At 36.2% G+C, this 72089-nt stretch overlaps 2 protein-coding genes across 4 annotated transcripts in view; one reads left to right on the plus strand and one right to left on the minus strand.

Annotated features, from left to right (window-relative positions):
- The first annotated feature begins 5677 nt into the window (after window positions 1-5677).
- Window positions 5678-57615, plus strand: LOC145665819 (solute carrier family 33 member 2-like). Its single transcript, XM_081732935.1, has 4 exons — window positions 5678-5878; window positions 36449-36858; window positions 51225-51358; window positions 56532-57615. The coding sequence occupies exons 1-4, from the start codon at window positions 5840-5842 to the stop codon at window positions 57533-57535; spliced, it is 1587 nt and encodes a 528-aa protein (XP_081589061.1). The 5' UTR covers window positions 5678-5839; the 3' UTR covers window positions 57536-57615.
- Window positions 57616-64197: 6582 nt separating this feature from the next.
- The window catches only part of LOC145666857 (peptide methionine sulfoxide reductase MsrB-like), a gene marked incomplete at its 5' end in the record, with an annotated part of 22090 nt that continues 14198 nt past the window's right edge, over window positions 64198-72089 (minus strand). Inside the window, 2 exon segments of one of the 3 annotated variants that reach the window (XM_081734437.1) lie at window positions 64198-64214; window positions 71727-72089. The exon segment at window positions 71727-72089 is cut by the window's right edge and continues 11 nt beyond it. 3 annotated transcript variants of the gene reach the window in all.

The raw sequence follows: 72089 nt of genomic DNA on the forward strand, positions 1-72089 counted from the left end.
GGTCTGTGTGTACATTTGTATTGCTACGGAATTAATCTTTTTTTCCCTTAGGTCTTATATTATAACTAATTACTGTACCAACAATTTTTAAATTCCGTACTTTCTTTACCAATCGCTCATTCTCACATAATAACTATCACCATTCTAATTACTTGAATAAATAATACTACGTATATTCTTCACTCCTTAATTCCTCTATCTCTTCCCATCTAGCTTCGCAAATTCCTATACAAGGTGTTTCAAAACAACACCGACAACGTTTGGGAGGTGATTCCTGACACCAAGAGAAGACAAAAACTATAGACTAACCTTGGTGCACAAATGCTTCATTTCGGAGTTATACGCTGCCAAAAACATGAAAAAAAATGAACTTTAAAGATCCATAGTTTCAATACTATGGGATCTCCGTAGTCGGGTCAAGACTTCACTCAGAAACCAATATGTCGCTATCCAAAAATACATGTATCGGAATCCTAAGGTATTTACACAACACTTTTTATAGAGGGAGTTGGGATTCGAGCATATAACCTGAAGTATTCACAAACTCCCATTATAAAAATTGTTGTGGAAGTACCACAGGATTCTAAAATTTTGATATTTGCATAGGACACATACTAGTTCCTAAGTGAAGTCTTGACCCGATTACGGTAGATCCCATAGTTTTTGAGCTATGGATCTTTAAAGTATATTTTTTCATGGTTTCAGCAGCCTGTAACTCCGAAAGGAAGCATTTGTGCACCCAGGTTGGTCTATACTTTTTGTCTTATCTTAGTGTCAGAAATCACCTTCCAAACGTTGTCGGTGTTGTTTTGAAACACCCTGTATATACGGGAAAAGAGATTGCTTAGTCAGATGGGAGATAAATATTAAAAAAAAAAAAAAGAAAATTTGGACAACAGTTCGAAATAATTAAGGAATAGGAAAAATTTAGGGGGAACATCCCCTATGTACCCTCCTGCATGCGAATCCCTTTCCCCCACGGAAGTAATAATAATTTCATATCCGGTGGTGATCCTCGCCTTTATTTACACATAATTTGGTTTTGAAAGGGAAAGAATTATTTGTATCCATGCTTTGCTTTTGGTGAGGAAATTTCTAGTTCGATTCCCGATGGCATTACGCATGGTTTTCATCCTTTGTTTAACTGTAGATTCAAGTATCTATAGCCTCGATGCTAAAAGTAAATTGTAAAGTTCCAAACAAAGAAGCAAGTTGTTCCCTGTACCACGTATGAACTGTAACTGAATGCATGCTGGATAATTCGATTAGGTGTATTTTATTACCTATTCGACGCATTTTTTCCTTACACCGTTACCCAGGCCCGTATCCAGGGGGTTCTAGGGGAACCGTACCCCTAAAATTTTACCGGCCCCCCAAAATTTTCACGGTAGGCTTGCAAATGAACTATAATATGATGAACTATAATATGGTTGGATCGGCCCCCCTAACTTCAGTTCCCCCCCTAAATGTTTGGGCTGGCTACGGGCCTGCCGCTTCCTCTAAATAAGGTCTCACCAACTACGTAATTCTCAAAGTTCCCGTCTACCGAAGTAACACTCATTTTCAACTTATATACTGCGAACTTGCACCGACATAAATGACATAATTTGAGATGTAAGACGACGAGAGTAAATGGTTTAAGGTAATTCTCAAAGTCCATTATGTAAAATATTAATGCTTGTACAAAATATACTAGTTTCATGGTTAAACTATGTACAGTATATGACCAGTGTTGAATTCAGACTTTATAGCCAGGGGACACTAATACGGTTCAAGGGGAAATCGAACACCGTTACTTCATAGACACACACCTTAACTTAGGTAACTATTTATTCAACTCAGGGGGCGACACCGAAACCTAGGGGGATGCACCCCCTGAGATATGGCTGAATTCAACTATGTTTATAAGACCAATTATCACTACAATATAGAACACCATATGAATTGTTTCTTTTAGATTTTAAATAACGTTTCATTAATTCATATTAGCTCGACAACAATGGTGGATATTACAAAGTATCATGACGCCCTATTGATATCTATTTATAACCAGGGACAGCCTTAAGCCGATTCGACCGATTCCTCCCAATCGGGCCCTACGCTAGTGCCATTTTAACAGCCTATTAAGACCCAGAGCAAACAAGTTTGTTGTGATCTCTATGATTAAATTTTGCTCCTAATACATGTAATTAATATATGCTATTCTGGTCGCGGGTCCCCCGGTCAAGTGACTATGGTACCGTTAATGATGGGTCTGCTACTCTCGGTTGTCAAATACACACAATAACATATTGCAATACATATAGTCTACATCCATGGACTCCACAAGGGAGGCCATGCCCTCTCCCTAACAAGTAAATGAATAGTTGTATTAAGTTTCCGGGTATAAGCAAATATTTTCTAAATTTAATTCTGTAGTAGTTTCTTTATCTTTTACATTTAGGGAGACCGGGGCTGGTTGGCGAACTTTTCATTCTTTATTTTTTATAAGCAGATAGTGCAACCGTGTGATATGTGCAGTTCGTCAACCAGCCCCTGCTGCCAACCAACCCCGGTCTCCCCTACAACTTCTGTTATGTCCAGAGAGTATTCTGCACAGCCCCAAAACCTTTAACACTCCCCCAAATTTCCTTACACACACCCTTAGTCGTAAAAATATTTACTTCGTTTGTGCAAAAATGTATATCATTATTCTAGGTGCACACCCTTGTTTATTTGAATACCCCACTAAGCAAAAGTTCTTGGCGTTCTTACTGATTATTTCATGGGATACTACCGTGAGTACCGAGATGGTATCAAATAAATCAGCCTCAGTGGGACCTCTTTGCATATCCTTTCTCTTATTATAGCTAAATTAAAAATACAAAACCAGAGGACAAACCTTGCTTTCTCCTGCGAAAAATCCCATGGATGTATTTAAAAAAATCAACCCAGGAAAACCGAATGTATACTAGTACGTACTGAATAGGTGGCTCCGTATGAAGGTTTGTCTTCTAACTCAAATAATCCAATAGAAAATATGTTATCCATCTTCCATCAGTTTCGTAAGGTTTGTGACCGTCTCATCACCATTTCATTTTGTCTGCAGTCGATAACGATTTTAAGCTGATTATACCTTTCATAAGTAGCTATCTACGATGTTCTCACTAGCGTACATTAGGTTTTCCTGACTTGAATTCTTTTAAAAAGATACAGCTGTTTAAAAATCTTTGAACCAACGAATTCATATCAATATGCATTTCATTATGTCTTACAAATATAAACTTTTCATAAGAAATTATACGCCAGTGTTGTTTTGCTCAGTCGCGTTAACACACAGTGTAAGTAGTGCCTATTATTTTAACTTTAAAGTGCAAAATAACTTTCGAAAATCAGTTCGTGTAAGGCCAAATTGACAAAGAAACTGTGGTATGTGTAGTTATTATGACGCATTTAAGACGTCATTCTCTTGTATTTTCCAGAATATAAGGATTGTTAGTAGCTTTTGCTAAATTTTTAAAACACATCTTAAAGTATAATTATTGTTGTATGCATGGCCGCCCGCAAGGTGGGGCAGGGGGTCAGTTATATCACCTATATTTTCGAAAACTGAACAATTTTTCGAAATACATGTCAAAACTTATTAGTTTGACTTGCTGATACACTGTTGTATTTAATAGATTAGTATGAAATTCTATAGTGCAATAGATATTTACTACGTTTAAAATATGCACAGTAGCGTAGTCAGATTTTCATTTTGGGATGGGTCCCGGCCCCCTCCCCGGAAAGTTTTCGGCAATGGGGAAACTAAAACGCAATTTTAGGGTTTCTTTTAACAACTTTAACATTTTCAGGGGTCCGGGGGCCCTCAGTGTTTGGTAATCTGGGACTGAAAGCCTAATTTTAGGTTTGATTTCAACAACTTTTCAAAATTTCGGGGGTCACTAAAACAATATTATGACTATGTCCTTTTTATATATGATACTAATATTGTTGGTTGTAGATTTACACACACATACACACACACACACATATATATATTATATATATTATATATATATATATATATATATATATATATATATATATATATATATATATATATATATAGTCTAATAAGTTTCACGCACTATTTAAGTTCACATTTTGATTGATATCCATTCTGACTCCAAAATTTCTATTAAACTTTTGAAATGAAATAAAAATATTTTTTTTTTATTTCACGTCCCAGGATTTGTTCTTAGAAGATAGATGATTAATGAAAGGGAATGATTACGAAATCACTAAGCCAGCAGGAAGAGCGCAATATATATATATATATATATATATATATATATATATATATATATATATATATATATATATATATATATATATTGGTTCAACAGATCTTGGTGCAAGTTAGGTGTAAACCTGGGGTCCCGCAAAATGTTCCCAATCGGGCCTCGCACCACCTAAAGCCGGCCCTGTTTATAACAACTGTTAAAGAATTACTCATTTCTAGTTATTCTTTTCCTCATTTGACAATTGTTACGATATATTTAGCTATAATTCTAATTAATTTACTAATCAAGTCATTCTTGCCGGGCTATAGGGCCTATACGTATAACTTTCATATAAAAACAATATTTCAATTCAAAATTAAAATATTGAATTTAATTTGAATCTTCGCTTGTACAAAATTGGATTGTAATTTACCTACTGATTAACCTGGTAACAACATGAGCTCCCTTCAGGAATCGAATCCGGGTCGCCCATGTCAAAGGCAAAGGCATGTACGCTAACCGCTTAGCCACGAAGGAGCTCTTCAAATATACAAGATAGCAGACGTTTACAGTCTTGATACTAATGGAGATTACATTTAGTATATTGTGAAATTGATGGTGAGTCTGCAGAAAGAAAATGGCATACAACAAAATTCTTGAAAGTCATAGCAAATAATCCAAAGTTGACTTCGGAAACTGAAAGTTGTGTTACCATATTAAAGAATATGAAAGCATTTTAAATAGTTTCAGTGCATTAGCTATAGTATCAACAGAGAAAAAATAGTATCAGTACATTAGCTATAGTATCAACAGAGAAAAAAATTGAAAAAGCTTAACTTCAGAAGAGTTATTGACAAGTTGATTGCCCAGAAGAACATGAGAAGTAATTTCATATACGAATGAAATGGAGCATTTGTTTATAAATTGACACTTTTCATTATGTGTAAATATATATATATATATATATGGGTACTTTCATTGATTATTCATGGTTTTTCTTATTTAGAATACTGAAAGAATTCTAGAATAGAATTTTCTAGCGACTGTGAACTACCGAAAAATTATGTCACGAGACGCCACTGCTCTTAAGTATTTGGAACTTTTGAATGCGTGACTTGTGTATTTTGTAAATTGAATACACTGCTGACACTCAACATGTAATCTGGGAATCAGAGGTGCCTCCCTTCGATCTTATCTTTAAAGCACCAACTAAATATTGAAATATCTGCTTCTATGTCGTCTATCACTGTTCATTGAGATTATTTCTGATTATCAAAAAATATGCAATAAAATTCAATTAATCGATCTATTACCGTTTTAATGAAGTTGAATCCTTTCATCGCCTATGATACATTAGAAAACTCATTTAAGAATCTAATGTCTCTTATTGATATTTAATAACTTTGACCCAATATGACCAATATGTAGCGATCAGCTAGTAACCTTTGACAGTAATGATGGCTGAGGACAAGGTATATAAAATGTATGAGGAATCAGCACATTAACATTGCTAGACTCCAAGTTGTATGGATTTGCGTTAGTATAACTAAAATTGAACTTGAAATGTTGTATGATTCCAATTGAAAGGTTTGGATATGGGTTCCTTTCTTTCATACAATATTCAGAATATTCAGGTATGATGAGTAAAGTTTTTTTAATGCCATTAACTTTAAATTAATTAATATTTATCTTCTACCTTTATATGGTGGTAACCCAGTTTACGGAAACACGAACTTGTAAAATTTACAGAAGAAATATCTAATGTTATTTCAAAAGAGGAATATATAAGCAATCATAGCATTTATTCCGAAGTTGGCCGTCCACTTGGTTTTCGACAAAGAGCGTAATAAGAGCTACGAAAATTTTAAAATCAATTATATTAGAACCGCTTTAAAAGGGTATAATAGAGTAGGATAGGTTGAGTAAAGTAAGGTAGGAATAAGTAGGGTACGGAAAGGTTCGGGTTAGCTTAGGGTTAGGGAAGTTTGAACCCATTTTGTTAAAAGAGTATAAATTCTCGTCTCAGCGTAAGGATACCAACTGGAGTATCTCTGTACGTACACCTGCAACCATGTTCAGAATACAAATGCTAATTACTTTCTCACAATCCAACCATGCGATAACCTTGCGCGAAGTATTTCCTCCGCTTGCCTATTCTATGATTATACCCTCTTATTAAAAAAAGTAATAAACACAACTTCCGATCTCCTTACATATTATCAAACACACAAACTAGCAAATTATCCATTTCTTCTAGGTAAAATTTTCAGAATTTTGCTAGAAACGGACGACCAACTTTGGAACTTAACCCGTAATCAAAATATATGGGAATCTTATCTCTGACTAATGATGTTTTTTTTCCTAATGATGTTTATTCCTAATAATGTTTTTTTTTTTTAAAAAAAACGTAATCCGAAGTGTGCGCTTCTAAAAACATAACAGTCCATAAGGAAGCCATGATAAACTTAATTTCTGTCAAGACAGTGTGTTAAATAATGATCCTTAACAATGAAGCTGTTAGTAAGTAATAGTAAATAAGTAATATGAGAAACATAGTGTGTTTCGACTATCCTCGCTTACGCGCATACCCACGGACGCACTACCATGCGGTATCACCTGTTTCACCCTGATGTGACTCAGATAACATTAGTGCTTTTTAGAGCCCACCTTGAACAAGTTGCATTGTCTTTTCTGCACTGTAGTTTGTATGGTATATGTCCGAAAATGTATTTATACCTATTTCGGTAAAGACCTCCTAAAGTACGTAAAACTGCCCCACAAGAAACAATTCATAAGGTACTAAGAGTGCAATTTATAACTGCAAACAACTTCCGTAGTGAGACGGGAAGCACTGTGGCTCAGTGGTAGAACTTACCTCAGGTGCATGGGATCTCTGATTCGATCCCGGCCAAGTGGTTGACAACATTGTGTCCATGGGTGTCCGAAAAAAATTCTAAGAGGGTTCTCAAATCCCTGGTTGCTATTATGTTTGGTAAATCTTAAGAAATTTCATACTTTTTCGTGAGCCAGGGGGGGGCTCGGGCCCCACCCTCCCTGCCCTTCGGGCGCCCATGATCGTATCCGTAGGTTTTCTAGGAGTACTCCTGTTTCCTCCCACATTTGCATTCCACCAATTATTTCATCATTATTCACTTGCCTTAATCATACGTCTCCTTAGCCTAAAGGGCATAATGGTAGGACGTTAAACTCAAAGATTTCATTTCATTTTTCATTCCGTAGTGATATTAGCCTGAGTTAGTAATTGTACTAACGTAATAAAATTTATAATAATTTATTTCTGGTACAGATCAAGCAGATGGTCGTCAAGATCTGGAAAATTTACAACCCGAATCTGATTCTTTTGGCAGAAAGACTAATAACTTAGGATACTTATGCAAACGATATTCTTTAACTAAAGTATGCCAAGTATCTCCCATAAGCAAACCACTGCACGCAATATGCACGTTCCAAACACCGTATATGAATTCTCTCAAGTGATTTATATATGGTGTTTGGAAATGTGCAGGCTAGCTTGAATTCAATTCAATGTTCAATTCAAGCTAGCTAGAATTCGAACTTAAAGATATCAGACTACTGGTGATCGAAGGAGCTAAAATTTTGAAATGGTATTCCTTTGTTAATTTGAATGGTACATTTTTTTCTTGGTGGTACAAAAATGTAAAAAAAAAAAAAAAAAAAAAAAGGACATTCTGTGCTAATTAAAATTCGAATTTGAAGATGTCGCACTACAGGTGATAGTTGGCCAAATTTTGAAATGACCCTCCCTCATTTATATGGATGGTACAAAACTTTTTGTTGGTGGTACAAGAATGTATAAAAATTGGACAAAATTCTGAGTAGTTAAAATTCAAATTTGAAGATGTTGCACTACAGGTGACCGAATGGCCCAAATTTTGAAATGGGTCTCCCTCTTTTATTTGAATTTTTTTCTTGACTCGGCAATAATGGACAAAAATTGGACAAAATTTTGAGCGAGTTAAATTTCGAATTTGATGATGTCACACTACAGGAGATAAATGGTCAAATTTTGAAATGCCTTCCCTTGTTTATTTGAATGGTATATTTTTTTTTTCTTGGTTGGACAAAATGGACAAAATTCTGAGCTAGTTAAAATTCAAATGTCGCATTACAACTAAATGGACCCTCCTCGTTGCGCTTTTTCATGTGAACTATGGTTGGCTCATGGGGTCTAGAGGTAAAAGTGTACAGCTGAGGTCTTGTGAGCCATACGCGGCTCACCCATTTTATTTTGGTCCCACTTACATATCTGGTTTCATTTTAAATAGCAATACAGAATATTTAGGTTTCTATCAACACTGCTATTCGAGTATTTCTTTGTGGCCTGGTGGTGAACATACTGCCACTAAACGTAGGCGCCCGAGTTACTGGTCCAAAATTGTCATGGGCACTTCCCTTTCTACATGCTTTTCTGAAAATTATTTTTTAATTTACCGTCCCACGTTATACCCTTTAGAGCAAATGGAACGAATGATTACGATGTAATTGGTGGAATGAAAATGTGGAAGGAACCTGCAGAATCTCGAGAAAACCCACGGACATCATGTTGTCCACCACAAATTCACGTGGCCGGGGTTCAAGCTAGGGATCGCTCGCATCTCTTTACCACTGAAGCACCGCGCTTCCACGTGTTCTTATGTCAGTAACTTTAGAACAAAGTGAAGTATTTGTGTTAAGTTTTGGTTTCACATAAACAGCTTGACCAGATTTTTAAACTGAAAAACCGGGATATCTTATTTCATGAGATCAGATCTTGATTAGTGGGTTATTTATTTGTTATGCCCCTAAACAATGCTGTAGTAAGAGTTATATTAGTTATATATTACAAAATAGGCTGTTTAAAACATAACATCTAGGAATTTAGGCATTTACTTATTATAACATGCAAATGAATTAAAGTACAACATTTAGCACTATTTGTATTGCCAATTTAATGCACTATATGTGACAAAAGAAAGGTATTTAATCTGCCTTATAACTTATATAAATTACTCAATTGAATGAATTTTCTGTAAGAGCTCCTTCTTTTGCATAAGAAGAGATAATTGTAAAATTCTGACCAGTAGGAACAAAAGCTTGTTTTCATTTGTATGCTTTTAACTATTTTCTTTAGTCCAATCCATGTTTTTTTAGACTGAAGATGGCTCCACATAAGTAAGACTCCGAGAACGCATAGAACAAACGCCATTATTTTGCAGATGTCAACGAAGATGTGTAGGTCCTAACATTTGAAATAATTAAGTTTTTCGTGCAAAGTGGTCATTTTTAAGAGCCGGAAAATTTCATGTTTCAAGAAATATTTTCGGAACACTGGGACAGCTAACAGAAAATAGGAAATCTTGAACGTGTGGTCAGCCTGCATATAAAAAATTGTGTTGACTATACCCAGGGATGTAATCAGGGGTATACGGCGGTATACTCTATACTCTTAAGTCATAGAGTAGTATAACTTCTGCTTAAGGAGTATACTACTTTGGTTTTCCGTGGGTCAATCCCACCGGGATCGTATCCCCCTCAATATTTGTAAAACGCCTTCATTCCTCTCCCCCAATATTTCAAGGATCTTAAGTCAACTATGACTCGAAAGAGACTCAATCATGTGTCAGTTTGCTACGTTCATAAAACAATATTAGACAAACTAGATATGAAGAAAGTAGCACAAAAATTTGTTTCCAATTGTGGAAAACAGTAGTCAGTTTTTGGCCCTACAAAGGTGAAGGTGGAGTAAGTTGTAAAGTAACGAACTTTTTTTTTTTTTTTTTTTTTTTTTTAGATAGCGAGCAGCAAAGCGATTTTAGTTTAGCTAAATTAAATAAATAAATAACATAATTTTCAAATATTTTTTAACTATACATGGTTGACCCTAATTTACATTAGTTATAGACTTATAGATCTAGAACCTGTTTTCAAAACTTTTGTTTCTGAATATTCACTTCATACTATCTTTTATCGTTATTTTGTTTTTGACTTACACTTGGTGTCATTTAACTATAGCACGGCCAACAAGAGATGGTCTCTGACGTTTCTTACTACATGCAGTGGGACATTGCAGTCCCTACTTTGATACCAGTGTTACCAACCACGATCACTCTGTCTTATATCATTAACCCTTGTCCGCATGGTTCAGTAAATATACGCTAATGCATATGCAGGGCCTCCGAGGCCCTGTATGGTTTTTAAAGGGTTCTATTTGGAATTTGATGCAAATTACTACTTGCAGCCCTATGATAGCTTAATTTATCACACAATAGACCAACAATGGGCATTTTCATAAGTATACATACAAGTTTTAAAACAACGTTTACAATTATTTTATATCTATTACAATTAGTAGAAAATACAAAAAACACTGTAAAAAATATTGTCTTCAAATATACTTTTTTGTCAGTTTACTCATACACTTCATAATTTTCTAGTTTATTTTAAAATTCTAAACACACCTGTGTGAAATGGTACTATAATCGTCAAAAGAGCAATATTTATATAATTTCTGACATTCTTGTATGGAAATGACATCATTGTTTAGCAGTTTTGAGGAAAAATGTATCTACATAATGCATGAATTCAAATCATTTTATGTGTTCTTTGCAAGTGCTTTTGCCACACTAGCACCATACCAACGCTCTCTTTCTATGAATACTGTATGGACAAAATTCATATTATCTTATTTTTTCACCTGCTTATTCCTTTTCAGTTCCGTAAATCTTCAAAACACTAATTGTTGCTAGCGGCAAGTTGGGTATTTGTGATCTTAGAATCACCTGGTTTCCCATTAAATTTTCTGCCAGTTCCTACAAGAATAATGGACGATTGTCTTTCTTGCTTTCATAGAAATTTGGATTCTGCATCCTGAAAACAATGTGACTATTTACCTGCCACATCCATCATATTTGACCAGAGAGCAAAGAGTCACCTTCTAGCTTGTCTGTTGCATGTATAGTCTCTAACGTCTTAACCCATAACATCATCTCCACATTTAGTTTTGTTGTAATAGTTTATAATCACTGGCTTTCTTTTGGTGCTATTTTCATCAACTGCCTTATCATGATGCATGTTGGTTATCAAAATCACTGTTTTCTTTTTCTTTGGCACTTAGCTGACCATAGTGACATTTTGCTTGAATGCAAACATTGATGAACCTACTCCTCAAAGAGATGAGGCTCTCATTTCAACTGGAATGACGCATTTGTTTTGCCTTAGTGTTCCCATAACCGTATGTCATTGTTGTAGCATATACTCTGCCAGATCAGCACTATCAAAGACATTATCCATAGTAATATTTCGTGAAGTTTCAGAAACGATTTTGCAGAAGTGTTCTATCACATTGTTCCCAGATTTCTCTTCAACTGGTTTCTTTTGGTTTTCTTTCTGTGTATACAAAACCGTCAACGGCATATGATGATTGAGCGCCGCATAGCCAAAATATTTTTATTACGTGCCTTCAAGATTTTCGAGGCGTGTCAATATACGTGTCAATGAACCCACACCTACCTCGAAGTGGCACTAGCTGTTGATCTACAGTAAGTTCTTCACACGGAGCAATCGCTTTTGTACAGTTTCACAGAAATATTTCCTACACAAAACAAATAGGTGCCAGTATATCATTTTCAAGATAGATTTGCCTGGTACGTTTATTGTCAATCGTAAGACTTTCTTTATGTCTTCAAACCTGTTGACAGACATAATGCCTTTGAACATTGGTTTGACTTCACAGAGATGAACAGTTCAGTGATTGGCACATCTCAGCTTTTTCTCTACTCGTACTAGTAGCAAAATGCCAAGAAAAGCATTCATTTAGTCCTGACTATCATTTTTCCACGCTTTTCGTTTCAATGCTGCAAACCTTCTTCCCTCAAGTTTTCTATAGTATAAAATTCCATTCAAGATTTCCTTTGAAATGAAACAGTCAAACGCTTCTTTTGGGCGTATTCTTTTCACTCCTTTGAAACACCTGGGGAAAACTTCATTATATTATGTGCTGCAGTCCGTGATGGAGGTGTTTTCTTTTTCCAAATTGTGTCGTTTGGAATAAAATGTGTATCGGAATCACTAATAGCTTCATTCCCACTGGTGCTTTCAGAGCGTGATGACGTATCGAAAAGTTCATCACTTACACATACACTTACACTTCCTTGATGAAATGTATTATTGGATTCTTCATCCTCAGATTCCTCACTATTATTGTTCGACACTACACTATCAAGACACTCATTTACAAAACGGACAAAATCATCCTCACACACTCTCTTCGTAGTTCATCTTCCACTAGCCGTATATGTCATTTTGCGTTGAAACTAACACAAATTGCACACCAATGTAACTGGGCATTGCAAATATATATTAGAACTTTATTGTATCAAGTCTGTTGCTGTAATTGTTCGAACAAAGGAAACAAGTTAGCAAAAAGCTCTAATAAATGGCTGATAGATTATATAAACAATCTTATATACAAACGATTGACAAAAGCTTGCATATGTATTGCAGCGCTATCTACTGGGCATAAAATAACTAATTATAAATAGAGCTAAGTGCAAATAAGTACAATAATAATAAAAAGAAGTAATAAAACTAAATAACATATTCGTTGAGGACCAATTTTATTTACAAAATTGTGTCAAATAATTCGCATACCATTATTATTTCATTAGGGCCTCCCAGGCCCTGCATATGCATTTAAGGGGTTACTAAATTAAATCAAATATTACTTTTTTCCAGATAATGCAAAAAATATTCTAAAACTACTCATGAATGCATAAAAGAATGTTAAAAGAATACACAATGAGCAAGCCTTATTGATTGAATAGATTTGCAATAACTTTGAAAATAAAACCCCACAGGGCCTGAGAGGCCCTACATATGCATACAAGGGTTAATTAAATTGCTACTACAGTTGCACCGAAAAAACCCTTGACACGCGAGTAGTGGCAATGTCAGTGCGAACTGTCAGAGACGTTCTCTTACTGGACGCACTATAAAATTGTAAAAGAAGGCTGAATTTTACTTTCTCAATAAATAAACAAACTGTAAAGTGTGTGTGTGTGTTTTATAGCATCTCATTTTCCCAAAAAGCTAGACTATGAAAGATAAAAATAGAACACAACATTTTTTTGTTTGTTTTTTAAGTAGAAAATGCTTTAAAATGCAATGTACGAAGACTATTTTTTTTTAATTTCCCAGGGGAGGTCCCCGGATACCCACTTTCCTGGGGCATTCCATTCATCCTAGTCTCCCGGGTAGTCTGTCCCCCCCCCCCTTCAAAGTTTATGTGTTGCTGACGCGAATGTTGGTTTCGTTTATTTATTTAATCGTGTCATGACTCCAGTGATAATGTGATTATATCACTTTCTTTTGTATCCTATTCTTACCCGTTGTTCAAGTATATCGATCATGCGGGAAAAAATGTTTTTTCTGACTACTCTGCAATTACAAAATAACGAGAAAGAGAAATGGAAAGATTTACTTCAACTCTATCTCTGTCCAAGTTTGTCTTGTTTTCATATATTTTATTTTATATTTTAATGAACGTACTATTGATATGGAATCGACAAACTGGCAGAAAAGTGACTGCAGAGAACCCAACGCGAGTTTGAGTGCTAACGTGCTTTCATTATACTGTAATAAATACAGGCATGTTGTGTACCAGAATATTGCAAGACTTATGGCCTATTCTTGCATAAGTAGCATAAGCGGAAAAATACAAAAAACATAATTTTCCTCGACAATTATAAATTATAAAATCCCTTCTTAGAATTGTTTTAAATTGTCGAAATACACATATTTATTCAATATAACTATTGAACTATTGGACCTTTGTACTCTAGCGCAATTTGCGTTGAACTTTGACGCTAAAAGTGATCCGAGTGGACGCTACTATTTCCAATCCACCAAACAGGTCCTGTTACTGGTGCCAGGAAAGGCAACTCAACCCGCTGAGTGGGCTGAGAATATTTTTGTCTCGTGAGTGCTTGTGTATACAGAACAGACACCACGTGTCCTCAATACAACGGAATCTCGAACAGCGACGCTTTATTTCCGTTGAACTGCGCTTGTAAAATTCCCTCCTTCGCATTTTTTGGCCATGTACAGTGTGATTGCTATACTTTTGTCTATCGCGTGTGCATGCTGGTTCGAATGCAAAAGCGGTTAATTACGATGGGGAGTTCTTGATCTTGTTCCTGGAAATATTCTCCACCTACCAGGTGCAAGCAACTCGTAATGTAAGGCATATCGTGTTTACAGAATCACTCAAATATCTGAGAATAAATCGTACATTTGAGAGTATTTAATTGCTTGGTTGTGCTTTTTCTTATCGAGGGAGTGAGATAAAGGAGAGAGAAACAATATTTTGGACCGTAAACTAGGAATAAAGAAGTTAGATCGAGCTGAAATGTTTACAATCATTACTATCCTAGCAAGGACACCCATTAGATGAATATTAAACAATCTCTATACTATAGATCAGTGGTTCTCAACATTGTTTTCCTGGCGTCTCTCTTCGTAAAACCTGTAAACTTCATGCGCTTTCCTTCCCACTTAATGCTTTTATGCTTGAGTCTGTCTGTGATTTCAGATGCAACACTGAATTCTCAAAATTCCGATAATAATCAGCACTATTATGTAAAAGGGTAGAAGTGGCTGAGTCACAATCGCTCAGTCTATACTACATTAAAGGTAAAAAAGTAAAACTTCGGCAGAATATTTCTCATAGGCCCTATATATTACATGCGCAATTTATATATATTTGCCACATTGAAATTGATGTTGTCTGTTATTTAGGATCGCATCATGGAAAACGATTTATCCGTTTGAGCAAGGGCGCCGATCCTGAGGGGTCCAGGCCCCTCCAAAGCTCATATGGGCCCCCTCATTGTATTTGTGAATATACAATATTTGGCATAATTTGAATGCAATTTGTCTTAAAATCCTCATATATATGCCGTCTGCATCTGAATGCCCCCTCCCCCCAATTTACAGAGAAATCGGCGCCCTTGCGTTTGAGATGTATATTGGAACACAGTACCTACCTGAAGTTGGGTTTTTATCATGTCATTTTGAGTAAAGGATGTCCTCTTATAAGGAGGGTAGGAGAGTTCAAAATTTATGCAAAAATAATTAAATAAATAAAAATAAAGTATCTTATGGATTTTTATTACACTTCCATTGAAATATGTATCCTAACCGGGAAGAGAGTTTAAATATTTTTCCATAAACTTATTCCCCCAGTGTGAAGAACAGGCATTTCAGCTATTAATAATAGTAATAGTAATAGTAAACAATAATCATGCCTGTTGTTCTGCATGGTTGCGAAACAGATCGCTTACTCTGAGGGAAGAACGTGGATTGAAAATATTTGAGAACAAGTTCCTGACAAGGCACATTCGCGAAGTGTCCCCTCGGGATTCGTGTAAAATTGATTCAAATGCAAAATTATCCGGAACCCGATGTGTATTGTACTAATTTTAGCGGCCCATACCGGTAATTTGAATGTTTATGGAGTTTCATCTTTCCGGAATCCAATAATACACTACTATAACGCCCGGACGCCTGGACATGGATTTGGGCATATGCAAAACAAATTGGATCAAGTACTGCTTCTCTGGCACATGTTACCCTTCCCGGCCGCCATTTTGGATAAGCCATATTGAATTCAACTTTCGGTTTCCAAATGGGAATAGGTGCAAATGATACATCAAATTCATGTACAATTTTCTCGGAAATTCCAGGTGTAGTGAATTTTACCGTAGCTTGTAGGGTAGAGTGGGGACAACTGCGACAGTTTTCACTTCTGATTTTTTTTGCAATTTTGCTTCAATTTTGCTTCAATTGAGAAACCAAAGATGTTACATTAAAGATTGATCCTTTGGGAATAGTACACATTTTTTGGAGGTCAATAGAAAAATATTTCATCAAAAATTTGTTGAATTTACTTCGACAGTGCATTTTGTCCCATTTGACCACATTAGCAGGTCAACTGGGACACCTATTGGGGTCAACTGGGACAAAGTAATATATGTGTAAATAATGGAGAGTTTATGTTAAATGATCAACATTACGCGGCAAACCAGTATCAGTTTTAAATATATGACTATAAAAACAAGAAACATCATACTTAGGACCTATATTTAATTGCTACTCTTAGCGATCAAAATTGTACAAGTAACCTTTAGACCTATCAAGAAAAATTACGAGAAAAATGTTGAGAATGCTTCCAACTTTTATTGTTATTAGTTCTAATTTGAAAACTTCGTGAACATGAAGCATGTAATAAGTACGGTAGTAGGTAGGTTGATTAAACTAGTCACAAGGCGATGAACATGAAATATATTAATGTGAAGTACAATATTAATGGAAAACAATGCAATACAGTTCTTACGATTAACTGCCATTAGGTTTACAAAAACAATATATTAAGCTATTTACAGTATTAGATTCACTACATACACTACTACTACACTCTCCCAGTTGTCCTCACGCGAAATGTCCTAGTTGACCACACGATCATTTTTCACATTCCATCCCCTTACTCAAACCCGCTTAACGTAGCCATAGAATCGGCTTTCTGTGTTGGAGCTCTAAAATCACATCTTCAACATAGATATTCGCTTTAAGAGTACATAAGTGTTCTAAGGGGGAAATTGCATTCATAATACGATACAAAGAATTTAATTTTAGCTATCAAAAATGTCCTTCTTGCTTTCCACTTCTTTGTGCTTGTTAGGTTGTACGACTCACACGCCATAAACAACAACCGTCGGACACTGCATCCACAGTACTACAAAAAATTATCGTTAGTCCCACCAGATGGTACCAGCAATCCCAGTTGACCTACCGTCCCAGTTGTCCCCACTCTACACTACCGTCTGGAAGGTATTGTATGCTAAATCCCTCGAGGCATTTCGCGAATAGACATTGCAGAGTAATGTCAGCTACTCTTACGTTTTTGATGTTGACAAATCAAAACAATTTCTAACGGGAAAAAATATTGTAAGTATAAACAAACTCTTTACAACATTGGTGTCGTAATCTTATTACATTTCTCTGAGTGATTGTTATTACTTCCATGCTATAACAAGACTTATGGTACGATAGCCTCCCAACTTTAGAAAATTGAAACAATGACTAGGTCATTCGTTTGTACTACATTTGTACCGTTTGTACGTTTGTACTACATTTGTACCGTTTGTACCGACATAATTTTCGTTTGTACCATTTTCCTTATAGGGTTTCTTGAGAGGTCAACTGGGGTGGGGGGCTATCTTGGCTGATTCTTCGCTGGGTTAAGTTAAAAAAAAAATAGTAATATGTTTCGTTACTCAGTCACTTTTTACTATTACTAAAGCACTCCTTGATATTAGTCATTTTTTATGATTTTTATATATCGCCTCTCCTCCCTATGTTGCGGGCCACGGCATCGGAAGTGTCATTGTTCATCTCAGCGACCCCGAAAAATATGAATTCGAACTGATATTGGTAATTTTGATTATATATATATATATATATATATATATATATATATATATATATATTCCCTCCCACAATGTTTGCGGGGCTCAATTTGGATTTAAATGGCATCAGAAGTGCCACTGTTCATCTCAGCGACCTCAAAAACTATAGACTCGACAATAATAACAGCCAGTTTCGATTATTTGTAAGTGTCTCCCTTCCTTTAAGTTACATGTCAAAGTGATATGACAAAAATCATCTCATGTTCGAACTTAATCTAAGTTGAAAATTTCAAGAGTTATTAAGTTTTATTTATTTTTATATATCTCCCTCTCCTACCCTAAGTTCTATCGTCAAAGTGAATAGATAAATACCATCCCAGTTCCGAACCTCATGTATGTTGAAAACTTTATCGAGATTGGTCAGGTGGTTCAAGACTGAAGTCACATAGACAGTCACTTTCATTTTTATGTTCTTACATATATGTCCGCCTCCCCCTCCCCTACGTTGCACCGTGAAAGATGAACGATAAAAGTTATCCCAAGCCCGAACGCCATATATATGTTGAAAATTTGATCGAGATCGGTTGGGTGGTTCAAGAGTTATTAAGTTTTATTTTTATATTTGTCCCTCCCCTCCCCTCTCCTGAGGTTTACCGTCAAAGTGATATGATAAAAACCACCCCAAGTCCGAACTTCATCCGTATTGAAACTTTGATTAAGATCGGTTCTGTGGTTTGTGTGTGATGAAGTCACAAAGACAGTCACATTTATTTTTATTCTTTTTACGTATATCTCCCCCTCCCCTAGGTTCCACCGTAAAAGTGAAATAACGAACGCATTCCAGGCCCGAACCTTATCTATGTTGAAAGTTTGATCAAGATAGGACTGGTGGCTCAAGAGTTATTAAGTTTCATTTATTTTCATAGATTTCTCCCCTCCCCTTCCCCTCTCCTAAGTTCTACTGTTAAAGTGACATGGTAGAAACCACCTCAGGTCTGAACCTCATGTATGTTGAAAATTTTTTTAAAGATCGGTTGGGTGGTTAAACGTGATGAAGTCACCAAGACAGTCACTTTTATTTTCACTTCCTTTACATATAAATGAAATGAAGAAAACATCCCAGGCCCGAACTTTATCTATGTTGAAAGTTTGATCGAGATCGGTCGGGCGGTTCAAGAGTTATTAAGTTTTATTTATTTTTATAGATTTCTCCCCTCCCCTCCCCCACCCCTAAGTTCTACTGTTAAAGTAATATGATAAAAACCACATCATATCTGAACCTCATTTACATTGAAAATTTGGTTAAGATTGGTAGGATGGTTTAAACGTGATGAAGTCACAAAGACAGTCACTTTTATTTTTACTTTTTTGACATATATATCTCCCCCTCCCCCTCCCTTCGTTCCACGGTAAAAGTGAAATGAAGAAAACATCCCAGGCACGAACTTTATCTATGTTGAAAGTTTGATCGAGATCGCTCGGGCGGTTCAAGAGTTATTAAGTTTTATTTATTTTCATATATTTCCCCTCCTCCTCTCCCCCTCTCCTAAGATCTGCTGTCAAAATGAAATCATAAAAAAACTTCCTCAGGTTTGAACTTCATATATGTAGAAAATTTGGTTAAGAGCGGCCAGGTGGTTCAAAAGTAATTAATTCACGAACATAGTAACTTTTATTTTTATATTTAATGATTTTTGTATATCTCCCCCTCCATCCCCTTCCCTACGTTGCTCCGTCAAAGTGAAATGATAAAAATCATCCCAGTCCCGAATCTCATCTACACTGAAAATTTGATCAAGATCGATCGGGTGGTTCAAGAGTTGTTAAGTTTTATTTATTTTTTCTATGCCCCCTCCTCCCCCTCTCCTAAGTTGTACCGTCAAAGTAAATAGCTAAAAACACTCCCAGGCCAGAACCTCATCTACGTTGAAAATTTAATCGATATCGATCTGGCAGTTCAAGAGGTTACGAGTCACAAACTTAGTCACTTTCAATTTTATAATATAGGTAAACAATTTACTGACTTGATTTAAATGTTTCGTTTTTTTTTTCTCAACCCTCTCCCAAATTCCATGACGAGTTATCGCAAATAACCTACTGGTGAATGTACAGGGTGACCAGGAAGTCCCCTAACGCGTATCACAGAGAGCAATGTTAATGTAATTTTCACTTATTCATTTAGTACATACATAGTTGACCACTTACATATACGAACTATGTATCCAGTGAATCTGTGTGCTCCGTGTCCTTGACATGTTACGGAACATCTAGGAAAGTATTGTTCGAAAGGCTTCCTCCACACTCTTGTCCTGCATCGACGATGAGAGATACGTGATTTGATTATTTCCCACAATGAGTTGTCTGATGTACGATTCGGGCTTCGTGGGGTCATTTCAATGGGAATTGAAATATTTGAGAACAGCGTTCAATCCAGCGCCCTTGTAATTGTTCATCAAGGAAATCATGCACCTGAAGAGCAAAATAAGATGGAGTCTTATTCTGCTGTATCGACATACAATCTATGATACCTTCAGGCCCGCAACCAGAGGGGGGGGGCTGGCCCCCTAAACTTTTCGTGGCTCTCCAGTCCTTAACACAAAATGCTATTATTAATACAAAAAACACAATTTAGTTATTTGTAAGAGAATCTTTAATCACTTGGCCCCCCCAAACCTCTGTGGCTGGTTGCGAACCTGGATACCTTATCTTGCAGCTGATGTATTAACCACGTTTTCAACAGGTACAAATCGTACTGTTCATTCATATATTCAAAAAAAAGAAAGAAAACAAAACAAAACAACAAAAGAAAAGAAAAGAAAGAAAAAAGAAAAGAAAATTGTACGAAATATCGTGATGTCATTCCGGCCCATATCATAACATAAGGCAGTTTTCCTTCCAACTCTTGCACATACGATGATTTTTCTTAGACCAGAAGACTATCGTATGTGAACTACGATATATTGCATATTTATCTGAAAACAATATTCTTGAGCGAGACACAGCATTTCTCAACAAAGCATGGCAAGCTGCAACACACTGTTCCATGTCACTGTCAGATAATTAACTCACAAACATCGGTGCCTAATGTTTACATATAGAAATCTTTCTTAATATGATATACATTATAGAGCGCGGGATATTTAGTTTATCTTTTCTCTTGCGAAGTGATACAATGAAGACATCGCAATTTACCGAGTAACGGCAGGACATGTTTCCTCACGCGTCTTCTTACGTCCATCATCCTAATGTCTTGGACACACTCTGGAACAAATGTCCGTTTCTCTCCTAAGCAAGCAGCATTTCTTTACAGGTTGGGTCCTTGCCAAAGCAATCTCTAAACGAATCATTGTTTGTCCTGTACAGAAGGTTGTTCGCTATATATCCGACCATTTTTGATTCGGTGCTACCACCTGGATGTATCATGTTCGAACTGTGGGTTTCCTGGCGAGAGCAATGTTGTGTCTGACCTTGTAGGTGCGTAAGTGTTATCGAGTGACACCGAAAATCAACCGGTTTTGGGAGGGTTACGTGACACCTGTCCCATGTTAAGTTTTCATACTTACGCATTGCAAAACAATGTCGGGAGAATGGCTTAACACTCAAAGTGACGACAGCGAAAGCTAATGTAGCCCGTTACATACAACAGGCTCCCCTTGCGACACGTTCACCCTCGAAAAGAACCAGGAGAAGGGCTGCAAACAGAGTGGCACCCATAGGGCTAAGGGGGATCCGTTGTGTCAAGAAAATCCCCCGACTCAATGTGATATGAGCCACCTCGCATTGTCAGTGGAACAAAACAATTCGCAAGCGCCTTAGGTTGAAGTGTGTGCAGAAAACCCATGTACAACGGGCCACAGAAATTCTTGATGTACAATATCCGTGAGATAGGCAACCCAACTAACGCTTGCTCCTTGCTAATTACGCCTGGTAGTAGCTAGTACAGCAGCGTAAAGTTGCCCCCAACTGTTAAAAGCACAAATCGTAATGAGTGTTTTCGTACAGAAGTGGAGCGAAACGCTGGCTGACGAAGTGACAAAAGGGAGTCTTCGGACACTTGTACTCACAGTACTTATTGTTTGTATGATACACACGTAAAACTATACACAGCCACTTGAAAAAATATACGGATATCAGAGGCGCTGATGAGAAGATAACAGTCGGAGATAAATCAAATGAGGATTATATAAACAAGTTTACTTAGTTCAAATAACTATACATATCCGCGTATCAAATAATATACGGATAGATTATGCGGTACATATGGTAGGTTATTTTTTTAACTAACTCAAAGCTTTGCACTGAGTTTTGAAACTATTAATAATAGTCTTACCTGCAAATCAATTGAAAGTGGATGGATCATTTGAGGGGAAGAACCCAACCCCCATTGAAAATTTTGGGGGTCTAACAGGGCGTGAGCTACGTTCCGGCACTACTGATTCATACGTAATACTAGTTCGAAAGAAGAAATTGTCTGATTTCATTATTCGTTAAATAATTTTTGAAAATGCCAACTGTTGGTGATTTATTTAAAAATTTTAAAAATGCAAAATTTTATAATACTCAAACAAGTTGGAGAACTTATCCGTATTAAGGTATTTCCCGTTAACTTGCAAATATAACTGAGGGTTCATTATTTGTATAATATTTGCGAAATTTTTTCATATTGAGACAACGAGAAAAGGGGGGAATATAGTGCCAATAAACAACAACTTTAAAATGCACGAAATTAACGGTTAATATCAAATATAGAACCATTGATACAATTAACTCTGCAATTCGTTTCCTCCATTCATTTTATTGTTTTATTTTCATGATCACTGAATTTCTCCACTGGAGATTATCTTTCATTTAGCAGCATCCAACTGGAGCTCAGCCTTGTAAATGAAACATTTTAAAAAGGGTAAGCGGTGAAGGCGGAAATCGAACCCGGGACACCAGATTAGAAAACTACAACCCTAGCCACTCATCTAAAGAGTTACTTCTTTCGACTTGTCTAAATAAAGAGCCTTTTCTGTTTGCTCAAAACAGTAGCTCGTTAATAGTCAGATTGATTGACAAAACACGGGAATATGTAAGTGACTCGGAGGGCATTATACCACTGATTCACTAAATTATCAACATTACAGGTTTTTAAAAAACAAAATAAAAGACTCCTTTATTTTGAATCAAATACGGCGCGTGTATTATACTCGTAAACAAATTAAAGACAAATCAATTGCTGCGTATTAATCGTGGTTAAGTGGTCAAGGTGTTTGACCAGTAATCTGAAGGTAGTCCAATCGAATCGGATCCACGAATGACCAGTACATTTTTTTTTTAATTTAGAATTTTTGGTGGCGATTGATCGGCGATAACACACGTTTTATTTTCTTCTGATATTTGAATACTCGAATGTTTCAATACTTGAATTATCAAATCTTCAGGAATAATAATAATAATAATAATAATAATAATAATAATAATAATTATTATTATTATTATTATTATTATTATTGTTATTATTATTATTATTATTATTATTATTATTATTATTATTATTATTATTATTATCTCATAGAAGATTAAAAATTAGGAGCGTATTATCACTCAGGGCATAACATTACAACCAGAAGTGTAACATTTGGCAAAAATATTTCGGTTTTGTTTAATGTTGCTCACGAGAAGAGGAATTACTCATCTCATTTCTGAAACAAAACAAACAAAATTGAGACGAGAGTTAACAATTCACATTTAAGACGGGACAAGGCTAACTCAAATTATCGTCTTCCTTAATTTGGAGATAGAAATCGAGACGAGACGAAAAGTAGCGTAAAAATTTCTCGTTTTATCTCGATTCTCGAAATAGTGTATGCCCATTCTTTAAGTAACAATTGCTTTGTAAACTGAATCTTATACGCTATTTTGTTACTTTGTATTTCGGAGCTCATTGAATTTATTATGGTTTGTGTAGGTATTTTTGTAGCAAAACTTATAATTACTTCTGCATATCCTAAAAGTTAATTATATGCCTTACTGTTCAGTGATATTCAGTTATTTTTATTACAGTTTTCTTCCTCAAAACATACAGTAGAATACTTTCTACATGAAACTTCAGTGGAACGCTTCGATTTAAAATTTTGATAGTTGCAGAGGCGTGTCCTGGAGGTCCAAACACCCTCCCGAAATGCCCGATTTATCTGTAAGTTTTGTCTAATTTTAGGGTAACTTTAAATATTTTATTATTATTATTATTATTATTATTATTATTATTATTATTATTATTATTATTATTATTATTATTATTATTACTGAAAATTTAAGACATCAATATTACGTCCTATTGCAATGTAAATAAGCGTACTGAAGTTGAAAGGAAAAAAAAGAAAGGATAAGAGATAGTGATAGAGAAAGGATAAGAGCGATTAGCTCCGAAAGGAAATGAGAGGAGAGAAAGAAGGTGTCAGCTCCTGGACAACATTAATATAGAAACTTCGGATGCTTAAACAGAAATTAAGTAGGATTTGTCTTCACCACGATACATAGTAACACGCTTTCTTTAGCTAAAAGACTTTGGATTATGTATGAGTTATATTGATATTTTAACAAAATACACATACCAATATAAGAAAGAATAGTTCCTATTTACAAATTTTGGTTGAACGTGGAACGTGTTGCAAATTGTGAACGAAAATATTCTTGTTTCTAGCAGTAGGAGTAATAGTGGAAGACATTCTGAATAATTGCTCGGAAACAATATCGTTTCAGACACATTTATGACTTATACTAGGCCCTAAGCATGACCCTTAGGGATCGTATTCATGAATTATTTGCTAAACACGTTACGTTTTCCACCACAATACGAATAAAGGTTGCAGATAGACATGTGACGTCAGTTTGCTAGTATTTCCCCTGTGAAGAAAGCAGTCTCCACTCTAACTTGTAAGACTGAAATAAATTGAGTATTTTTCATTTTATACACATCACAAGTATGAATATTGTAGTTCATAACAACACCCTACGGGAGCGAGAATCGAACACGGGATCCCGGAATTACGCAACGAATGCTCACGCTACTACGCTAAGACTGTTCTGTTAAATGAGAGTCAATAAACACTCGTTTATGAAGTAAATTGCATACGTTTACGATAACGACGAAACACACTGATTTCTGTCATGATAAAATACTATAGTCGTGAGACTTCAAATTTAATTTAAAAATCAAAAATATACATATAGTGCCTCAGACCACTTTCTTTTCTGATTCACCGAAAGTATCTCCGTATCTTGCTATTATTGCAATTATAAATATCAATATCCAAAAATGCTCGAAGTTCTTTTTTCACTTACAAGGAGAAAGCAGACTTTGGTAAGTTGACATCGAGGCCATTTTTTGCAAGGTAATTGTGAACATTTAAAGTGTTCATATTACAAACTGGGAGACCGCAATGGCCTAATATGGCATAGAAAAAGCGGCTTAAAGTTTTCGACTCGCCGCATATGTCGTAAGTTGCCCAAATTTATTAAATGACGACGTGGCAGTCAGAAGCATTTGTGACTCACGTTCCAAGGGTTATGGGTTCGATTCCCCCTGATGTCAACTTTTTTTTGCTTCAATCAATAAAGCAGCCACTTGTAGCTACAAGTAAAATGTCAATTGTCCATATGTTTATAATGAATTAAAACAATAGAAATATTCAAATCAGTTGTAAAATATTTTAATATTTCATGGTAACTGGCAACAAAATATAATCTATTTCGTAAATATATTGATATCACGAGTTATATTATGGTTCCCACAGTCGTTGTGTAAAAATGTTCTTATGCTTCGTGTCTACATCTGTTGACAGTGTGTATTACAAGCACTGGCACAAATGGCACGGGGGGATGAGGGTGATATGTCCCCTCCAATCTTGGAACTGAGGGATTGTTCCCCCAATAATCCGATTTGAAATGTGTTTTTGGGGAGAAATGTGATGAATTGTGTCCGATTGCCACAAAGGAAAATGAGATGAAATTGATATCCCCCAGAATAAGCCTCAAATCTGCCCGTTTCACAATGTTGAAGATAACTCTGCCCCCTGATCCTCCACAGTATTGTTTTTCAACATCATAAATATTTTGAACATTGCTTTAAAAAAAATATGGAAACGGTCTTACCCATCCTCCCCCCCCCCCAATATTGGAAACAGATTTTCACCGCTTAATAGAAGTGGAATGAGGGTAATCTCCTTTGGTTATAGTAACATCCAGTATTACCAAAGAGGATTTCCTTCTCATCCCCTTGTAATTTTCACACTGTCATTAGATGTAGGCACGAAGCGTCAGGAATATTTTTCTACACAACGACTGTGGTAACTATAATATAACTCGTGATATCAATATATTTACGAAATAGATTACATGGGGACAATTGGGAAACACGAATTGCCTTATTTTACATATACAATATCTACACACAATTTCGATCCACTCCTTCCCGTACTTCTACGATAATATTTAGTTTTTGCGGAAGAGGCCTTGGCCCCAACACTGTTTCTCCGCACAAGATAAAAACACGTTTGCTTATCATTTTTGCATATTGTCCCTACAAAAGTTTTGTTGCGATCCTCCATTTCTTTAGGCGCTTCTGACGTATACTTATTAGCACTTCAGATAATTCGTAAAGGTTTGGAAGTTTTTTTTAGGAAAATACGAAACACATATTCCCTCACTTTATGTATACAATATCTCTGCACAATTACATTCACTTCAGTGCACTACTTCTTGCCTTTAGAGCGTCAACTTCTACAATTTTGGGTAGAAGTGTTTCCACTCTAAAACAGTTTTTCCGCAGAAAATGAAAAAAAAAAACAAATATTCGTTTTCTTTTTGCGTATTGTCGATACACAAAGTTTCGTTGCAATTCTTCATGACCTTTAGGCAGTTCTGACATACTGTTATTAGCAATTTTGATATTTCATGTTCAAAGGCTTTCCGAAATCCGTGCCCACCCAACCTTTTTTTCCAGGAAAATATGAAACACATATTCCCTCAATTCAGGTCTAAATATCTGTGCATAACTTCGTTCGCTTCGGTCCACGTTTTGATTTTCCGGCGTCAAATTTCAAAATTTTGGATGGGGGCTTTTGTCCACTAAAACATTTTTTCCACAGAAAGTAAAAAAACATTTATTCGTTTATTTTTTGCGTATTGTCCCTACACAGTTTCGTTGCAACTCATCATGTCTTTTAGGCACTTCTGACATACTGTTATTAGCACTTTTGATATTTCATGATCTTTGCGTTTAATGCCCCACGATTATGTCTGTTAGGTTAAGCGAGACCATGATTAAATCAAGTGAATTCTGATGGGCAAATTAGTGGAAGGAGAAAATAGGAGAAAATTGGAGTGTCAGGAGAAAACCCACCTGTACGATGTTGTTCACTTCAAACTTACTTACCTTGGGAACGAGCCAAGTACCCCACCCTCATATCAGAGTTGGAGTGGGTCGGTGGGTCGAGTTTTCTGAGTAGATCAGTGGGCCGAGGGTCAACAGCATGTGACCCACTGCAACACACCATGACGCACTGTGACCCACCATGACCCACTGCGATCCACCGATCCACTCTTATCTACCGACCCACTCTATTTATTGCATTGTAGACAGTATCTTCTGAGCAGTATATTTTTATTTCACCCTTGACCCTAGCCATATGAATTAAATACACGTTTTTGATTGGTTGCAGTTTGCGATTGTCCAAACCTTCTTGTGTATTATAGTAGTAGAAGAAATTTGTTACTTTGTTGGAATTAAAGAAGAAAATTGAAGAAGCAGCTGTTAAATTAATATCATGGCATTCAAGCTGGAACAAAACGAGCCCTGTGGGGCTTCTGACCCGTTGTTACTACTACTACTATTACTACCTATATTATGGATTCGTGTAGCAAAACTGCACGCGTAACGTAAGTAAATCACTTTTTTGAGTATTATTTATCATATTTTAATGGAAATAGTGTTATGAATATCACTGTACAGTAAGGCTTGTAATTAACTTTTAGGATATGCAGAAGTAATTATAAGTTTTGCTACAAATATACCTAAACAGACCATAATAAACTCAATGAGCTCCGAAATACAAAGTAACAAAATAGCGTATAAGATTCAGTTTACAAAGCAATTGTTACTTAAAGAATGGACATACACTATTTCGAGAATCAAGATAAAAAGAGAAATGTTGACACTACTTTTCGTCTCGTCTCGATTTCTGTCTCCAAAGCGAAACGATAATTTGAATTAGCCTTGTCTCGTCTTGAATGTAGAATGTTAATTGGTTTTTATTATTATTAGTACTATTTTTATTCCTGATGATTTGATAGTCGAAGCATTGAAACATCCGAGTACTCAAATATCAGAAGAAAATAAAAAGTGTGTCATCACCGATCAATCATCAAAAATTCTAAAGTAAAAAAAATGTAGTGGTCTTTCGTGGATCCGATTCGATTGGACTACCTTCAGATTTCTGGTCAAACGCCTTGACCACTTAACCACGATTACTACGCTGCAATTGATTTGTCTTTAGCTTGTTTATGAGTATAACACACACGCCGTATTTGATTCAAAATAAAAGTCTTTTATTTTGTTTTTTTTAAAAATCTGTAATGTTGATAATTTAGTGAATACAGTGATATAATGCCCTCCGAGTCAATTACATATTCCTGTGTTTTGCCAATCCATCTGACTATTAACAAGCTACTGTTTTGAACGAACAGAAAAGGTTCTTTATTTAGGCCAGCCGAAAGAAGTAACTCTTTAGATGAGTGGTTAGAGTTGTAGTTTTCTAATCTGGCGGCCCGGTTCGATTCCCACCTTCGCCGTTTACCCTTTTAAAAAAGTTTCATTTACAAGGCTGAGCTCCAGTTGGATGCTGCTAAATGAAAGATAATCTCCAGTGGAGAAAAACAGTGATGATGTAATCCTGAAAATAAAGGAAAGAAAATGAATGGAGAAAACGAGTTTCAGAGTTAATTCTGTTAATGGTTCTGTATTTGATATTAACCGTTAATTTCGTGCATTTTAAAGTTGTTGTTTATTGACACTATATTGTGATGAATCTTTAACATCACCACGTACATTACCAGGACAATGTGAAAAAATAATAAATTCATTTTGATTTAAAAATTGCAAAATGGAAAACATCATTTGGTTAACAGGTTATTCTTGTGTATGTAGTCCAGATAGAAAGAGAAATCAAGATCCAGCATTCTCTTTTAACTCTCACAAGGGAACCTTCCGAAAATGATAGTTGCAGTGAAAGATGTGACAAATGCAATTGAAAGAGCTGTAACAAAGATGAGCATTCCCAAAAAATTAGCTGCCCATAGCAATAGGTTCAAGAAATATAAGGAGTGGAAGTTCGGGAAACAGCAAGGTTGGACAAGGAGGAAAAAGTACAAATTCCACAAAAAAGGGGAGCACGGCAAAATACAATGCTGACAAGTGATGTATAGAAAGAAACTTGCCATAATAGGGAACAAACGAAGGCTACCAGTGGGGTTAACAGTGTTGCCAACTGCAATGAAAAGTACATATTTTGCAAAGAGCACTATATGAAGTGAGTGCAATATTCAGTATCAACTTGTCATGTAGAACATAAGATATGACGTGTATAATCAGTGGTACAATCTAACAAAAGAAATAGAAAAAACAGAAGTACGAAAAATAAAGAAAACACGCAACATTTGATCACGAGCTGTACATATTAGAATGAACAAAACAAGAAAGCACCAACTATGCAGGAAACCGACGTACCTAGAATCGAAAAGAAAAACGAGTTCGAAAGTTGGCAACACTGGTCATGAAAATCCAGACAGTTCTGATATAGTTAGGCCACTCGGTTCACAAAAAGAAAATTCCGGCAACAGGCATTAGCCTTCGCATCATTTGTGCATGCTCGCCAACATTGTACGTGCAATTGTTCGATGAGACAATGGTCCACACAGAAGATACATTTGCAGTGAGCACAGCGGAATACTGCCAATCCGTCACACATGGTACAATGATCGCCTGTGAATGTCTCGAAACAGTACTCTAGAGGTGTCGGAATCTTTGGTGGTCTTTCTATCACATATCCACACCTGTAGAAAGCATACATAATCAAAGGCTTGAATAAACATGCCGTAAACTGGTAATGGGTTAAGGCTTGAAGTTTCAGAAAATTCTCGCGGGACCAAATGTTAAAGTGAGTATCTGATAACACAAGTTCTGTAACGTAGCACACAAAGTTCTTGTATGGTCTAAAAAAATAAACATCAAGTGGTTGTATCAGACCCGTACAACCAGGAGGGATCAGTTCAACTTTGAAATTCACTCCGTATGGTACATGCTCGTAGAGCAAGTTGGTGTCTTTGTTCGCTGTCCAAGAATCAACCAGTAGCACAACATCAGTTAAGTTTCTTTCTGCCAAACTTGGCCAAAACACGTTGGCATAAAACACGTTGGCATAAAACACGCTTAAATCACTCTTCCGCATGTTTGTGGTTGTATTTGGGAAGGCCTTAATATTCGGAAGAGTTGACAAAAAGTCAAAATGGCCGCCAAAAATATCTGCTCGGTGGCAAGAACAACGTGCATTTTTGGCGGCCATTTGGAACCCGTGCTTCATATAGCAAATGTTTCTTATAGGCGGTGTTGCATCTATCCAAAGAAATATCGTCCACTCCCATTTGAAATGTTGCGTTTGATCCCTCGAGCCTTATGATGGGGGCCCTGGGGGCTTGCTTCTTACAAACTTTTCTTGGCCCTTGACATGAGTACATCCCTGTGCAATTGGATTTGCAACATCTCTTTTCGCTTTGCAGCAATTTGAGATCACAATGTTCGATGCCATGTTAAAACACAACATATATTTGTGGCGGCCATTTTGAAAACCATGCTTCATATAGCAAATGTTTCCTATTGGTATTGTTGCATATTCCATGATCTATCGAAAGAGGTACCACTCGGTCCCTGTTGCCATTTGAAAGTTTGAAGTTGGCTCCTGGAGCCCTATGATGGGGATCCTGCGGGCACTTGCTTCTTTCAGACTTTTATCACCCCCTGACATTGGTACATTCCTGCATAACTGGATCCGTCACATTTTTGTTTGTTTCGCAAATCTTTCAGATCACAAAGTTTGGTGGGACACCCTGTATATTCTCACATACGACCCAACCATGACATAATGTTTACTTCTATTATCGGTTGTTGTCTCAACCCAACCATTTCATGTTCCCTGACTTGACATTGCCTCAATCACTCCAGCATTGATGCATTTGATGCCTGTTGCCAGAATTTTCTTTTTGTGAAGCGAGTGGCCTAACTATATTAGAATTGTCTGGATTTTCATGACCAGTGTTGCCAACTTTCGAACTCGTTTTTCTTTTCGACTCTAGGTACGTCGGTTTCCTGCATAGTTGGTGCTTTCTTGTTTTGTTCATTCTAATATGTACAGCTCGTGATCAAATGTTGCGTGTTTTCCGTATTTTTCGTACTTCTGTTTTTTCTATTTCTTTTGTTAGATTGTACCACTGATTATACACGTCATATCTTATGTTCTACATGACAGGTTGATACTGAATATTGCACTCACTTCATATAGTGCTCTTTGCAAAATATGTACTTTTCATTGCAGTTGGCAACACTGTTAACCCCCACTGGTGGCTTTCATTTGTTCCCTATTGTGGCAAGTCTCTTTCTATACATCACTTGTCAGCATTGTATTTTGCCGTGCTCCCCTTTTTTGCGGAATTTGTACTTTTTCCCCCTTGTCCAACCTTGCTGCTTCCCGAACTTCCACTCCTTATATTACTTGAACCTATTGCTATGGGCAGCTAATATTTGGGGAATGCTCATCTCTGATACAGCTCTTTCAATTGGCATAGGCCACATCTTTCACTGCAACTATCATTTTTGGAAGGTTCCCTTGTCAGTAGCTAAATCTGAAATAGAAATCCGTTTGCTAGAAAGTAGAGTTCCGCAAACGGCAACTATATAAACTAAGAGAATGTGGGTCAAGAGGTCTCGCTTCCAATATTCATATTGTGCGTGGAGTTGCTGTGTGACGAAGTCCTAATCTTCAAGATTATTTGAAAGCTGAATTCATCATTTGACCAACCATCCACAGCAAGAGGCTTTTAGGCAACATACGTTAATTTCCACTTGTGATACTTCAAGACGGCTCCATGCACTAAGTCTGGTGTGCTATACAATTACTTTCATTCGCGAGATCCTGGGTTCGTTTATGGGCCTTTGCCACTCTGCCAGTAGCAGTTTGGGCCACCAAGACAATGAGGAGTTGACAGCGTTCCATCACAGAGGACAGAGGAGGAGGAGCTTGTGAAGAAACCTTCTAATCACTCGAAAGACAAATATTATGATTAGTGCGCAAAGTGCATAAAATTCCATTCGTGTGTTTATGAAGCTGGGACAGAACCAAGAGGCCAATGTCAGTAATTCTTGCAATGTAAATTTCTGAATTCTAAAGGATACACTCTGAAAGAAGTTTCTCTCATGAATCACTGCTAAATGACCTATCGAGTGTGTAGCTATTAATGTGTTTTGATTTTAATCAATTTTATTAATTATACTTAAAACTAACGTAACAATGATTTCATAGCTCTGGCATGTAGGTAACTAAATGTTTTTTGTGAGGATCGTTAAATCTCCAATCTTGATGTAGTTCTTTGTATAGAGCATTCACATAGCCTAAGTATACAAGTAATGGGAATAAATACTCATAATCATAAAACAAAATAGTGTGTCGAGTATTTCTTAACATAATCACCCAAAGGTTGAGGAAAGGCACGAATCTAGTTGTAATGAATTACGGCGAAAGAGCTTAGTATTTGTAAAACAGATTTTCCTTTAAGTGTGTATTGTCGGTGACCAAGAGCTCAGTCACTTTGAAAGAAAGATTTGTTTTCATATTAGGGCAGCATTGCTTGTTGCCTATCTTGAAGGAGATTGATCTTACCCTGCCAAAGTTAAGGTTTATAGTCCGGTCTCTCGCAGACTACCACTACTACTACAAAATTGAAATAGAATTATCTCAATATTTTCCTTTTTTTCTCGTTGTGTCTCAATGCACAAATATTAAACAAATCACGAACCCTCAGTTATATTTGCAACCTAAGGAGAAATACGCTTAGTACAGGTAAGTTCTCCAACTAGTTTAAGTGTTATCGAATTTTGCATTTTTAATATTTACAAATAAATTACTGCATAACAATATTTAACATTTTCAAAAATTATTTAACGAATAATTAAATCAGACAAGTTCTTCTTTCGAAGTAACATTACGTATCAATCAGTGGCGCCGGAACCCAGGTGCTCAGGCGCTGTTAGACCCCTAGAATTTTCATTAGGGGCTGGGTTCTTCCCCTGAATGATCAATCCATACTTTAATTGATTTGCAAGTAGGACTAGTGTTAATTGTTTTAAAACTCAGCGCAAAGCTTTGTGTTTATTTTTAAAAAATAAACTAATACATATACCGCATAATCTATCCGTATATTATTTGATGCGCATACATGTATAGTCATTTGAAGTAAGTTAACTTGTTTATAATCCCTCATTTGAGTTAATTATAAGATTATTTAAGTCTCCTGACTTAAATCCTGTTATTTACTCATCGGCACCTCTGGTGTCCGTATATTATTTTTCTGTTATTATGCTGTTTACTGTGAGTACAAGTATTTAAAGACTCCCTTCTGTCATTTCATCAGCCAGCGTTTCGCCTCATTCCTGCACAAAAACACACTTTATGATTTGTTCTTTTCACAGGTGCGGCAACTTCATGCTGCTGTTCTAGCTACTCTACCAGGCGTATTTAATCTTGGCTCAGGCGTTAGTTGGGTCGCCTAACTCACGGACTTTGTACCTCAAGAATTTCTGTGGCCCACTGTACACCACCTGCTACGGCGTCACATTGCCGAACATAAGACGAATTGTAGGAAGCTGTATGAAAAGTATCTGGCGGGTTCCAAATGGAAGAAAGTCGTCTTAGTGGATGAATTATATATCCGTCTACTGCTCGTTGTCACATTCGGACGATCACATACCATGACATTGACGGCAAGAGGTGCAGCAACTTTGTTCGTCAATACAGGAAAAGTTTACCCCGTGGCTTTATGGTTATTACGGGATTCGGATATGAGGGTAAGTTGATGATAATCAAGGTGAACAAAAACGTGAAGGTGAATGTAATATACTTCCAAGAATCCATTCTAACACCTATCAATCGAAAATGAAATGAAATGAAATCTTTGAGTTTTACGTCCCACGGTTATGCCAGTTAGGCTAAAGGAGACGGTGATGATGAGTAATGAATGAAATGGTGGAATGAAGAAAGTGGGAGGAAACGGGAGAACCCCGAGAAAACCCACGCACACGGTGTTTGTCCATCACAAAGTTCACTTGGCGGGGGCTGGGATCGAACCCGGGACCCCAAGCACCAGAGGTGAACGCTCTACCACTGAGCCACCGCGGCCCCCCTATCAATCGAAGAGACATCTCACAATTGTATGGAATGGACGCGAACCAGGTGATGATCCATATGGACAACGCTTCGAGACATAAAGGCAGAATATCACTGTTTTTATCAGGGGAATTAGGAATTTGTGTCACTCCGTTTGAAGACATTCCTGTGGAAAGCCCATATGCCTGTCCAATGGATATTTGCGCATTTGAACTGATGAAACGACATCTTCAGCTTCGCAGCTGGGAAGAGTGGAATAGACTTCCCATACCTGTCTTGCACCGGAGCTTGCTGCAATGGAAACTGCAATGCCATGTGATAGTCCACAATGCTGGGGGTCGAAGAGAGCATCGGTTGTGGTGGCGCAGTATCTCTTAACGTGAGTACCCGCCAAAAATGGTCGGATATAAAGCAAACAACCATCTGTATGTGGTGGCTCGTGCACCCGCACACACAGGCCAATACGCGTTTCTCAACTATGTAACTGCAACCACTAACAGCCATTGCCTCACAATTAAAATGTTAAACGTGCCCAGAACGTAGAGCTACCAGATAGTACTGGAAAGCCGGGATACCAGACAATGCTGTCTCTGACCATGAAAGTGGTGTTACCAATACCACAACTAAATTTACTCTGTATCTTGTTCTCTGTGATACTCAAATCTAGGAACACGAAGACTTCTCGGATACCCTATGTACTCGCCATCACACATCACACACACACACACACAAAAAAAATCAAAACATTAGAAATGTTGATCTTTTATTTCTCAACGTAATAGTGGACACAGAATTTCGACTAGGTGGAGGTTCAAGCTCCCTATTTCGTGTTATATATATATATATATATATATATATATATATATATATATATATATATATATATATATATATATATATATATATATATATATGTGTGTGTGTGTGTGTGTGTGTGTATGTATTCTAATACGATAAATGTTTAGTTTTGTAAAATATCTTGCTCAAGAGGGGGGTTAAAACCCAGATCCCCTTCCTTGCGTGCTCCACTGGCCAGGTATCAGAACACTTGCGGTACTGGACATTTGCGGCACAACCGGAAAACAAGTTTTCCTGGGACATTTGCGATACTGTTAAAAACTTTCCCTTAGATAGTGGGACATTTGCGGTACACACTAGAACGTGTGTACATTCTGAAGATAAATGATGAGACAAAATTCGTGGAACGCGCCAAAAGCATCCATTTGACCGCCCGTTAATCTAAATTAGAATGAATATAATAATAAAGGGGGTGGGTATGGAGATGGAACAACCTAATATTAGGTCTATGTGATCATTCTGATTGGCTGATTTTGGTAGATCATGGGTATATAGAGGATATCACGCGGGCCACCTAATTGAAACTATCACAGTAATCGAAACCTGTAAAAAGAAACCATGTACTTTTCATCAGGGTTTTAAGTACAGACAGTATCAAAATTTCAAGAACGTGAACATAACTTGGAGGAAATAAATATTGTCCCTTTGATCTTTGGCCTCTTACCAACAAGAGCTAGAACTTTGAGTAAACACTGGTAAATAATTATTGGAAAATCGTTAATGAAAACTATAAAAGAAAATAAAAAAAACATAAATATTTCTGGAAGTTCCCTTAAAGTATCATGGACAGACGTTTGACCAATCAGAGATAAGGATTTGTTTACGTTGTTCAGTTTTGGCCAATCACAAACAAACATTTGTTTACGTCTTTCGGATGTGTCTACCATTTATCCTAGTATATTTTTTTTCAATTTTCTGTCTAATTGATCCTTATTTGGGTTTACACGTTCTTAATGCTTTGAAAAAGGTTTGTTTGTATGCATGTATGGTGAGTTAATAATGGTTTCTATTCTGAAAGAAGATTTTTAGTCTGCTTTTAATATATAAAAAAAAAAAAAACAGTTCCCTGAAAAAGTCGTTATTCTCCCCTAGAACAACTTGCTGGCTACACCAACGTTATAAAGTTTGGTCTTGATGTAGCAGTTGATACTGTGTGCTTATCCTCTAACTGAACACCCGAAAATATTATCTATTAGCTCGGAGAATAAGAAATTATTTCGAATAGTACCGCAAATGTGCCAGTACCACAAATGTTAAATTTCAAAGTGCCGCAAATGTCGATACCGCAAGTGTTGCGCTTTCACTGGCCCACTATATCTACAAAGCAGATTTTTAAACTATAAATTTAAATTGAATCTTACTCTTTCTAAAATGGTTCTTTTCTTTACAGAATAGAGTGTGGGCAACTATAAATAATTTTATGTCACACGAAATATGGGCAACTATAAATAATTTCGTGACACAAGAAGTATGGGCACCTATAAATAATTTCATGACACATGGAGTATGGGCAACTATAAATAATTTCATGACACATGAAGTATGGGCACCTATAAATAATTTCATGACACAAGAAGTATGGGCACCTATAAATAATTTCATGACACACGAAGTATGGGCACCTATAAATAACTTCATGACACAAGAAGTATGGGCACCTATAAATAATTTCATGTCACAAGAAGTGGTTCGTAAATTAGGCTGTGTGTTCATATTGAATTTTACTGAAGGAATTCCATTTGGTCTTCAAGACAAATTCCTGCCACTTGCATTACGTCAACAGGGTCATTCTTATAGAAGGTACAGTAGATCAGTTACTATTGTTCACATAATTTCAAGATTTGGCAGAGAAATGAGCAGTGTGTTGTACCATGCGTCCCGAAGATGGACTGCCTGCAATAAAATTTAGATCAGTAATTTGTGAATGAACTTATTATTTCCTCTGTTCTGTGTATTTTTTCCTCTATTTTTCTACTATTACTAACGTAGTGGATTATGCTTATTAGAAAGTTCTGGAGACGTCCATGACAAGCGATATTTCGAGAATAGATTGTTACAATAAATTATATCAGGTGTTCTAAAAATGGCGCCCACGGACTACAGGGCACTATTCTACAAGTCATAATAAAGCATATATATATATATTCGGGTCCTTGTCTGGGGACACAAATTGCACTATGTGGCAAAGTCGCAAATAAAAAGCCATACAGTAGATCTACTAATCTATCAAATAGTTGCATCGATTTTTTTTTCCAAATAACAACTATAGTCGATATACTGTAGATTAATACTAGCATCACTTATTAGTGTAGCAATCGATTTAACTGCTTGATTTATTTGTAGAATGATGTTAATGGTTCCAAGTTAATCTGCGACGTTGCCACATTGTGAAATTTTGATTCCCCATAGCGGGGAAGGAGGCCCCAGAAGGCAAACCATCGTATAACATTTTCACTTTATTTTGATCTTTAGAATAGTGCTCTCTGGTCCGTGGGCGCCATTTTTATAACACCTTATCTCTCTCTCTCTCTCTCTATATATATATATATATATATATATATATATATATATATATATATATAGGGTGTCCACATGAAACTTCCCTGATTACAAATATTAATTGCATGGAAACTATTAGTGCCAGAGAATAACGATTTGCGGTATCTTGAAGAACAACTCAAACAGATTTTTTTTGTCTATATGCACCTCTATATGGGCCCCGTTAGTAGCTCTCAGAATGTTCAGTCGATATTCAATCTTTCGCCATGTGATCTCAGCATGTCTGGTGTGATCGAGTTGATGACTTGTTTAATTTTGTATCAAAGTGCAGGAATATAACGTACAGGTGTGGCGTAGACTTTATCTTTGACATATCCCCATAGGAAGAAATCCATATGGTTATGTCGGGAGATCGCGGTGACCAAGGAGTGGGTCCATCGCATCCAATCCATCGCTGTGGAAATGTTCGGTCTAAAGCTCTACGAACATCTAAACACCAGTGTGGTGGGGAATTATCCTGTTGGAATATCACGTTTGGTTGCAATGGGAGTAGCTATGAAAGAGCAAAGTGTTGAAGCATGTCCAGATAAACGGGAACAGTTATTGTGTGCTCCATGAAGAAAAATGGACTGATAATTCTATTGTGTCCCAAAGTACACCTCACACTCACTTTCTCGCTATCTCTGATATTCACGAATAACGTATGGGGGTTCGGAACCCCAAATGCGCACATTGTGACGATTCACCTTGCCTTTGGGCCCCCCAATATTTAGAGGTGGGGTCCTCGCCCCTCCAATATAATCCGGCCGAGGAAGAATTAACAAAGAGGAGCAAGAATTTATGTTGTAAACTTCGTCATTCCTTTAATTCAACGTTAGGAATAGCCTTCTAGGAATGGGTACGAATCGAGCTAAAACTCGAGTCGACTCGAATTCGAATCGAGTTCCGAGTCGAGTGAAACGTAATTTTCTTGAGTCGAGTTCCGAACCGAGTCGCTGTTTTTTAGGTCAAGTTTCAAGTTGAGTCGAGTTTGATAAATGGCTCGCTCGTTCAGCTCGTTTTAAAATCATGGCATGATTAGACTGAAAAGCGAAAGCCATGAGAAATGTAAGCGATAAAGTGGAATACTTTTAGTATTGTTCACGAGAGGGGACACTGCTTGTATCTCGTTTCGTCTCGATAACGAGACGACAAAGGATTTTATAACGAGGCCTCAAATGTCGTTAGCACCAATTTAAGTATATACTTTAGTTCTTACCATCAAGGCTGAGACCTGCAAGGTCGAATTTTCGAGCCCAAACAGAAGCTCAACCTAGGTAGTGATGTAAACTTGCTCGGCTCAGTTCAACGGAGCGAAATGCTCGAGCCGGCATGGTTGGGATGAGCATCGATTCGCCCCAACTGAGCTATCAGCTCTGTTTGTCTCGGTTTGGGTGAGCCATCGGCTCAGATCGGCTTACCCAGGCCGACAACCCTAAGCCCGAGCCGAGCAGTTTTGAACATGTTTGGCCAGCGCCCTATAACTTTTAACAACATTTGGCCTTAGCCAAATCCTTGCTTCTCCGGAACTCAAATCCAGAATCTCGTGAACGATGGCCATGCCTCCTAGACTTCACGACTACCAAAGTCGGCAATCAATTAGCTTTTATTATTCAGATAGAAACCACCTATCTTTCATGTTTATACACGGTGTTGTTATAATAATAATAATAATAATAAGTTGTAGTAACAGTAGTATCATTGATAATAATTACACTGCCTATGTAGGATAGTTGAAGAGAGTACTTGAAACTACATAAAATTTAGCTCCATTTGACTCGTTCTGGCTCGACTCGACTCGAAACTCGATCTGAATATATATATATATATATATATATATATATATATATATTCATATTTGACCATAATACCGTTTTGGCTTATTGGTCACTTTGAAATAGCGGCGCATTTAGTTTCCTTACAATACATACCAAAGATGGTAACTGTTTTCTCTTTTAATTTGCGGCCTCTGTTATACTCCCTACATGCGAGAAAAGTTTCATCTACTTCCACGGTTGTTCGGGGTCCTCTTATTTGGAGGTTTCTATGAAGTAATTTTTAAAATAGCAACTTCTTGATTTTGAGTCTTGGAGGGGGGGGGTAGTGTTGTAGAACTTTACCTCTTTTAGTTTCGTGTTATAAAGCCATGTATTACATTTGTATAAAATAATGAATTCCGCCCTTTTTGTTTCAATTTGGTACTATTTTTCAGCCCACTCCAGAGATAAGTCTGTGGCAACACTGTGATTTAATGTAAGCCAACCACACTACACAATGCGCTCTGTCTTGTGCTGTTGTCATCTTTGTTCATATAAAAGTAACAAGAATTCATATAAACATTGTTACTGAACATCTGCAACAAATAACAATAATTAACAATCAACAAGAAAAGTCTGTTTGAGTTGCTCTTCAAGATGCCGCAACCTGTTATTCTCTGGCGCTAATAGTTTCCACGCAATTAATATTTGTAATCAGGGAGGTTTCATGAGGACACCATACATGGTGTTGGGAATTAGAAATTACAAAAATAAAGTTGAAAATATGTTGGTCCAATGTACAGCGTAGGTTGCACTACCAACAATTTTTCGTCATTTATTCAAAAGTTTTAACCCTTCAATTTCTAATCCGATTGCGATTTTACTTCTTTCCTAAGAGTTTTGTTGGCAAATGGTCCAATTAACGTGGAGTCAAGGTCGGCAGTAGGGAAGCCTATCGTTTTCCACTGTTAAGCAAATTATACACTATTATTCTAATAATAATGAATTATTAAACTCATATTTGTGTTAAACATAATGATGGAAATTAGTAATGTCTTGAAATAAATATCTGCCACTACCAAGATATAATGTAATATTTTCGTGATAGAATATTTTCATTTACCAACTTTAAGAAAAGAAGCGGGTTCTCAATTCAACCCGTTGATGTATATATTGTGTGGGTATACTCACCCACAACTTCGACGAAGGTGCACCTATTTTGATTATTTTTGTTTCTCTGAAAGATCCCAGTGATTCCATACAAAATTTCTTTAGCATCTGAAAGTAATCTTTGGGGCTAGATTATGGAACACCTCAACGGATGCTGTGTTACGGCAAAGTAACATGCTAATAGGCAACCATACTTTCTTTAGTGTGATTATGGTTGCATAATATCACACTGATTGCACTGCAAAGTTTTGGAACACTTTCATACATTATATTGTCTCTCTTGTTTGCAGTATAAAAAACAAGTGAACTACGTAAACTGTATGAAATCAGTTTAAGATTTTTTTTGGACAAAAGTTTTATAATTATTTTGTTTGTACTGCAATCTGGTAATCTTCGTTTCCATATCTACCAGTTGCTGAAACTGATTTAGGAAATTACTATCTTCGACAACATTTGTGCACGAAGAGAACTCAAACTATTAGTCTACAAGGAAGAAATCGCACACAAGAATTAATTGTATCTAAAGATAAAGGATTCACCTCAAAACGCTTTCAGTTTTTTATTTCTTACTAAACCTTCAAAACAGGCGGAGAGCTTAATAAAACTGGTCAACCTCAGGCTGTCAGCAAAATCCGAAAAATATTAAAGAAATTGTATAAAGGAACTACTGATATTTGGCGACTGGCTTCGAAGTGTTGACTGTTTTGTATCGTTTAATTTCTTTTTAAAAAAACGCTGCTAATTGTGGAAAAAAAGAAAAAACGCCTGTGAATGGAATCAAATATATATCTGATGGTAGATTTATCATGGTTACTGACCATACAGAATTGTTATGGTTACGTGACTATACAGAATTTTTTACAATTTCAGAGTTGTACGACTCCTTTATCCATGGTATATCAGTATGATGTGGAGCCAGTGTTGGGTAAGTTACTTGTAAAAATGTAACGCGTTACAAGTTACTTTACTTTCTCTTAAAATGTAACGCGTTAGTAACGCGTTACTTGCCCCAAAAATGTAACTGTTACTTTACTTCGAAAGTAACGCGTTACTAACGCGTTACTTTTAGGTCCGAAACTTTAAAAATGTGAAAAAAATATGACTTCAATTTTCCGTACTACTATTACTACCGCTATTATTATTATTATTATTATTATTATTATTATTATTATTATTATTATTATTATTATTATTATTATTAATTAATTAATTAATTATAACAACACCGTATATAAAAATGAAAGATAGGCGGTTTGTATTTGAATACTAAAAAACTAGTTGATTACCAACCTCGGTAGTCGTAAAGTCTAGGAGTCAAGGACATTGTTCACGAGCTTCTGAATTTGGGTTGAGGGTCTAGGTTGAGTATTCGGGCTCGAGCCAAACACTGTTAAATGTTATAGGGCACTGGCCAAATATCTTCAAAACTTCTCGGCCGGAGTTTAGAATTGTCAACGACTCGAGCAACTCGGCTCACAGCTCATTCACTATCGAGCCGAACCAAGAAGTGAGCTGAGCCAACAGCTCACCCAACCGACTCGGCTAGAGCCCTCGGCTCAGTTGAGCCGAACCGACCAAATGGCTCATCCCTACCAAGCCAGCTCGAGCCGATGGTTCACCCCAAGTGAACCGGCTCGAGCCATCTTCTCAGTTGAGTCGAGCCGAGCTGAGCTTGTTATAAAAAAATCTCTTGTGGTCTCGCTATCGAGACGATACGAGATGCAAGCGGTGCTCCTCTCGTGAGCAACACTAAAAGTATTCCATATTACTGTTTAGCTTACATTTCTCATGGCTTTCATTTTCCAGTGTAATCAGGCCATGATTTCAAGACGAGTTAAAACGAACGAACCATTTATCAAACTCGACTGGACTCGAAACTCGACGGGAAAAACTGAATCGGCTCGGAACTCGACTCGAGGATATTACCCTTGATTTGACTCGAAACTCGACTTGAAACTGATCTGAAAGAACTTTAATATTACATACCATCAGCAAACTATTTTCTAGTAATAAAGTAGGCCTGCTCATCAGAACACAGTTTATTCATATTAACCCCTTACTGTAAATCGTTAATTATGGCACCCTAGTTGTTGATAAATATTTTCCGCCGGGGCACTTCAGACACTTTACTTTTAGATTCTGTCCGCCATCATCCTCAGCTCTTAAGAAAAAGTATTCTTTTAAATGTTCGAACAGTAAAATATTTTCGTCCTCCATCTTTATAAAAACAACACCAATCAAAGTAAAATAGACTACCAGTATCATTGCACTCCTAGTTCACTCACTGAATGTATTGATTTGGAACTGTCAAAATCTACGGACAAAATCTTCCAAGTGCTTGCAATCAGTACACGTGATTTCCCTAAGGCTGTCCTCATCTTCAAAAAACAGCAAGTGGCACTACGAACTTATCTGTTTCTCTGTGTGTCTGTGACTGTCGGTCACTGACATACGTAGTTCATGCTCGATTGTTTTATTCTGAGAAATTCACTTACAGGAAAGAAACATTTGTTTCCGAAAAAAATATACATATATTGTAGTTACTCATCCGAAATGTAACGCGGAAAAAGTAACGCAAACTAGGTACGTTACTTAAAAATTTGTAACGCGTTACCGTTACAGTTACTTTGGAAAAGATGTAACGCGTTACTAGGAAACGTTACTTAAAAAGTAATGCGTTACAAGTAACGCGTTACTTGCGTTACGTTACTTCCCAACACTGTGTGGAGCCCCCACATCCTGCTGCAAATACATGTCTGAAGTCGTGGCATCGAATGAAACAGACATTGGATATGCTCCAGAGGAACTGCCTTTCAAACTGCTTATATGCGAGGCCACGAGACATAGAAATTGTATGCAGGAGGACCATGCTGAATAAGATATCAACCAACTATATCACATACATATTTGATAGGGTTCATATCACCCGACCGTGCAGACCACGAAAGCAACGGTACAGTTCTCTTTTGACCATTGCTTTCAATGATTGAAAGTAAAAATATTTGTCCCGGGGTCCTCCACAGGAAATGAAAGAAGACGGAACAAGTCTCGACTCTCTAAAATTACTCTCTGTAAAATGGTGGTTGGTCAAAATGTACATCTTCATTTCCATTTTCCGAGCGCATTCACTTTCTATTTTGCAATCGGCACTTGTCATTGTGAGACATTTGCACGTATTCATTGTTCCTGCTGCAAGAATTTTGTTTTTGTTTGAATCATTTTATAATTGATAACACTGGGTAACAAATTTTGACCAACTTTGTGTTTATCTGATTTATTTTCTTTTTTTAATATCGTTGTGTGGTACTAATGACGTGCATAACATTAGTTTTCCCGAAATGTCGAAAATCGCCTTAAAATTCGTCTTTAACCCTTAGAAATCGGGTAATTTGTCGAATTTTTCCTCCATTTTTCGTTAAAGCGTAATAACTAAGAAACCATTTGCCCTAACACAACCGATTATGCCTTGCTTTTTAAGCAAAGAAACAGGCTTTTAAACAGTGTAAGTTCATTTGCAATATTACATGCGAAAGAAAATTTATTCAACAAATTTTGAGAAAATTCTTAATTTTTCCTCAAAATTAAGTATTTTTTATTTGTGGAGTTGGCAATACTGTTTTTACAGTTAGACAAATTACATCAGATTTTTTTTTGATCAGAGATTGATTCTGTAAGTTTTAAATTGATATTCACGAGACGACGACAAAATGTTGGGGACAAAATCAGAAATTTGGTTATGAAATCAACTGGACTTGAAGTCATTTTTCATTTCCGTGTAGTAGTTCCTAACGCCTATTTTCAACTAAATTATATTACATTTCTAACACTTTTCGTACGCATAAGTTAATATTAAATGGCTAGTCTATATAAGCCGCAGTTTTGACCCGGTTTTGATTTTTATCGAGAAATTTAGAGCTAATTGCTATCTTACAATATGCTTCACTGAAGAAATAATGCAGAATTAACTTAGTCACTATGGAGTACGAAGACAGCGTACAAAATAAAAAAAACTTAGCAAAAATATATCCACTTTCACTACAAGAACATAATGAAGAACATTTTAAAAAATGAGCACGCTTGCTTTTTCGCTTGTGCGAAGCTGATTTGTCATCAGAGACCAATGTCCAAATGTAATCTACCATCACCGCGGTGTCCCAGCGCCCTTGGTATCTTCTTTCCAATTTGTGCAATGTCTTGATGAAAGCGTTCACCATGTTCTTCACTCACATCTGCTAAATTTGGATGGAAAAAAATCAAGATGGGAAAACAAAAAAATGCAATTTCAAGCCACTCTACAACTCAAATTGTGATATAGGTCAATCAAAGAATCTATTAACTCCCTATAATTTTCACTCCTATTTTTACCATGAAAACCTTGCACTAGCGCCCTGAAAATCTTCCCAAGCACTTCTTTCCTCTCTAGTCATTCTATTCTGATGTTCTTCAGACTGAAGCATCTCACGTATCTGTGATCCAGTAAATACGCCAGCTGTGATTTTAGCGTCAGTTAACTGTGGAAACATTTGTCTTATGTAAGAAAGAGCTGCAGAATGTGAATCTAATGCTCTGACAAACTGCTATATTTAGTATTGCTACTCTGCAAACCTAGAAGAAAACCGATCATCTTAAGATCTCCATTTATATTTTTGGTACTCAATCTTTTCCAACGATAATTTCACGTTTTCGTAGTCTTCCTTCATGTGGACTGAGTGTGCAACTGGTATAGAAAAATTCACATTTCAGTTGTGCAGAAAAACTGCCTTCAAACTTCTAGATGAACTGTCTATGAAAAGACGCCACTCCTCTGGTTGATGTGGGAAACCGACAGCTTCAACTAGACCACTAACGTCATGACAATAACACAAACTTCGTCCCATTTTGAAGAATTGTGAAAAGGTCTTATGCCTCTTCCTATATTTTGATATTTTACGTGTTAGAAGGAGAAAATTCCACTCATTTAAACGTGAAGCAACAAGTTCTGCCTTTGATTTGGGAAGATCTAAATCTCTTATCAAGTTCTTGCTGATTAAGCAAATGTGGTTCCTTTTTTCCTGGTTTCATGCAAAAAACTAAGATCAAGATCGGAAGATTCCTCTGGCTCTCCTTCCGATGGCAATATCTCTGGTCGTTTGGGTACAGGAAGTTCGTCACTATGTGGAACTGGAGCAATGGATGAAGGTAAACTGGGGTATTTTATTTTTCTCCTATTCTTTCTGTTTTTATAGTGTGTCACGTCAACTGAACAGAAGTAGCAGTCATTATGGTGATTAGTAGGCTCTTTCCAAATTCGAGGAATAGCAAATGGCATATACTTTCTGGTTTCCCGTAACCAACCTTCTAATGTAGAGCGACAACTACCGCAACACACATACGGAGCCCAATGTTTCTCTTGATCACCTACGGGCAATCGAAAGTAAGCTTCATATGCGACACAGAACTTTGTTTCAAGCACAATGTTATGTTTAAGTTGTTTGGGGCTTATGTGATATCCACAAACATAACAAAATGAATCTGCTGACATTTTACAACGCCTACTTGTAGACATTTTACCTTCCACACACAGCACCTAGTGAAATTAAATCAAATGCCACTGATATAATATAGTTACCACTATAGTTACGCAATACTGTATGCAGCTGGCTATCCAAGTGGAGTCATATAGAAATTTACTGACTTTACTTAAGTAAAAGTTAATATTATTTGTAAAAGTAAGGGGAAAAATAAGAAATTATATTTTTCTAGACAGTTATTTTCATTCAAAATAAATGTTGCATTCAAAATTTGTAATCATAGAACGCATATGTTACGAAACAGAACTTGCTAATTAATCCGCAAGAGTATGTTATGCGTTGCCTTCTATGGACAGCCGAAGTAAAGGATGAAATTCTTACTCTAAAATGGCGTTCTTGAACAAAGACGATTTTGTAAAATTCCTTCCAAACAATCGACATTTGAGGAAAACTAATACCAGATTCGTAATTAGCACGTTAAAATCATTCGGTAAATGTAAAAACATTATGATAAACAATTTCTTGTTGAGCAGTGTAATCCATACAACAAGCATAAGTATCACTATTGTACAGTCATAAACATAAATAAGTGGAGTTAAATCTTTATTTCTTATAGCTCCAACCTCTACTTATTTTTGTTCGTGGTGGTACATTATATGTTAACTAGTCAGTCCTATACTCAAGTATGTTAAATTTTATTTTTTCCTTTTCCTTTCTTTATTTCTTAATGTGTTTTTATTTTATTATATTTTTAATTTATTTTTATTAGATTTTTATTTTATTATATTTTTATTTATTTAGACATTACTGGGCCCAAAGAGCAGAATCTCACAGAAGTGGCATTTCCTTTCTTTCCTTTGAGCAAAATAATTAAAGTGAAAGCAAACGAAAACCCGACTACAGAAAGAACTAAAGCGCAAGATATTTTCAGTGTTATCGTAGAGCATCCAGGTTTGTTCCATCTGCTTTCATTTAACAACAGCTTTAAACGATGTGCTACTTGAACCCCCCTTGTCATTTGAAAATTTTGAGTGGGACCCCGTTTGGGACCCTGTGGAGGACCCTGGGACAAACATGTTTACTTTCAATCATTGTATTTTTGAAATGATGACACGTGTTTTCTTGTTTTGACATCTGTCTCATCGTTTCAGTTTTTTTGGGAGTGGCCATAGACTTTACAATGACATTTTTGCTGACATTTTGAACGGAGGCCATTTTCCACAGGGTAATTTTAGAGGGTCGAAACTTGTTCCGTCTTCTTTCATTTCCTAATCGATTTCCAACCATATGATACTTGACCTCCCTTGCCATATGAAAATTTTGAGTAGGAATCCGTCTGGGACCCTGTAGAGGAACCTGGGACAAATATTTTTACTTTCAATCTTTGTACTTTTGAAAAGATGACACACATTTTTGTTTTGTTTTGACATCTGTCTCGCCATTTCAGGTTTTCTTGGGTGGCCATAGACTTTACAATGAAGTTTTTGCTGACATTTTGAACGGAGGCTATTTTGCACAGAGTAATTTTAGAGAGTCGAAGCTTGTTCCTTCTTCTTTCATTTCCCAACAGGTTTCTAACGATATGCTACTTGACCCTCTTACCTTTTGCAATTTGTATGTTGGAACCCGCCTGGGACCCTGCGGGTGGCCCTGGACAACACTTTTTGCTTTGATACGTTGTACTTTTAAAATTATCAAACACGTGTTTTCCTGTTTTGGCATCTGGCTCATCGTTTGCGATTTCTAGGGGTGAAAACGGATTTCTTGGACACCCTGTATATCCATATAACTCGCACAGTATATGCATTCGGAAATTTTTTATTACAGTTCCGTAATAGGGGTTATTAGTGCTTTCAATTGGTATATAAATCATCTTCCACTTTGATATATAATCTCTCTCTCTCTTCCCTTACTAGACAAGCCAAAGTAACGCATCTCCATAGGTTTTTTGTTTCTTGTCAATACTCCACACATGAATGCTGCGTAAACTGCTCCATCACTATTGGAGATTCGAATGAGACGACATAAGACTTAAAGCTGTAACATCTCGTTTCGAGAAAATGCTATTTCGTCTCAAAAATAGAGCCTTGTTGCTTCTCGTCTCGACCCGAGGGGCTTTCTTTCGAGTCTCGTTTTTGAGACAACACAAAATAATACGAGATTAAAAATATATTTAAACCAGCTGAGAATACTCCAAGAGCATTGCCAGAACGAACTTAAAAAGAATTGATTTTTCTTATTAACTTCTGCAGGCTTTATACCACTTATTCTATGTACTTTATTATTATACTCATTAAACAATTCTTGTAATATATTTATCCATTTAAAATTTCCTTGAGCACTAATTTTTTCCACGTGTTTTGTTTAAGAGTTCTGTTAAAACGTTCTACGATATGTTGTTTTACGAAGACACATGCTCAAAATGGAGGGCTCAAAATTGAAAAATTTGCAAAATATTATCTTTGTATGACTTAAGGTTTCCGAGATATGGCTCCTTAAACTTCCCGAAATCTGAACTTTATTGGCCAATATTTGGGGAACGGTGGCCAGTTGGCCATTGGCCACCGGTTACTATTTGGTACTAAAATGTTCAAATGTTCACCATCCTCATAGGTATTGACCAACACAATATCATCTCTCTATGACTTACGGTTCCCGAGACATGGCTCCTTAAATCTACCGAAATCGGAACTTTTGAGATCAATATCTCGGGAACGGTAAGAGTGACGCGAAAAATTGAATCATTTCTTCCAGATAGTTTTTGCTGTTCTATCGAATGGAGGGCTTAAAAGTGAAAATTTCACAAATAACACACACACACACACATATATGTAACATACATACATACATACATACACGGACATAGAGAATTCAGTAAAGAACTTTTTTTTAAGTTCGTCGAAAATCAGTGTGAAAAATTGAAATATTCCGCTCAACATGCAGCAAATATAGAAGTTATGACGGAAACAACAGACAAGACAAAGACGGTGAGCGGAGAGTTAACGAAACAATAGTATTTTTCTGTCTTCTTGGGTTGTCCGACTTCGAGGTCAACATTTTTTTAATTCCTTATGAAATTTTGATGTTTGGGTATTCATCAGTCTTGCCAACACTTTCCATATTCTTTTTCAAAATTTGAGAAAGTAAAAATTAATCTTAAAATATCTCTACCTAATTAGTTAGTACTTAGAAAATACCAGGCAGTGGGGTAGTTTGTTTTGTCCCTAAGTTTCTTACTTTGCAAGAATAAGTCTTCAATTCAATTATGATTTCATTAGCTTGGATGACGAACCAAGCAAACAAGGACAATTTCAAAAAAAAAAAAAAAAAATTGTTAGTTTACTATACATATATTATACTACAGTAAAATCTTTTACGCTGGCCACTTATCTAAGTTTGTCTCCTTTCTAAGAACTTGCATTTTCTCATAAGGCAAACAGATCTTGACCAATTTAACGGAAACAAGTCTGGAAAAAGTGCAACTTATCAGATTAATATGGCGTTTGAGCACCTATCGCCGCCAGAATATCTCAGAAGCGAAGTGCGAAGGAGTCACACAAGTCGTGAATGGTAGTGAATGGAATACTACAGCACTCCGCATACAGTGCAACAATCAATTCCGTGAAAGAGAACAGAGGAGGAAATCTGCTCTGGATTCGTGTCCACAAAACGGACAATAGATGTTCAATTATGTTTAGGTCCTGCGTTTGGATTAGGGATAGGCAAAGCCGGTTTTTATAAAAATCGGAAATCGGTTTCTAGAAAACCGAAATCCAAAACCGACATTTGTTTTCTCCAAAACTGGTTTGGTTTTTCACCGAAAACCGGATCCGTTTACAACAAAAGCAGTTATGTTTTTAAACATTGGTTTTTAAGCACATCGGCTTCGGTTTGCACTTCCTTTTTATGAACTGAACCAGTTTTGGAGAAAACCGAAACCAATTTTGATTTAAAAAAACCGAACCGGATTTGGGAAAAAACTGGAACCGGTTTTGAAGAAAACCGAACCCGGATTCGGTGAAAAACCGAACCAGTTTTGGACAAAACCGGTTTCGGCGAAAAACTTTTATGAAAATTTTCAAAAACCGGTTTCGGTTTTCCTTTAAAAACAGAAACCGAAAAACCGGTTTTTGTGCCCACGACTAGTTTAGATAGGCCAGGGGAGGTATTCAATTTCATCCCGATGTACGCTAACCATACATCCACAAAAGATCTCATGGATATCTCATTTATGCGAGATTTTTAATTTCCACCAAAAATGTATTGGGAAGGGAGAAATTCCAATAACTCCGTCCAATTCGATGAATAAGCAACTACGAAAGAATCAATCAAGCTGTTTTAATTCATAGGAATTCTGATGCAATGTAGTCGCTATACATATTTTCAGCAGTAACTTTTTGTTCTTTATTTTTAATTAACATTATTATTGTATCTTTCTTTATTATTCACTTTACACATTTTCTTTAGCTTTCGTTTTTTTATTAGTTTAATTTCTTCTTACATTCACAATTTGAAACCTTCGGAGGACCAGCCGAACTAGAGCTAAATTCAGCACAACTGGAACCTCAAAATATTGACAATAAAAAAATAGGTTCTCAGTAATTACTGCAACCTTTTTGTTCGTGTAAAGCTGAGTAGAACAACAGGACATATGCACAGGTGGGTGTAAAATGAGCTTCAAGTCTTCTAAATTGCCGCTCCTATCGTCCCCGGTAGATGCAAAATGAGCTGAACCTTTTAAATGGTCTCTCCTGTACAATTTTCTCGGTGGCGGTTTCCCGTTCTTCGTTCAAAACTGTTTATATTTCTATAGCCTTAGTAAGAGTAACTTTTCTACATAAGTGATACATGTTATTATTTCTTATAATTTTATATGAGTCAGAAGTGGTCCTTGATAATATAGACCACCTAATTTAACCATTAAAACTAGTCGTAAGTACGGGTTATCGTAAAATGACAGCTAACTGTATTGTGTTGGACCGAATTGGCCATCACTGATAGATCATTAGTGCTTTCGACTTTTCAGTACTGATCTGTGTCCCTTATTAATGTAAAAAGGAATTAAAACCGTTCAAATTACTTTTTTTTTTCACCACGTTAGGTTTCTATACTTTTATCGATAAAAAAAACTATACTTTCTATTTTAGTATTAAAGACGAATTAAAAAAGAAACTTTCTCTTCTTCTTCTAGCGTATCTTTGATGAAACTGTTACTCATTCCATGGCTTTGTAAGGCGCTTTGGGCTCCGATAATTAACATATATGGAACAAAACGATTATGGCTCATCTTCAGCCTGTCTGGAATGGCTTTCTGTTGCTTCTCAGGTAAGCTGACGTAAATAACATCTAGTATCTTTATATACGGCCGTACCAAGAACAAAATTAAAAGGCTTTGTATAAAAGTACAATAATTCTCATAGATTAAAATTTCTATAAATAAAAATTAGTGGCGGCTCTTGAGGGAAAAATGAAATGAAATCTTTGAGTTTCACGTCCCACGGTTATGCCGGTTAGGCTACAGGAGACGGTGATGATGAGTAATGAATGAAATGGAGGAATGAAGAAAATGGGAGGAAACGGGAAAACCCCGAGGAAACCCACGCACACGGTGTTTGTTTACCACAAAGTTCACTTGGCGGGGGCAGGGATCGAACCCGGGACTCATAGCACCAGAGGTGAACGCTCTGCCGCTGAGCTACTGCGGCCGCGGCTCTTGAGGAGGAATTAATCTTTTAGGTTTATTGCTACAAGCTAAGGGAAGAACAGTCACCTAATGGACTAATTATTTTGTATGCAAGAGTTGGGGCATTAGGGAAACGTTCTTCCCTTCACTTGTACTACATTGAAGTTAATAGATTCTCGTTTTTAGAAGGTTTTGAGAGCACCAATGTTGAGAATACTTGGGTTCAAATTAGGGATAGCATTAAAATTTCAGCAAGAAAAAAATTGGGGCACTCGGAGATACGTAGGAACAAATCATGGTTCAACTAGGAATGCACCAAACTAACGGAGATGGGAAAATAGACGAAACTGCGTTGGCTACAAAATCCGAAGAATATAACTATACTAAATTTCGTTGACATCAGATGGGAAACTTCCAAAATGTTTAGAAGAGAGAAACGCGATTTTTTAAAAGCTTAAATTAATAGTAAAAGAAAAAATCAAGACATGTTCAAGGGCATTAAGGAATTTAAGAAAGGGTAGACCTATCAACCTCGCGTGTATATATTAAAGAGAGACAACGGAACAATTCTTACGGAATCAGATAGCATCATGAAGAGATCGAAAGAAGTCTTCGACGATTTGCTTAACACGCAGCCAAAAATTAATGTTCGTGGGGAAAGGGAAATGCACAGCAGACCCATAAATTTCAGAGCTTAGCCAAACAGACGTAGAAATTGCTATAAAGAAATTAAAGAAACACAAATCTCCGGGTGTAGACGGAATTAAGGCTGAGTTAATTTTAGGTAAAGGTGAAAATTGTGGAACAAGATATACAAACTCATTCTCCTTATCTAGAACAAGGAGGAATTACCATAAGAGTGGAAAAAATGGATGATTGTTTTAATTCACAAGAAAGGCGACAAAACGGATTGTAATCGAGGAATTTCTCTTGTGTCAACATCCTATAAAATCCTCTCAAACATTTTATTAGCAAAATTGATACCATACGCGGATCAAACTATTGGAGATTATCAGTGTGGATTTAGACGAAATCAATCAATTGTAGACCAGATATTTACCATTCGACAAATACTTGAAAAGAAATGGAAATATAATACCCCGGTGCATCAATTATTTCTTGATTTTAACTGATAGGAGATAAATATTATACAATATTCTTGCAGAATTTGGAATACCGAAAAAGCTAGTAAAAAATCAAAGATAACAACCAGGGCCTAGAGCTGAATGGTATTCACCAGGTTATGGCGTATGCTGATGATGTAAATCTGATAGGAGAACAATAGAAAAAATGCAGACATTATTAAATGCTTGCAGGTTTAGAAGTAAATGTAGAAAAAACGAAATACATGGAAGTTCACTGAGATCGTAATACTGCAAATTATGGATGCGTCAAAGTATCAAATAATATTTTCGATAAAGTGGACACTTTCAAGTATCTAGGATCAATATAACAGATCAAAATCCTATCCACGAAGAAATTAAAAAATGTCCGGGGAATTCGTGTTACCATTCAGTTCAAAATCTTTTTGTCGTCGCGAATTCTGTCGAGGAATTTGAAGCTCAAAATATATAGAACGATAATCATGCCGGTTGTTCTGTATTGTTGCGAAACATAGTCGCTTGCTTTAAGGGAAGAGCGCAAATTGAAAGAATTTGAGAATAAAATCTTGAGACGAATACTCAGACGAGACCCAGGAGGAACGGCAATTGGAAATGGCGGAAACTTTATAACGAGGAAATGCATAATTTACATCCTTTACCAAACACTGTTAGAATAATCAAGTCTGGAAGGCTCAGGTGGGCAGGCCATGTAGTGACAATGAAAGAAGTAGAAACGCTTTCAAAGTTTTGACCGGAAATCCAATCGGAAAATGTCCATTAGGAAGACCTAGACGCAGATGGAAGGACAATATTAAGATGAATCTCGCAGAAATAGGAATACAAAGTAGAAACTGGATTCAGTTGGGCAAGGATAGAAGTCATTGGAGAGGTTTTATGTATGCGGTATTGATCCTCGAGGTTCTATAGATTATAGAGTTAGTTCTTTTACTGTAAAAATATTTTGTAAAATATAAGGGAAACTCAAAAGGTTTATGTTTTGTCTGTATGTAGATAGATAAAACAGAGCACAACTGATAGGTACGCACTGGAAACATATCCTGGCGATACAACTAGTTGATGAAGAAATGATCCTAATAAATTCCTTCAAATTGGAAGCATTTCATATGTCAATGGAATTTTAAAAAAATCACTAGTACTGATTAATCTTTGAAAAAGACGAAATTCGTTGGGTTAACTTCTGACCCTTTTAGCCTTACTCTACGATTTTGAATGTGTTATTATTCCCCTTGTTTACCTTCATTTTTAATATTCCCGTACAAACAGCAGCTTGCGTGTGTCTCTACACTCCTCTCATTTTCATACCTTCATTCTCCCCATCGTGATTAACCCGATTGGGTAGAAAAGCGTGATTAACTAAGCAAACTCATCACCATCAAACGCTGAACACGTATTTCAGATTTTGACCGTTTCCGATTTTGAAAACGCTCCTGCGTACATTGTAAGTCATTACTCGATATCTTGTATATTACATCGTCATAACAAATCGTATATAATAACTTTAAGTAATGAGTAAAAACTTATTGTGACTCCTATTGAAAATTTTGGGTTGGGAGCGTAGCGAGCAAGAACATTTTTAATAAATGTATTTCTTTGCAAACTGACAACTATATTGATTTAATAGGGCGCCAATTCTTTTACGGGACGCCGCGTCGTTTACTCTTTTCCGACACCTTTTTTTTCTTCTTACTCGTTCGGCGCCCCTTGCTATCTGCGCCCGGGGCAACCGCTCCACCCTAGCTACGGCTCTGTCCATGGATTACGCGCCTAAAAGTGAAAAACTGAAAAATAACTATGAGTTAGCAACATTAAAAATGAGACTAATATCAGTTTATTCTTCCATGAGCAAATAGTACACAACAAATGCAATGTATTATGGTAATTAATGTATTGTTAAGGCACAGTAAGAACATTTAGGTTTCGACTCAAAGTATGTATCTATATGAGATCGAAATCTTGAACCAAAATCGAATTTGTAAGAGAAAACTGTTACAACAAATGACAAAACACACGAAGTGCGCGCCACAATTTAAAGATGTCGCCCAAGGAAGCCAGCAGGTTACCTGCTGCTCCGAGTTATTCTGTTAAACATAAACGAGGCAAACCTGTAAGTGCAGAAAAAAGCAAATACTTTATCAAACGATATCAACGTTGTTCAATTCACTTGAAGAAAATTAAGACCTATAATAGCTAATTTTCATATTCTCATAGAATATTTATTTACTTACTTTGTAGTACTGAAGTTAGTATTTGTACATTCGCATGCTATACAATGTAAGAAAGCACATCAATAAATTGAACTTAAGGGGGAAAAGTACCATCTGTTTTTCATGGATATGCATAATGATTTAGGTAATTGATGAAAAAGAAATAATCTCCCATTATGATAAATATGCTTGCTGTTACATACCAGCGCTATCTCTTTATCGTTCAGTTGATAATTTGACATAACTCATTGTAATTTCATTTATAATTACAGTTTGGACAAAAATAACAATGTTCAGTTGCTCTTAAAGGAGGGGGATTATATAGTATTGGGTATTTTGCCGTATATCACGGGAATGGTGTGAGAGTTAGACGAATAATGCACACCGCAGTAGCAGAAATTCATGCACGTGCTGCAGCAGAAATATTGCGGGAAACAGACGAAACAATTTCCTCTTCACCAATCAGCAAATAGTCGTGCGCGCAGTGATACAACATCAAGTAAAGCGGTTTGTTTTTGAAAGGTGCAAAGGACTATGAAAAACGCTTTAGTAATCATAAGGTTTGTGGCTCGCACCCACCATGAGACACTTTTTTTCATTTATTTATTTATTCTTCTTAACGTGAACAAATCACACATATATGCGATTTAACAAATTTTGAGAGAGTAATTTTGTGGTTCATAGGCGTTCCGTTGCGTCTTTGCCGCTGGTGATATTATTTTCAAAGCGGATCGTTTCAAAGCGGATTTTCAAAGCGACCGCGGATCGTCGCTGCGGGGCCACCAATTTTTAGCGAAAGGTCGCTTAGTTACTCATCGGTGGTCCACCAATGCTTACGGCATGGAGTTGCTTCAATCTTCCCATCTCATAAATGAAAGAATCACTGAAATTATCTTTGTGGCGATTGGGTTTTTGTTTCTAGTAATTCAATTTCAAAATAGGACAATAATAAATTCTCAAAAACAAGATGATAATCAATGTTCTTTTTAAACAGAAAAGCTAAATGTAGTTATTGTTGGCAACAGTTGTTGATGGTGGCTAAAAAGGACAGCAAGGACGGAGTGGAAATTCAGATTTGACATGATATTGTGTCCTAAAAGTTTTCGTTTCTTGACATGACCAACGACTTGTTTTGCCTTTCGACAGACAAAAAAAGGGGAGATTATTTTGATTGCCTATCGGTTAATAGAATGAATAACAGGTGCATTTTGTCTCTCTCATCCAGGGGCGGATCCAGGACGGACTTCTGGGGAAGGGGAGGCGGTGGGTTGTAATACTGCTACTTAGAGCTACTGTTAAGAGCTCCAAACTCTGGGATGAGTTTTACTTATATATAAAATAAGAATGTTTCCTCTTTTGGGGGGAGATCGCCCCTCCTGGATCCGCCCCTGCTCTCATCACATGGGTTATAAAAACATGCAGTGCAAAACATTAAATATAGTACATGTTGATATTATACCGAAAGTTAATTTTCCATTATTTTTCAGGTATGCTTGTGAGCAAGGACTCATTATGGCAAATAATACTTTTATTACTTTTCATAAATATTTTTGCAGCAACGCAAGACATAGCTGCTGACGCAACGATTTTACGCATCGCATCTGATTTAGAGTTAGGAACTGCGAATACTGCCCAAGTAGTATCATACAAAGCAGGTGCCATATTTTCTGGGGGCATCGTTGTATGGATATATGGTCGATATGGATGGGCAGCAACCTTTTTTTGCTTAGGTTTCACTTACGTTTTGGTTATCACATTTGTGTATACCAATAGTATATTTCACGAAACTGGAAATGAACAACTAAGTAGAAGTGGTGATTCACTTATATTACATGGAATTTGGTCAAGTATTAAGGAATTCTACAAAACTCCAGGCACAACATGGTTAATTCCTTACTTACTTCTGAACAAATTAGGTGAACGTGGAACATCAACCAATTTCCCTTTATTTTTACTTGATCATGGAATTGAAACTGGGGTTCTAGTGTGGTGGAACACTGTAGTCGGTGAACTGATGTCTGTAAGTGGATCTTTTTGTGGTGGACAATTAGTGTCAAGGACTAGACACAATATTAAACAGTGGTTTTTACTATTGGCTGTGACGGAGCTATTAATGATCATTGTTTTCTGTATAATTGTACTTTACTCTAAGGAACCCACAATTTCATCATTATGGTATAATATTGCTTTAGTAGCGACAATGATACTCAAGTTTTCCTCCGGAGCTATGAGCACACTTACTTGTTCTAGTATTATAATTTGTTGTAAATACGCACATCCAGTTAAGCAAGGAGGTCACTTTACTAAATTAGCAACACTTGAAATATTAGGGAAGTTGCTATTAGTAGCTTTTTTTAGTGCTTTTATTGATAAAATTAGTTTCCTACCAACTTTTATAATATTTCTAATTGCTGCCTGTATCAAAGTGTTATACTTGTATCATTATCCTTCGGAATTACAGACGCCTTTTGAAGCAGGAAAAATATCGTAAATTGCAATCTATACTGTACTAGCATATACGAACTTAAACTATGTACGCAATTATTCACAATAAACCTGTTACTTCAGTTACATTTTTTATTTTTATTTATTTATTTTTTACTTTGTAACATTCACAATAAATTGAAAGAAAATTGCTGGAAAGGTCTCAATATACCAAAGCAAAACATACAGATCGTCAAATTAAACTAGCTTATATCAGCAGTTTGGGTAAGGTTCAGCTCTTAGGTCTAGCCTAGGAGGAGTTGAGCGATTGGAACGGAACTTGCAGGATTCATAGCTCTTCAGCTTACGATAAAAATGAAAAATAAATAAATAAAATAAAATAAAATAAATTTCCATTGACGAATTGGAAAGTAACTTTTCCATTCGTAGGCTGAAGAGCTATCAGTCCTGCAAGCTTCGTTCCAATCGTTCAACTTCTAGGCTAGACCGAAGAAACGAACCATAGGGTTTTATGGGGGGAATATGCTCCTTTGGCTCTCTCCAAATAGGGATAGAAATAAATTTTAAAATATTTTTCTGCTGATCACGTTACAGGATAGAAATAAATTAAACACTATTTCTCTTCTGATCACGTTACACAGATTAAAATTTCTAAGTTTTCTTACATTTGGACATTTTTTTATATGGTCATGGCCCCGTCCCCTCTTTGTATGTACAAATGGAAAATGTTATTTTTTATTTTTTTTATTTTTATCGTAGGTTGAAGAGTTACGAATCCTTTAAGTTTTGTTCCAATCGCTTAACTCCTTTTATGCTAGACCCAAGAGCCGAACCCTTATTGCATATTTTGGAAGAAGCTAATATTATTAGTATTATTGCAAGGAAGTATGTGCGTAAACAGTACATGTGTCAGAATTAGGAAGGAAGAACTATTGTAGATGCAATCTACTTGTTAACGATGTAGTTTGTTACATATACAGTACTTTAAAAAAAAAAAATCCCATCAAAATGAACATTGTCTACTATTGGCAACGAATGACATTCGTACTTTTCAGTGCAACAAAAGTTCGATTTTTTCAATAACTACACATGAGAATTTATCCTCAAGCATGCTATCTTGTTCAATTCGATGTGACCTATCGACTAGTAATCTTTGCCTTATATTTTAGTTAAACAGAAATTAAGATCTAATAACAATTTTGATATATATATATATATATATATATATATATATATATATATATATATATATATATATATATATATATATATATATATATATATATCCTTAAGCATACTATGTATTATTATATTATAGGGATGTCCAATTCCGGAATTTGGAAAAACAGCGAAATTTAGAAAATCCGGAAAGTGAAATTTCCGATTCCAGAAAACAAATTTTCCAAAATCTGAATTCTGGAAAATTTTGGACATCCCTGTTGTATTGCTATTATTATAATGGAGAACTTAAAGAGGGTATATTTGAAACGAAATGAAATCTGTGTTTTACGTTCCACGCTTATGCCGGTTAGGCTAAAGGAGACGGTGATTATGAGAAATGAATGAAATGGTGGAATGAAGAAAGTGGGAGGAAACGGGAGAACCCCGACAAAACCCACGCACACGGTGTTTGTCCACCACAAAGTTCACTTGGCGGGGGCTGGGATCGAACCCGGTACCCCATACACCAGAGGTAAGGTATATTTGAGTATCCATTTCACCTCAATATGTTGCATGGGTCTCTTACAGTATCAATTTTTAGGTTTACAAATTTAATCGTTTTTCCCTCCATTTTCTCGAAAACTATGCATAAGTTTCTACACTTATTATAGGTAGATTATTTTTCGGAACAGCTGTGAGCATTCCTACGTGCACCTCTGAATCTAGTCGCACAGCATGACGTTTCTACAACAGCGTGAAAACTATTGGCTAATAGCTCTCACATACTGCCGATAGCGCATTCATTGTGCGCAACACATCACTCTCCTCCCATGTTCCGGCTCGCTGACTAGTTTCACGCTAAAAGTCTTAGCTGTTCCGAAAATAATCGACCTATACGCATATCATTTTCTTTAGCTCAAAAGATCTATTAACAGCTATAATCTCATCTTTGTACCCTTTTCTCCACGTTAAAAACTAATAATATTGTACAATTTTACTATTTGTGTTTAAATCCAGCTTAACTCCTTTATGAATATCAGTCAGTTTATTATAGAGGTCTGCATGAGCCGGAAGTTTTAGCCTGAGCCCGGCCCGGCCTGTGAATTTATAATATAAGGCCCGACCCGAGTCCGAAATATGTTTTAGCCTTTAGACCCGAGCCCGTGTGATAATCAAATAAGCCCGAATTACAGAAACTTAATAATTAACGTAAAATTGTATTTTTATTTACAACAATTAGAGGTTTCATTTTCCAGTTTACTTTTGCAGCGCTTAATTTCCACTAATACAAATTCTCCGTTTTGTTATTTAGTAATATTTTCGACATAATTATGTTGCGATTCAGTTTCGGCAAAATTTGATTTCTCTTTTTACAATGAAAATGGGAATGCTATATTTTTTTGTGGAGAATTTGGAAAAGAATATATTTCCGATATCAGCAAAAGAAAGAAATAATAATAATAAACTAAATATAAGCTACCATAGTCTTGAACAAGAAAACATAATGCAACTGTTTTGAATGCTTTTGTTCCTTTAATTCAGTGTAAGAAACTGTATTTTCACTCACAGGTAAAAGCATGTTTATTTCTTTTAGCTTTTCTCTCCACTATACAGTTAGCCCTCCCCGATAAACACCACCTTTACGAAGACACTCATATGTCGGGTGGGGAGGATTGCGTGCTACAGTGAAATTTAGAGTTATGTCGATGGTAGTTCACTACCAGAAGGGCCACCCCTACCGAATTGGTGTAAATGGAGTAACCATACGAAGAGTATTCTGAGAGAAGGCAGCAGTTCTCCAGTAGCCAAGTTGGCGGAAATCATAGTGATTGGTACGGTAACTTGCACATTAGTCCCAGGCGTGATCAGAGTGACTTTATCGGCTGGGATACTGCGGGGTGGAAGACAACGGGAAACCATCACTCTATTTTTCCCTAGTTTGCTGGCAGCAAAAAGAGAACATATGTACAATGGTCTTTCGCAGGTCAAAATATAGTTCCGGAGGTAAAATATCCCCCCATTCGAATCTCCGGAAGGGGGGTAGCTTTGGAAGGACTATTGGACGAGAAAGTAATAATGGGGGGGAAAGACAGACAGAGAAAGAAAGACAAGCAAGAGCAAAAGGTTTAGAATAGGGACATGGAACGTACGTACTATGTTGCAGGGAGGAAAATTAGAAAATCTTAAAGAAGAAATGAAACAAAATAATCTAGATTTGGTAGGAGTTTGGGAAGTTAGATGGGAAGGTAATGGGGTGTTGAACAGCGAAGGACATAGAATGTTTTACTCAGGTAATGAAATGGGCGGTCATAATGGCGTAGGAATAATTCTTGGAAAGCGCTTAAAGGAGAAGGTAGTGAAAGTAGAATTTATTGATGATAGAGTTATGATGTTAAGACTTAAAGGGAAAACGAAGGATCTTGTGGTGATACAGACATGTGCACCGACGACTTCGCATGCAACTGAAGAAGTAGAGGAAAATTATGAGAAAATAGAAGAAATTATAGATAGGGAGAAGAGGGGTGCATGCGTAATTCTAATGGGAGATTTCAATGCAGTTGTAGGAGAAAAACAGGAAGGTAGTATCGTAGGCAAATATGGTTTAGGCGAAAGAAATGAAAGGGGAGAGGGATTGGTGAATTTCTGTACACAGAATACACTAGTAATTGGGAACACTTGGTTCAATCAGCACAAGAGAAGGAGATAAACATGGAAATCACCAATAGACGGCGGAATATATAAGATAGACTGTATCGGACAGGTATCGGAATAGCTTAAAGAACGCGAAGACCCTTCCCGGGGCTAATATTTTCTCTGATCATAATTTTGTGCTGGCCGAAGTGGATATTCAACCGAAAAATGTAGGCAGAAGAAAAGTACGCAACAAAGTGTTGAATACTCAAAAGTTGAAAAACGAGGAAATAAGAAATCTTTTCGTTGAAAGATTCGAAGAAAAATGTTCAAACGAGGAAAGGATAAGCACAGGTAATAATGCACGGTGGGAACATATTAAACGTTGCTTACAGCAGGCTGCAGAAGAAGCAGTAGGTTACAGCGAACACTTAACGGCAAAGAAACCACGGGTTACAAAGCAGATGTTGCAGAAAATGAGGGAGAGGAAGACGTGGAAACAGGTTGATACAAAAGAGGGCAGAAAGATGTATAGAAAGTTAAATTATGAATAACAAATTGAAACAGACAGAGCGAGGAAAGAGTTTTCCGAAAGAAAATGCGAGGACATAGAAGAATTAGAGAGTTGGGAAATATGAGGAAATGTACAATGAGGTGAAATCTATGGAATTTCGGAAGAAACAAGGGGGTATTACGATGGCAGTAGAAAATAAGAATAGGAAGGTAGTGAGCGAGAGAAAAGAGGTCATAGGAAGGTGGAAAAAATACGTTGAAGACTTATATGAGAGTAGGGATAGACTGTGTAGCCTAAATGTTGAAGTAGAAAATGAAGTAGGCGAGGGTGATAAAGGATTTAGTATTTTTCGGAATGAGTTTGAAAAAGCTATACCCGAGATTAGGAATGGAGAGGCAACCGGAATACCATACCAATTGAATTCATTAAAAATATGGGAGACTAGGGAAAGAAAGAATTGTTCCGACTATGCAATGAAATACATGAAACAGGAGAGTGGCCAAAAGACTTTCTGAAGACGATCATGATACCGATGGCTAAGAAATCGAACCTAATGAGATGTGAGGATTATAGAACTATTAGTCTCATATCTCATGCAGCTAAAATTCTGCTCCGAATACTGAACAGAAGGTTATATGGAAGAACAAATGAAGAAGTCGAGGAGGACAGTTCGGGTTCAGAAGAGGCAAAGGCACAAGAGATGCAATTGGATTATTACGAGCGATCGGTGAAAGATTTATAGAAAAAGGGAAAGAGGTGTATGTTGTATTTATTGATCTGGAAAAGGCTTTTGACCGCGTGAATTGGGAATTGTTGTTGGGAGTTCTAACGAAGATAGGGTTGGAATGGAAAGATACTCATAGGACTCATAAGAAACTTATACATGAACCAACAAGTAAGTGTTAGGATAGGGGAAGAACTGACGGAAGAGAGTGCAATTGGACGAGGAGTTCGACAAGGATGCTGCCTCTCGCCAACACCATTTAATGTCTATCTAGAAGAGATAATGAAAAAGAGCCTATATAATGATGATGGCATTTCGGTAGGAGGTAGAATGACTAGATGCATAAGATTTGTAGACGATATGACGCTTGTTGCAGAATCTGAAAAGAAAATCAATAAAATGTTAGAGAAAATGAGGAAGGACTTTGAAGAATATGGGATGAAAATAAATGTTAGAAAGACAAAAGCCATGGTGATTGAAACGAAGGGGTTTGTGTCAAATATAAAAGTGGGAGGGAAGAAAATAGAACAAGTGAACAGTTTTCGATATCTGGGTAGTATTCTTAGTAATGACACGAAGTGCAAACGTGAAATAAAAGCAAGGACAGGAATGGCGAAAGAAGCCTTTAGGAGGAAGAAAAGTCTGTTTTGTGGGACTTTGAATAAAGAGTTGAGAAAAAGACTCATAAAATACTTTGTGTGGAGTGTTGTACTGTATGGGACAGAAGCGTGGACATTACGTAAAAGTGATGAAAATCGACTGGAAGCCTTCGAAATGTTGGTGTGGAGAAGAATGGAAAGAATTAGTTGGGTCGAGCGGAAAACGAATGAGTGTGTGTTAAAAATGGTGGGGGAGAAAGAACACTTTTAGATATTATTAAGAAGAGGAAGAGAAACTAGTTGGGACATTGCCTAAGAAGAAATTGTATCATGAGGGACGTGCTAGAGGGTATGGTGGCGGGAAAGAGAGGGAGGGGGCGAAGGAGACTACAAATAATGGATGATATAAAAGCAGAAAGATCATACGTGAAGACGAAGAGGTTAGCGGAGGACTGTGGAGTATGGAAGCTTCTCAGCTGCGGCAAGTGACCTGCCAATAAGGGCAGAATACCTATGATGATACAGCTTTACTCTCAATTGCATAAGCAGAATTTTAGTATGGGTGTCTCAAGTTACAAATTTAGACTGGCTTAAAGATTCTTCAGAAAAAAACGGTCCGACAAATCTTGTTGTACAGTATATTAATAAAGTTAGATCCGAAAAAGCCTGAGAAATATGCTCGTATATTTAAAAATTTACGGCCAGTGCCCGGCCCCAAACCAAAGTAATCCATGCCTTGTAGGCCCGAGCGCGTGCAGATCTCTAGTTTATGAAGTGCTTAATACTTATACGATGCTAAAAGTAGCCTTACTAAACAATCCAAAGCAATTTCAGACACTAGTAATATTCATAGATCATAATGTATGTCATGTATTTAGACTTCTAACTTCTTTCAGAGGAGAAATATGACATCCCGTTAGTCTCTTACGTCACCGTGTTTGCTCAGTGAATTCGAAAAAGGTATTTTTTCTTGTGTGAGATTGTTTGTTTCACGATAACTAAAAATTACGAGTTTCAAGCTCTTCCCGTAATTATTTACTAATAGGATTTCCGTGAGCAAAGTATAATCATATAACTTACCTTCACATCAGTCCAACTATACGCAGCATGGAATAAAAGTGACATTATTTTTTTATTTAGAATACTTAATAGTACTGCACTAAACTAGTATTTTCATTGAACATAGCCCTTGAGATAATTTAAAGTAAATGAATCCATGGTTGCAAAGAAAAAAAATACTTTTTCTTAAAAATAACTTTTATGTTTTCTACATAAGATTTAGCAATGGAAAGATTATTCATTTCACACGTAATTACATAATCGCCATATTCGTACATATCTGTCAGAAATACTTAATTTTACCCTTTGTTCCTTTAATTTTGACTCATTTCTAGTTATTTAATATGCGATTCACGATTGAAGTTTGTTGTTTGATGCAAAATTGCTTTTCTAAACATGTTCGAGTTTCTTCATTGAAAATTCCTTAAATACCAGAAGTGGTAATTTAGGAGAAAATAGGTTGAAATACCTATAAAAGAACAGGGTGACTTCAATCGAAAACCCAACGATGTTTGTACTTTTGCGGGAACTTACTGTGTCTTGCGACTGTAAAAAGTGCTGTCGTGAGTTTAAACGGAAGAACGCTCATGCTACGGAAAAGACCTTACTCCCATACAAAATCTTACCTTGCACCTTGAACTTTGATCCTATTTAAGATTCTATTTTCACGATATTTCAGTCATCTCTGTGACCATGAATCCATACACATGCGATGTAAGCAGAAATTACTACTTTCATTTCATTGATAAGCGAGGGCTGATCATAAATGAATAAACCATAATTACATGTACTAATCCTCCAAATGTTGATGGGCTTCTTCAAAATAGTCCCCATTACATACTATGCACTTGTCCCAACGTTTTTGCCAGTCATCAAAGACATAGTACTGGAAGCCATTTTCAGACAGATCCTTCGAAATCGGTTCCGCAACTTTCACCACTGCCCCTGAAGATGCGAAACGCCTTCCCCGGAGTGTTTCTTCAAAGTTGGAAAAAGAAAGAAATCACAAGGGGCTAAATCAGGGCAATATGGGACACACGGAACGTTGATCTTTGCAAAATAGTCGAAAGAATTTCTGTATTGTTCTTCGCGTGACACTTCCATGTTGCCTTATGCGAACCTGAAACTACGTGTGCTTGAACGGCTGCCAAGGTCACATTCTTGACGTCATGACCTTCTAACTTGCTCGATCTATTCGTCACTTCTCCCACTACACAGACGTGTTTCGTTTGCTGTTGTATTCACCTCACAAACACTGATGATCAGTCTTTATTGATCAGCCTACGTATTATGTTTCTTGTCCTGTAAAAGAAACACAGCCTCAAGTATTTCAGAAACCACACTTATTGTCAACTAAACTCAACAACAATAGATATTATATCCAATTAGTTCTTTGAACTTCAAGCTATTCTCAATCGGAAGTTATCAACGAATGGTTCAATATCACTTTCTCTAAAATTCACTCAGAAAAATTCCGTAGTTCCTACGGCAATTATTACCTTCTTTATAATAACTCTTCCACTTATGTGCACTTATCTAGTGTTTCGTGCAATGCTTTATAGCAATAGAATGTGCATAAGTGTACGTAAGCTTAGGTTATACAAAAGGCAATAACCGCCATAAGAACTACGGAACTGTTCATTTTAGAGTAAGTGATATTGAACCATTTTTTGATGAGCTCTCACTGAAAGTTTATGAAGTTCAAGTAAGTGATTGGATGTAATACCAAGAAGTAATGAATTTAATTGATAGTAAGGTTTCTGGAATACTTGAGAGGCTGTGGTTTCTGAAATACATGAGGCTATGTTTCTTTTACACGACAAGGAACGTAATATATCTATGGAATTAAAGTAATAGGTTCTGCTTACATCTGATATGCAGGGATCATGGTCACAGAGAAACTGAATTATCGTGAAAATGTAATCCTAAATAGAAACTACGTTCGAACTAGAAGGTTAGATTTTATTTTCGAAATATGTACCTTAAAACATATGTCAGTAGCGATAAGTTACTCCCATATTTTACTGAGGGTGAATCTCTGGTATGTACCAAGTGAAGATTTCAGAGGGTGGCCCGGGGAAGAATTTCCCCCTAGAGTTACAAAATTCTCTCCTGAATCATATTTTTAATTGTGCTCAACGTAGATTATTCAGTGATTTCCCAGTAATACATTAACTCCGTGTATATTGAAAATTCTCCCAGGGAAAAACTAAAACGTCATTAGAAGAACGGTTGAATTCTACTCATATATAGTAGAGGACTGGTTTATATCTCATAATATAGTAATACAAAATCAATGAGTAAGCATTAGGGATGTAGTAGAGGAAATATGCTTCTCATACTGTACCCTCGATGAAGTAATTGGGCGTGAAGAATTACTACAAATTACGGCTCAAATATTAATTTCAACACTAAAGCGACACAGGGTTGTGATTTGCAGGCAAAATATTAACATACTTTAAGATGGATAAACTAAAATTCTCAACTTCTTAATAGGGAAACAATAGCGGTCTGAACACAAGGAATTCCAAGTTTACGCCATCAGCAAGTAATATCATATTATTGTAAGGGAACGAACTTTTCTTCCATAAACTTTCTATAAGCATTTCTTTTTATATATTGGTGTGGTGTGTGTGTGTGTTTCATGATTAGAAATGGTTATCAGAAAGGTTCACCTTCTCGTTTTTTTTTTTTTTTTTTTTTTTTAATTTATGTGCTTTCTTATGAAAATTTATTTTATTGTGCATTACAATACATCCTTGCTCTTATATTTTTTGGAATGTTGTGTTATCCTGATCTATTTCTCAATTATATTTTAGCCGTTATTACGCATTTAGGAAATATCTAGTATCTTAAGTCTTCTAGCACTGGATACACGTAAAGCTCTCTGATTAGTCGACTAGTCTAGTAGTCGCAGCTTTTGTTTGACAGGTCCTTTCTTGGTGGTTGAATATGGCGAGTAATTCCAGCCATAAGGAACCTTCTTCAAAAATTTTAATTTTAAAAGGTAACTATATTGTGTTTAAAAATCTTATGGGTTTATTAAGGTAAAAAGTAGAACAGTTAAGATGGACAGAAATCTTGTCAAGTGGATTAAGAAAATACAAGATTATTTCTGTAAATATTCAAAGGCTTCATGAAAAAATAGACAGTGTCTATGCAGCTGTTAAAATATATATGCGCATATATTTTGGCATAATGTTATTAGTGTACTGTTTCTTTTTAATGATTCGTCTGCTTCAAGTATTTTAACAAAATTTATTGGCTTGTTATTTTTGGGTTAGTGCTAAAATAAAAAAATAAAAAAAAGTGTGCGCGCCACTTGTAGAAAAACTGTCATTACTAGTCATTACGATATGTAGGAAAATGGTTAGTCATTAGGTAATCAGTCAGATTTCTTTCATTATGAATTAATTTATAGAAGTTATCCTATGGTCAAGAAGGAATAGTTCAATTTGGCTGGTCCAAATTTGTAGCTGTTTGTTTGACAGTTGGAAGCCTCACAGAAGTTGGATTATAGGAACTGTTCTTTGATTTTATATATACATGGGGAGAAAGAAATTCTCCTTTGAAACATAGTGAACCTTCATGACAGAATTGAGTGCTATTCAGCTTTAAGACTAGTAAATGTAGAATTCAGTAAATATTTTCATCTCCTCCACCTCTCGTCTGTTACTGAGCAAACACTGAGTATTATATGTGAGGCTAGCAGTTTTCTTTTTAGTAGTTTCATTTCGGTGACTAGAATAATAATAATAATAAACTATACCCTTTGTTTTCAACTATTCTTTACATGCTCATGTCTGGGTTGTTTTATGAATATGTTTAAGATACGCGGCTAAAACAGTTCTTCTTCTAAGGCTGGCCGTATTCGTGTCTGTTACATCCCATAATGTAAGTTTTCTAAGCTTCCATTAATTCATTAACTAGGATATATATAGTGAAAAATAAATATGAAGCTGAGAAATCGATCAAGATTCGTGAAAATTATATAAGTGTGTCTTATTGAATATCCGTATATTTGTGTCATTGAAGTGCTTTGATACTTATCCCTTATAAATGTAACAATCAACTATTTTAAAGATTTTCATACGTTCGAGAATGTATCTTACATTAAGTCACAAGTTAGTAGTTTATTTCATATTCAAAAGAAGTTTAAACGTGAAATTTCAAACATGAGTTTGAAGCCTGAAAGCGCATAAGCCCTATCTAGTATTGTGCTATAGTATTCTACTTCAGCAATTAACAACCAAGTTTTATTGTTACTATGTTACCTAAAAGTTGATTTCATCTATGGGTCCTCCTTCTCCCTTCTTGGTTTTGTTTATTTTTGATTAAATTTTGTAAGTTATCATTTCGCTATTGAATTCAGGCTTTGCAGTCAAGTTATGTTAGCTGTCGTGATGATATGGAATTAGTCGTGAATAAGAGCGACATGTTAACGAAGGCTTCCTCAGGATATTAGATAGTCAGGGAAAATACTTTGAACGATTCAATATAAATTTCTCGGACACTTTTTTTTTCTTTCTTTTCTGTATAAGCATTAAGAAGAAAGTTTGTGGGACCGGACCGAGATTTCAATCCCAGATCACCTGATATTTTCCACCAACATCTTACTCAGTTTCACCCAAGTATTTTGTTGATATGTGACAGCAGTTTTATTGAGATATTAACTATTTTATTACTAATATGTCGAATAAATTTTCTGAAGATTTTCAGAAATGTGTAAGTCTCAGTCCGTATGGTACTTCCAGAGATGTTGGTGTTGTATTGAATAATAGAAATTATTAGACTACATTGTAGTTAGTATGACTATTTTCTTGTGCGTTTAGCCGAGTACCGTCGATAGAAAGGCTTAAAAAAATCAGTAGGTCCTATATATTGTCCTAGTCACTTCACGTTGTGCTGGTGAACGTGTTGTTCCTACATATCGTAAATCAGCTGAAATAAGATAAAAGTATTTCTGTTGATGTTCGATACTACGAAACGAACTGAGAACCTATATGTTTTGAAGGAAATATTTAATTCTCTTTATTTCACGAAAAAGTTTTGTATTTTAAAACAAATATTATTTCAGTATTGGTTGATGTTGTAATAGAGAAAGCAATACGTTTTATGGAACGAGTAGAAACAAAAGCTGTGAAATAGTGATCGAAATTTTCCAAGATCAATGTGAATGTTAACATTCTTTTTGCGATGTTAATATCTATTTGTACGAAAATTCAAGATTTTCTTCGTATTCAAAATTAACAGCAATAACAACAAAAAAAACATGGTTTTGAAAAAAAATATGATGTAGTAGGGGCGTTGTAAATAGCTATATGTATGTTTGTATTCAGATATATACAAACCGAAGAAACGTATTTTACATAATTATGTAATACACTATTCTACTCATAATATATTTAAAAATAAATATATAATAAATTTTCGTTCAATTCAAATATTTTGTCATCACGTATCATTGAAAGAAAAAATTCCAGTAGTTGAAAGTGAATGTATCATATTTCAATTATTCGTTATATTTTGAATCTGATGTTAGATTGAAGTAAAAATGATAATTGTTTCTTAAGGGGATAAGTAAAAACAAATCATCATTATATGAAAAGCTAAAATCTGTTGTTCTCACAGCAAAAAATCACCAAAAAAATAAAAAAGCTCAGTGTATTACAAAAGAATAAAATACAAAAGTATTTTAAAAACAGTTTTTATTTGGCTGAAAACAGAATTAAAAACTATACACAGATACAGAACTTCATATATACAAGAAGTCAGCGATTTGAAAAGTATATACAATATTCACAATATATTACTTGATGATGGGACTTTATGTAAATGCTATTTATTCCTATTACGTAAATATTATTTGTTCGTAATATAGTCAGTATATTGCGTACAGTTTCTGAATACTTTAGGTCAGTCTGAATTGACTTCATTTCTTTCGTGCGTGAATTAACTTGCAACATTTACTGTATCCTAACAAAAATATGATCGTTCTACATAAAGGAAAAAGGTTGTGACTGACAGTTGACTGTGCAAAATTTAATTTTCAGGCCATGTTACGTCGGGGTGGTGGATTCTCCTGGACTGACAATCGACTAGTTTTACACACTAATTTATAGACTCAAGTGATATTTTCGCTGGTAAGCTCGAACGAGGCCTTTTTGATGTCGAATGTTTTTGAATGAGACCCACCTGTTTTCGCCTGGCCACGATCACTCCGATAATTAAACGCTTTCTTGACACTCACTATTCAATGGTATAAAAACTGTGTGTGGAAAAGAGTTATCACATACCTTTCCCAATAACGGTTCACTTTTGACGGCATTTCACTAGTATCAACATGAAACTTTGGCATCTGTAAACACTACATTGATAACCCTGGTTTCATGTTTCTGGCCCAACTACACAGGAGCCAGAAGCGTTGCCAAAGCGGTCGGATATAAACGGAACGATCTTCTGTATTTGTTTTAGACCAACAATCTACAATACAAAAAAGGGGAATAAGGAATATAGATTAATGTCGATGAAAAATTTTACGGAGTGATCAAACGAAATAAAACGAAGGATGCAATAATCCCCAAATTCCACTTTAATTTAAGTATAGTTAAAAAAAAAAAAAAAAAAAGAGAGAGAGAGAGAGAGAGAGGCGGAGAACTTTAAACTGGCAACACTGTTTTCTGTGACAGCTGATATTACAGTTTTCGGTTTTTTGAGGCTAGTTTGGTTTGGCAATTCATCATGAATAGACTCACGCCGAAGCAACGTTTACAAATTGTGCAAATTTATTTTGAAAACCATGGTTCAATTCGACAAACTCATCGGGCAATATATACATTTTACGGTGTTCATAATCGTCTATCAGAGCGATTAATTCGAGAAACTATAGATCGTTTTTGCAATACGTTTACTCTAAACGATAATACGCATTCCATAAAACGTCGTACAGTGCGGACACAACAAACGATTGATGGTGTACAGCGTAGTGTTGATGATCCAAATGTGTCAATTCGTCGTCGTCCTCAACAATTAAATTGACCTGTTAACTGCCCACCTCGTTCGTGCGATTTGATGCCATTACATTATTTTCTCTGGGGATATGTAAAGCCGCATGTCTACGCCGAGAAACCAGATACAATTGAGTACTTGTAAGCCAACATTCGACACGTTATTACCGAAATACAGCCTGACTTACTGCGAAGATTGTGTGAAAACTGGACCTTCAGATTACGCTATGTACGCGCCAGCCGCGGTGGCCACATACCCGAAATCATATTCAGACATTAATGCCAGAAAATGGTCAGTGAAATAAAGCCAATTACACGGATATTACAAAACAATTTTCTGTGTTTTATTTCAACAAAAAAGATCTTCGCCTTTTTTTTTTAAAAAAAAAAAGAAAATTTTATGGTGTCAATTAAATATATTAATTTAGACGGCAGCCGTGGGAAATATTCCGAATTTCTTTTTGATTTATGAATAATGTTGAGAAATAATGAAAGCAGTTGATCCTTTAAAAATAGAAAATGAAGAAATTAGAGTGGCTTACCTTGACTACGTGTAGAAAGTTCTGCTGTAGCTCTATATTTTTATTAGTTTTATTAGCAATATTTACAAAGTATAAAGGTTGACATGTAGAAACATTATGACGGTATAAGCAGATGACAAATGCTACGCCAAATAACGCAGACAAGATTACGTTGATGAGCTTTGCTCTTTATTAATGACTTCATGGTTCAACTAACTTCTCATAATGTCGAATACTATCTCTGCTATAGCTTCATAAACTGTTGCTTATGTGGCGGAAAATAGAAGATGGTGCTACTTCACATGATATATAAAATCCAATTTTTAGTATTGTACTCAGATTGCGTAAAATTGTAGGGAATCTATAACAAAAGTAACTGATTCA

The sequence above is a fragment of the Thermobia domestica genome, chromosome 12, assembly GCF_964235325.1.
Source record: "Thermobia domestica chromosome 12, izTheDome1.hap1.1, whole genome shotgun sequence".
Classification (NCBI taxonomy): Eukaryota; Metazoa; Arthropoda; class Insecta; order Zygentoma; family Lepismatidae; genus Thermobia; species Thermobia domestica.

What these genes read in the sequence shown, in the direction of transcription:
- LOC145665819 (XM_081732935.1), top strand. Translation starts at nt 5,840, where the DNA reads ATGGGTTCCTTTCTTTCATACAATATTCAGAATATTCAG. An exon ending in ACAATATTCAGAATATTCAG is followed by an intron (nt 5,879 to 36,448) that starts GTATGATGAGTA and finishes TTTTCTTTACAG; the next exon opens with AATAGAGTGTGGGCAACTAT. An exon ending in CAGGGTCATTCTTATAGAAG is followed by an intron (nt 36,859 to 51,224) that starts GTACAGTAGATC and finishes TTCTTCTTCTAG; the next exon opens with CGTATCTTTGATGAAACTGT.